A 69820-nucleotide genomic window follows, 5' to 3' on the forward strand; every position below is an offset into this window, starting at 1 on the left:
CGAGGAGATTATTTTAAGGACATCCACGCCCCCCTATCCAACATTTGCAACACAGCAGCACAATTGTTCCTAGCTGGCTAAGCTAACGCTAGTAAAATCCCGATGGCCACCATAACTTGATTTTAGCTAGCAAGCAATAATTATGCGCTTCAAGCCATAGCAGTAACATAGTGCTAGAGGGGTGGTATTACATGCATGTTGTTTGTATCATATATCAGGACCGTATTGCAAATGGAAATAAGGGCGAAGGTCGATCGCCCCATTTTTGTTTAGATCCATAGTTAACATTAGCTATACCTAACATTATGCGGGGACCATAGGCTAAGCTAACCTTAGCCATTTATCTAACTCAGTATCCAAATGGTGCAAAGGGAAGTGTGCAGATACCTGTGGCAATCCAGATTCCAAACGTAGTTATTTCACTCCGTCCTAGTTTGGCAAAAGCAGCGGCGTTCACAAATAATGGTGCACACACTTTGCACTATTTCAAACTGTTTGCAAGGGGATCTGCTTCTTCAGTTCACGTACAATAAGTACTTCCGGTAGATTCAGGTTTAAACATTTTACTGGAGCGGGGAAAACCAAATTCGGGAGGGAGGTGTCTTCTTCTTTTTCTTTTATGGTGCTCGGTAAACCAACGATGCATTACCGCCATCAACTGGGCTGGAGTGTGGCTTAGGTAGACTTGTAGTCAAGACCACCTAAACCGAGACCAAGACTACCAAGACTATAAGACCAGGTATCAAGACCGAGACCAAGACGAGACCAAGGCCAAGACAGACTGAATCAAGACCAAGACAATGCAGAGACTATGCAGATAAACTATGTATTGCATGACAGAGCTGTTAGGCTACTGCACTATTAGGATTGAGACTATTTGTTGCAAATCTCCCAACCACTACAGTATGTCGACCTGAGACAGCAAGACAGTGAGACCAAGACAAGACCGAGGGATCCGAGACCAAGACAAGACCAAGACCAAAGACGGTCGAGACTGACAAGACCAAGACCAGTATCGAGACACCCAACTCTCAAGGCTTTTAGGCGATATGTAAATGTAATTGTCATCCTGTGTAGGCTACTTTTTTATATAGGCCTTAAATGTAGATGTGTTTCTCCTTCCTCTGAACGAATTGCAAATCATTTTGGACATGTAGGCCTACTGTAGGCCTATCAGTTGCTTTCATACAGTTCTCTGCTGTTTTTATAATAATATCATTTGCTTATCATGTCGGTCAAAATGAGTCAAGAGCCAGTGATCAAAGTTTACAGTTGGCTGTATCTTTGCGAAGAGGAAAAATAGCACAACGGATGAGGATGTTTAGGAGATGCATGTGTATTTTAGGGCCCTATCTCGGACTGAAAGTGGAGAATCGTTGGTTGAAAAGACAGAGACGTGGTTTCCCATTAGGTAATGGAAAACTACGTCTCTGCCTTTATACTGTATATATATAGGCCTATGTGTGTGTGTGTGTGTGTGTGTAGCACCATGCATCAGGCTATATCGGCGGTGAAAGTTGAAGAGTCAAATTCAAATCTTGGACATAACTTAAGACATCCTGCACATTTGTAGCTTGCTATTGACAAATGTGATGGCTTAGGGCTTAGGCTATAGCCATGGAGATGATTAGGCCTACTTTCTCTTTGGCAAACGCAACATTCATACATTTGTTTTCAATGGGCAAATGGTAGTGTCGCATGCTTTTGTAATGAATGTAGCCTATAAACACAAAGCTGTCACAATTTGTAACTGTAAAACTAATTTGTGACTGTACAAACAATTGACTGTGTGTGTGTGTGTGTGTGTGTGTGTGTGTGTGTGTTGGGGGTTGAGGGGAGAGTTGTGTGGATGGTATGTGACTAGCACAAAAAGAAAGTGCAGACATCTTGACGGCAAAGTCGGGTTGGTTGTTTCACCCTTCAGGGCTTCTGTATAAGAGACCTCCAAGGTCCTTTGATCGAAATAATTCACAGGTGTGGAAATAGTAAAACCTTCAGGAGTGGAGATAAGAAATCCACAAGAGTGAACGGTTTAGTTTGGTTAGTTCATCCAAACATTGTGTTCGTTTCCGGTTTTCGTTCCTTGATCCGTTTCAAGTGACTTGAGTCCACACCTCTAGCACCGATCTTTTTCAGGTCGTGACCTCGAGAAATATAGATCTACTATGTTACTGTAATGATTGCCAGACTTCTCCTTTAAGGTGAGGTCCCCCTATTTATATCGACACACACTTTGATAGACCAGCAGAGGTCAGAAGTAGGCAGTGGTCTACATCAGTGACTTCAATAGTGATAAGAGAGATTTAAAGTGTAGCCTATGCAATGGACATGTTTAACAAAACCCAATGTCAAAATCAACCTTGTAGCACAACAAAAAGGATTGTCATCGAATAGCCAATGTTATGGGTAAAATAGTGAGATGTAAAGGGCCTGTGAGACTATAAGACTGGGCTGAGAAAACTAGGTTGTGAGTTTTTTTTTGCAATCCTTTTTTTGTAAACAGACAAAGACACCGCCAAAAGCATAACTTTAAGAATCTTCTAAAATCTTATAAAGGCTTTGTTTTTTTTGTTTTTTTTTAGTTAAAGTTGTAGTTAAAGTGTGTGTGTGTGTGTGTGTGTGTGTGTGTGTGTGCGTGCACGTGCGCGTGCGCGTACGTGTGCGTGTGTCTGTGTGTGTGTGTGTGTGTGTGTGTGTGTGCGTGCGTGCGTGCGTGCGTGCGTGCGTGCGTGCGTGCGTGCGTGCGTGCGTGCGTGCGTGCGTGTGTGTGTGTGGTGAAGTACTGTGGTCCATCCTCCAGCCCTTCCCCCTGCCTCCTCCTTCTTACATACAGACAAAAGGGGAGGACAGAGAGAGAGAGAAAAAAAGAGAAAGACAGAGAGAGAGAGAGAGAGAGAGAGAGAGAGAGAGAGAGAGAGGAGCACTGCAGTTGACTGCCCTGTACTATTGTCAGTTTGACACTTGAAGTAAACAGCCTGAAGATGATGTGACTCTGAACCACGAGCCCATACAATACAAGAAGATAGCAGACGTATGCTCTGGAAGCAGGTAAGCATCATTCTGACATACAACAAGACACAATAGGAACTTCCAGGGGTCGGTATATGATCCACTCCTTAATGGACTCCACCTTATTTATTCTATGTGAAACATAAGCTATGCCCTGTGATGTCTTTTGAATAGTGGCTGTGGCAGCGTACCCTTTATCCTAAACAACAGTCTCCATTGGGAGACCAAATAAAGTAACCCCTGACCCTGAACCTTGTACCTTAATGGTTCTCTCTACCGTGATATTGAAGATTAATTCATGTGACTGTAAATTACATGGGAAAGATTTATTTGTTTATAAGTTTGTTATGCCTCTTCAATCTTCAATCAAAGCTTAGCTTGTGTCTTTTTGGACTTTCTGCCAATTCCCAGGTCCCAAGGTCAATACAAACCATGTTTGTAAACACAGTGCGTGGGTGTCTGAGCATGGAGCCAAAGATGGCTCTCAAATACTTTCATCCTAAATCAAGATGCTACAACATGTTTAACCTATTTAGACCTACATTTGCATTTAGATTTGATAAGGAGAATATTTATGTCGTCACCGCTACAAAAGCCATACAGCCCTCAAAATTCTGCTTATTTATCAATAATTTGGCAAATGTGTTGAGGTGTGTGAGAATTGAAGCATCTTGAAACAGCCATCGTTCTCAAGGGAATATCAAAAACCATCCAGAATGACATAATTGAGAGCACAGCTGTTGTACACAGAGAAATAGACTGAGAGATTAGGGATTAGATCTAACTTTACTCCTTTACTCATGTGTCCTGTTCATGTCAGGTTTTTTACTATTCGGTGCTAGCGCAAAATGTGCTCTTCAACCCTGCAGCACTTTTTAAGAGTGTTTTGAGCGCTGTATAGGCTACTCCTGGACTCTGAGATATATTTTGTAAAGGTTAGTCTGATTCATTGGCTAAAATAAAGGCTGCGAGTTGCGGCGAGTTCATATTTTGCGCAAGAATGAAAACATTTGTTTCAAACTCGGGTCCAAAGGGAAGTGTTTTTGTAACTCTGCATGCAGCGATTAGTGTATAAATAAGTTGCTTATTTATCAATGCTTCAGTCTTAGTCCTGGTGAATTTATAGGGAGCTACTGTATCTGTAATATGAGTAATTTTATATCCCACTAAAACCAATCTGGAAACAAGGAACTAAATCTAGATCAGAAAAGCAGCAAATTCATATAGCCTATTTATAGTTTAGCAGTTCAATAACCTTGCAAAAACATCCACATTATGTATTTATTCCCATGAAGTTCCCATAAAAGAGTTCATGATATAGATTTTGTTCAATTCTAATACAGGAACCGATGAACAACTATGTTTTGCACATTTCTGGTCTCTGTTAATAATAATAATAATAATTATGTGTTAAAAATAAATGTTGATAATTAAGTGCCTTATCCCTATCCGTGATTTTCAGTATAAACCTCATCTATTAGCCTACATGGAAGTGCTGGCAGTTGCCTAAAAACGGATGTTTGCTTTATCATGTCAGTGTTCTAGAGGGCATGATCACGGCTAAAGCCCCTCAATTGTTAGATACAAACAGAGGCTGTTAAAGCTCATTCCACAGTTGCCATCATGTATTTCGTCACGCACGTGTAGCATACAAAGGAAACAATGCAGTTCAATATAAAAGAAGCCAACCTGTTCAATTTGTTGAACTATACTTCCTTTAGTCACAGACAGTGATAACATTGGGTGGTTTTGTTAGTTATAGTGTAATTGTTGCTAACATGAAACAGTAACTTTATGATTACTTATTTTAAAATGTCTCAAGGTGTAGCCTGCAGGACAGGACATGGATAGTTCAAAAGTACCCTTTTATCTTCTTTACAAGAAATAGAAGAAATTGAAAGGAGAAGAAAGGAAGTGAAACAGAACAGCAGGATGAGAAGGGTCATTTGTGGCAAGGTTCCCCTTTAACAAGCAAATCATGAGGATTAGAGTAGCACACCCCATAATAATACATCTCAAACAGTGCTAATTCTATCATTCCAGATCTATTTTTTGAGGACACTTTTTTTTAAGTGTAGCTTACTAAGAATCTATTTATATTGAATTAAAATTAAGTATGGGGAACCTGTACCAGCGATAAACAATCTGGGTCAGAGTTTTTCCAGACAGGGGGCAGACAGTGACTCAGACGTTGCCTGACCCCTGCCTTTTGTCATGAGCGGAAACTGAACGGAAGTCCACATGCTGCTTTCAGGGGCAGCGATGGGCATGGTTCGTTTCAGGTCTGCGTGATTCCATCACTTGCATCACTTGATTCCATCACTTGCATTAGAATCAAAGTCACCAAGACTACGGTGTACACTGGATATAATACCGCACCGTGAAATAGTAGGATAGAAGACACATAGCGTAATTTCCCAACTATTAGACGTGGTTTATACAAGATTTCTTCAACTAGGTTTATACATGGGGACAGTTAATATGGTATTAATATGGTTTTGTTTCTTTTAACTTGCATACACTGCCCTGCGGCTTATACACAATGCATCTTATACACGGAAAATTACTGTTATATGTTCTGTGTACAGTATTGATAAAGAACTATTTTGTGTAATGCATAAATAAAGTACTATGATTGACATTAATCCCTCTGCCACCCCTCTGTCCCCTATTTGTCTGTTCTGCAGAAATGGCCAACAACTCAGGCAATCCGATTGTCTCAACCTCCTCTAAAGGGGACAAGACAGCCGTGGACATCGATGCTATTACAGAGAATATCACCATCGTGCTCTACACTCTCACTGTCGTCCTTGGAACTTTTGGCAACGCTGTGGTCATTTGGGTGGCCGGGGTGCGACTGAGGGCCAAAGTCACCAACGTGTGGCTGGTGAACCTCGCCGTGGCTGACCTCATCTTCTGCCTGACTCGTGCCATCTCCCTGGCCAAGAAGCTCTTCTATGACCACTGGCCATTTGGCCTCTTCCTCTGCAAGTTCAACGGCTTCTTCAAGTACGCCAACATGTTCTGCAGCGTGTTCCTGTTGGCGGTCATCAGCCTGGACCGGGCTCTGTGCGTGTGGCGGCCCGTTTTCACCAAGCAGCGCCGGACCCTCTGTGCCGCCCGGCTCGTCAGTGTTGTGGTGTGGGTGATCGCGTCGGGCCTGAGCGCGCCGTACTTCATCTACCGGCAGGTCTACACGGGCAAGAACAATCTCAGCAAGTGTTCCTTAGAGGTGAAGATCCGTTGATACCTCGATTCAGTCTGATGTTGTGTAGTTTTAATAGTTCATTTGCAGAGCGCCCAATATAGGCTATATGGTGATCCAATCAACCAAACTAGTTAAAATAAAATAGAAATGTATTTATGCTGCACAGCTGAGAAATTGAGATGATAAGCACTCCAGCTGACATGCTTTCTCATTGTCAAAGCAGGCTTAATTAAAGTTTAGTCTAGTTTATTTGTTTTACTTGACAGTGCATAGAACAGCTTCTATACCAGGGTTATCTTAATAGTCTATCCAAAGGTAGGCCATAGGTCCTCAGTTTCGTTGATAGATGAGCAATTTGATGAGCAATTTGAAAGTGTCAAACCATGCGGCTAAAAGGCGAAAAGATGCAAACTATTGGGCTAAGAAAAACAAACCCGAAGAAAGAGAGGAAGTGGTAAAGATACGGATGCTATACGCTTGCATGCTTTTAACCACAGTGGCCAAAATTGAGATGATCAAGCTCATACTTAAAGCACATCAAATGAATTCTGAGAATTAACATTACAGTAATTTCCTGTCTATTAGCAGCACTGTATAAGCCGCAGGGGTAAGGCAGTGTTTTATGTAAGTTCAAAGACACAAAACCATATTGTTTTGCAATAAGCCACAGCTAGTTGAGAAATGACGGTGCACAAACTCCGGCTCTCTATTGACATCTGACTAAGCAACAATTCTGTATAGCATCACTGTGTCTTGTCTTAACAGACTTCTGGTTTACGTTTTTCAGTAATCTACAAGAGTTCTGTAAGAATGCTCAGGCAATCTGGCAAGTGTTCTTCGAAGCTTTTAGTGTTATTGGACTTGGTTTCACTGTTTATACAATACTGTTTGCATAAAACTCTAACATGTATTGCTACTCCATTTTATACAGTGTACATAATAGTCGGTCAGTCCAAAATCTGTTGCAACACTGCATAGCCATTGATGCTCATCTTGACCACCGCACTTGCTTGTCCTGTCTCACAGAATGGATAATAAGATTGTCCACTCTCTCGCCAGGTAAAGGAGAAAGAAGGCGAGGAGGTCACCAAGACAGTCCTCTACACCATTCGCTTCTTGTGTGGTTTTCTCCTCCCCTTCCTGGTCATCTGCATCTGCTACGTGCTGGCGGCCATAGGCATCCGACGCACGCGCCTCAACCGCAAGGGCCGTCCGTTACGGATCCTGGCCGGCCTGGTCTGCGCCTTCTTCGTGTGCTGGGCGCCCTACCACTGCCTCCTGCTGGTGAAGATGACGGATAGCAAGAGCCAGGCGGTCAAGGTGGGCTTGACCGTGGCCAAGGGCCTGGCCTACTTCAACAGCTGCATCAACCCAGTGCTGTACTTCTGCATGGGTCTCAACACACGCGGGCGCTTCCAGCAGACGCTGTCCGGCGTGTACCGACGCGCTCTGGGCGACGACGGTGACGGAGCGACGTCGCAGTCGCAGACGGTGGACGACAGCTCGGGCACCAACCCAAAGCACGCGCACACTCAAGGGCAAGCCATCGCCTCACGCCACCGCTAACGTCTACACAAAGGAACTATAAGATAGCCTCTTGTCGGTCAGGGCCGACTGACCTTTTCTCCTCCAACTGACCTAACCTTCCCAAGGTCATTTCGAAATTTGAAGTCAAACTGTTTGATTTAAGAACAATATGTGCCAATGACTCTAACTCAGGCCACCACAGAAGGTCTAAAAAAGGGAGAAGACACATGAAAGATAGAGGAAGTTGTGGAGACAGAGCGGGACCAGGCGTCAGTTGTGTTTTCATGTGGGCAGTTCCGCAATGTTAGTCACAGGTTTGTTGTACATTCTTACTCACATAGTGGTTAGGCCTCAGTTTGTCTAAATAGCTTTCCTCTGAAGTAACACCTCGCCTCCTTTTCAACTTTCAACTTTATGCAACCCCTCAACATGTTCTATGTTAAAGTTCATGGCAAGGAATAGCATTTATTTTACATCTTTATTTCATCTTTTTTGATGACACAGTTCAGTCTGAATAAGTTAGAAATTCCACACAATATTTTTAATGTACACTTTGTGATTTTAGTACATTGAGTCTCTGATCTCACAGAAATGTTTTTTTTGACATATGTAGCTGACAGAGTTTATTGCACGGCTATTTGTGTTTGCTGTCAACAACAAATACTGAATCCAACCTTAATGGACCTTGTCATTTTCACAACTGGTCAATAGCTTCAAATCCATGCCTTTGTACAAAAATGCAATCTACAATTTTCTTCAGCTCTTGGCCCTGGAATAATTTCAGATGTGAAACACACCATGATATTGTGAACAAGAACATTCAGAGGGTGCTATGTCCGTCATGTATCACAAAGATGATCAGAAAGAGGAAAATACGGGAGTACAGTTTAGGCTTAATGTTTTTTTAATGCAAAGGTGCACAGCAAAAGACTAACGTTTCGATGTTGATTACATCTTCGTCAGAGTCTGATCTTCCTCTTTCTGATCAACTCGTCCCCTGCCATGGATGGATGCAGTTGCTTGCAGAAGCGCATAGGATCTACTCCTTTTGAATGGATCACAAAGACTTTGGGGTGTCTCTTTGGACATTGCTGTGCCTTTTCCTTATGTATAGGCTATTCGCTCAAGTGTATGAAAATGATATGGTGGCGTGCTGGATAAATATTGCTTTTACACCAGTCAGTGTCCAGTATGTTGTTCTGGACTGTGTCTGATCTTGTGGAATTAACTGTTTAATGTCAATCTGTGAATGTCACACTTTGGAAGCCTGGTTTGCACCACACCTAATGTCAAACTAGGTTCATTCGCCTGCCATTTCCAAGTGGTGTCACCAACGGACACTGATCAAAATGCCTCTGGATGCAATTAGATAGACCTCAAACGAATCAGAGCAACAAAGGAGATGACACATGCAGAGCAAAATAAATACATAAATAAATGAATAAATAAACATCTTAACAACGGTACGTTTTTTCAAAAAGGTGTTAAGCCCACCTCGACAGTCGTGATTGGTGCCTGGGTTTTGGGAGCATTGGAAATGGGAGTGAATTCAAATTGGCCAAAGGCCTCTCTGGGTTCTCCCTGGCTAATATTATGGTGCTTGTGCTAGCTGATTTGCATGAGCTAAATTCATGATCTCAGAGTGTACTCTTTGTTTGTGTTATGCAGGCCAGGGATTCATGATAATTGAAGGAACTATGCAAAATACGCAACGGCATGTTTCATATAAATACATGCTTCCGCTGGCCAGCACACACACTCAAGGAAGTTCTCAGTACATGAATTTGTTCACAGTGAATTCTGAACAAAGATGACAACCTGCTTCCGTTTTTCAATAGTGAGGGATTTTTCACCGTGCACTCCAATTTCATTAAACCTTTTCCCAGGGATGTGGCAATTATCAACATACAGTACATGTACTGTAGTTGCGGTCTGGTACATGATCCAAAAATTGCTATCTTACACCGTCTAAAAATCATTTAGCCGGTGACCAAAAACCCATTGTCAGTCAATAGTGAAAGTAATTAAGAACAGTAGAACTGTTTGACTATGAGACCACAGTGAAGTTAGTTTTACTTTGCTTATGAGTTCAAATAATAGGTGAGTGCAGATTCTTGTAGGCTATACTCTGCTAGTCACAAACAGGTTTTAGTAATGCACGCTTTAGTGGAATCCCTGTTCCAGTCTCGCGAACAAGCAGATTCCTTCAAACGTCCAGCTGTCATCAAAATACGAATGAATTGTTTAAGGATGCACTGCTTGCTGTTAATGGGAGTGACAGAATCATTTCAGAAGTCATTCTCATTGGCTTTTAGGATGTTATGGCCAAAAGACACACATAACTAAGGAAGAGAACAACTCTTTTGTGCCTGGCGCCCAATGTTTCATCACAAAATCACGTCATTATATTAGTGAATGTGGACTGGCCACATCTTAAATGCCTAAACTTTGCATCTCTGGTCAGTGTGTGCTGCGGATGCAAATGCCTGTGGTGTTACTTTTATTATTATTATTATTATTATTATTATTATCACGCCAGACAGTTCTCACCAGTTCTCTCATGTGGTTTCTGCGGCATGGTATCTTTAGTGTGTTGTAGGTGCAAGTCAGTGCCCTACATTTATTTTTAAAGAGCATTTCCTGCTGAGGCTTGAAGCTGTGTATACTATCTATAGTTTTTTTTCTCTTCCAGAGACCAGTTTACTGCCTTCTGCTGTTGTGTGGATTGTCCACTGGATTGTTTGTATAGGTTTTGACTCAGACCTGTTGCCTGCATTGTGAATTTACGGACTATTGCTCAGCTATGGAGATGTGTTTTGTGCTTTGTATCAAACGTGTGTATCAAAACTGTAACTGTACTGTAACCTTCACACATGAATCCATTCAGCGCTGCCAAATTAAAATGTTCTGTTGTGAAGACCTGGGAAAAATTGAGTTGTTCCTCAGATCCTCCCTCCAGTATGTGTTCAAACACAAACTCTCTCTCTCTCTCTCTGTCACACGTGCTCTCTGTCTCTTTCTCTTTCTCTCTTTGTCTTTCTTGCCTGCTTGTCTATTTGATCACTTCATCCTAATGCCTCTCACACATCCTCTCTCTGTTTCACTCTGGCAGCCTTTTATCTCACCGGTCTTTCAAAACAAATCACTATTTAGTGTAAACAGTGTAAATATAAAATTAAACTGAACCAACAACGTTGTGTTAAGTCATAAAAATATTGATATGGATTAAGTATCAGTTCAGTTGTCTCAGAACTGGTTGTCATATGAATCAGGATGCTATATTTGAGTCAGTGTGCAATAACTGTGTGTGTGTGTGTGTGTGTGTGTGTGTGTGTGGCAGAAGTGAAAGACACAAAAATAGAGGAATTGGAAGCAGAAATCTCTCAGGTCAGCTCTTCTCAGTGGTGCTCCGAGTGCAGAATTTTGCAGGAAAAAGTCAAACACATTCACTCACTTTCTTTCTCTCTCTCGCTCAGGGATGTAAAAGTCTGGCTTCAGAAAATAAGTCCTGCCACATTTTTTGTTCCAACCACTCACTCAATCAGTTGCCTAATTAGCACAACTCTTAAGTCAGGTAAGTCAGCGCATAAGTAAAATTCATTGGCAAAATCACCTGTGTTAAGTGCACAAGTAGAACCTACATGGCAGGACTTTTGCTTTCTGAAGCTGGACTTTCATATCGCTACACACACACACACACACACACACACACACACACACACACACACACACACACACACACACACACACACACACACACACACACACACACACACACACACACACAAACACACACAGGCTGAACAGTTAAAACAAAGTACTGTTCCATATCAGTAGTGATAGGAAACATGTTTATTTGGAAAATATTTTGTCTCTTGTTAGCCTGGCCCTGTCCATCGTAGATCTCACTGTAGTTTCCCTTAGACAAAACAAAATGTCAGGCCAATAGGTTTCAAGAGGGGAAGACGAAATCAAAACTTATTGTGATACACACAGAAGAAGCAACACCTGCAAACGTCAGAAAATGCTGTTGAAAAAAATGCAGAAATGTATGTACAGCAAAGACCCACATGCATTGTTTCTTGATTGTTGGTGCTGTTTATTATAACGTTAATAACGTTAGGAATCTGATCAGTGTGATTGGTAAGGCTCGATCAAAGATTTTAGTGCTTGTTGCGATGCAAGTGTTTGTTGGAAAGGAATCCCAATCATGAGTCCCCAGAATCTGTTCACTTCGTTGTGAATTTTGATCCTTAAACCGGAATTGCTGAGTTGATTCCTAAGGTGGTAACACTTGACTTGAAGGTATAAAGAGTGATATGACACTGTCATGACACATGAACCCTAACCCTATCTTGTCATGACAAAAACCGAATGACACTTAATGACAGAAGCGTTTTGACAAAAACATTTATGACTTGTTTATAATGTTCTTGACACATTCAATGACAGAAGCGTTATGGCAAACATTTATGACTTGTTTATAATGTTCATGACACATTCATGACAGTGTCATGTCACTCTAAAGTGCAACCAGCTAGATTGATAGACTAGAAGTGGAATCAAATCAAAATGTAGCAGAAGTGAAAGACAGAAAGACAGGAATCGGAAACACATGTACTTGGGTCAGCTGTCTCCTCAGGGGATGTCCAGGAGTGTGGGAGCAAGAGGTGATGCAAAAGAATTACCAACACACGCACTCTCTCTCTCTGATGGAGACAGCTACCAGCTACCATAAATCACACACTTGCACACGCACACACACACGCGCACACAGGGCCAGATGAGTATGGTGAGAAACTTTATTGAAAAATAACATACTGTAGTTAAATGAAGAACTGTGTTAGGTAAAAAAAAACTGTCCATTCATCTGCTGTGAAAAATAAAGTATAAGTTTCATGTGTCTGTGTGTATCTCGGTCTGTTCCTTAAAACTGTTCCACTTTCGTATCCTTCTCTCATCAGCGAGGACTTGCCACTCTGCGACACTCGTGCATTCTGTATGCACACATGTAGAAGATTCCTGCATCACAGACACACACACACACAGACACACAGACACACACACACACACACACACACACACACACACACACACACACACACACACACACACACAGTGAGAGAGAGAATATATAAATAAATCACACCACAGTTTGAGCTAAATGTGTTTGTAGGTGTTTGGTGTGTGGTTAACGTGTTTTGGTTCGACGCAAATTTTAAAATAGTCTATACCGAAAGAAGCACCTATGCTACTATATTTTGACGTCTACTTGGTCATTATGTGGACATGGTCTTCATATTTACATTTAGTAATTTATCTGACAACCTTTATCCAAATGGACTTACAAAACAAAACAAAACAGGGGAAATAATCAAGGTATAGTCAGACATTAGCATATAAATACCTATTACTCTCAGAATCAAGGGACAGTTCTAGAAAGGGGATGGGTGAAGTGGTAAGTAAACTTGCTCTAATAATGCAGTATCATGACAATGAGTGTTTTTGTTGTGGTTTTGGTTGTACGGTGACATAGATCACATTACTGAGATAGCCACTATGATCTTGATTGCAATTCCATTAGTTGCTTCCTTTTTGTGATTAATTACATTGTGAACTTTTGAACTGTTCTCTTATCAAAAAATCCTATGGAATTCCAATTAGATTTTGGAACCAAAATCCTATAGGATTCCAATAGCAACAATCCTATAGGATTTGGAATCAGCAATCCAGAATCCCAACCCTATAGGATCCTAGGGTTAGATTGGAATCTGATTGGAATAAGGGTCAACATAACTGTTATCTTACCTGCAAAGAAAGTCATGAGCATGGCTACCCAGCCCATTATGTATGACCAGGAGAAGCGCCAGTCTCCGAAGCGCTTGCCCAGGAAATTCACTGTGATGCCCGTGTAGATAGCCATGGCCAGGAACACAAAAAAGGCTGCCAATCACAGAGAACCATCATTATGTCCTTCATTAAACAGCAGTGTACCAAAAAGGGAAAAAAATCACCAATGACCACTGCTGGCCTACTTGCCTGACCTATTTAGTCTGTGTGTGTGTGTGTGTGTGTGTGTGTGTGTGTGTGTGTGTGTGTGTGTGTGTGTGTATGTGTGACTCAGAGGAAGAGCGCGAGAGAGAGAGAGAGAGAGAGAGAGAGAGAGAAAGAGAGAGACGGAGGGAGAGGATGGACTTACTTGATACAAAGAACATGACCCCTGCAGCAAAGGAGCGGTTGAACCTCTCAAAAGTGGAGAAATGGGCGAAGGAAAAGATGCCAGCGAGAATTCCAGCAAAGCATGCCATCCCAGACAGGATCATGAAGGCCCGTGTGGCATTCCAGTAGGCTAGGCAGAGGAACATATTGGTTGCCAGCGGTTACCATCTGTGATTCCTCCTTATATATCTTATGTATCTTCAAAAAGCATCTAAAGATTTATATATTCACCTTGTTTTTTCATCTACTTTTATTTATTTATTTGTTGTTATATTTGTTTACCATCCAGGTAAAATGATCATATATAGTATGTCTCATCCAAGAACAACACACATGAACCAAGTAAAGAGTCGGACCAAGTGTGGGTGCAGAGAAATGTACCATTGAAAGGAAGTGAGGTATAATAGATTACATTAGGAGTTTTTTTTACTCTGAATGGCATATATTTTCAAGCCTATGCCTGTGTGTGTGTGTGTGTGTGTGTGTGTGTGTGTCTCACCTATGCTGACTGTCTGCAGATAGCATTTGTGGCCCATGCAGTACCTCCATAGGCCCTGGTGGGCCGAGCTTCCTGACAGGTGGTACTGCATCCAGTAGTCCGTTGCCGTGGAGACCACCAACATGATGTTCCCCACAATGCCACAAAAGAGGCCACCGCCCATAAAACTGTACATCTTTGGACACAGGGCACCATACAGATGTTATCAAGGCTAAGCGTCAAACTATTTCAATCTGTACCAACACTGAAACTTTGAAATGAGAATTAATCGGACTTAATGCCCTAAAATCACTTTAATCAATTTAAAACTTAAAAAAAAAAAAACATTTTAGTTGGACCCCAAGTTACCATTAGCTCAATGCTGAAAATGGCAATGGATTAGGAATATGCTTGGTTATGTAGTTAAAAGCGTTTATAGTTATCACTGCACAGACATGGCCTAATCAGTCTGGAGGACCAGGGGCCGCTAAAAGACACTCTGTTAGAAGACATGTACCGACACATATTAGAGGACATGTTCCAAAACTAGTGGCACCTTCTTTCTTTCCATTTCTCCCTCAGTAGTACACACGGGCACACTCAGTCCCATTCAGTATACTGAGTATAAGTGAACTGAAGCTCAACTATGCCAACAAATCTACAATGAAAATAATCATGGCAAGAAATACGGATGTGAGCATTAGGTATGTTTGAGTCTCTGAGAAACTGTGATGGACAGAAACAAACAAAAACAAACAAACAAACAAACAAACAAAACACATCTGTTTCATTCCAATCCACAAAAGAGAGCATCGCATATGAGCTATGACTAATGTTGCTCATTTCCTTGGGGCCTTCAGCCATCCAGACTGCACAGCAGTATGCTAAAATAATGATCATGCAAATCGTCATCCTCCGTCCACCGCTGTGCAGATCTTTTTGTGATTGGACTTTAAATTGGATTGGACTAGATTCCCCAAACATGTTAGTTTTCTCAACAAAAAAAGACATATTCATCAGAGTCCATGATGGGACTGGATAGACTCTGATGAATATGTAAACCATAGCTTTTTTTTTTTTGCTGCACCGACCAGAGATAATAAATAAATAAATAAGGAATATGCACATCCGGGAACTCCTCCCTTCCTTTACATGATCAGTCCTTTCCTGTGAAGCACCAGATTGATAATCAGGAAAGGATTGAAAATCAGGAGGGATTGATAATCAGGACAGAGGGCTGATTTCCTGTGATAATTTGTGCACCAGATTGATAATCAGAAGTGCTGTGGAATTACACTTCTTTTTTTCCCACTGTAGGCCCAAACATTAATCAGATATAAAAACAGATGATGGGAAGCAGGCTCATGGAAATGGAAGAGCCCCTGAACATATTCGACTGGATCCATCTACAGTAGGTCACCAATGACATTCATAATAGCAGAAATGCCACGGAGATCAGATGCCCATAGCATTCCTATAGGGCAGTGGACTCTCAAAAACGCATTAATTAACACACAAACACACTGCAAAAACATCCCTTACATGTCTTACCTTGCAAACTCTAGGAAAACCAACCCTCTTGACAGGTCACCTTTCGGGGGAAGAAAGGGAGCGAGGGAATAGAAAGAGAGAGAGAGAGGGAGAGAGAAACGATGCGAGCCAGAGGAGAGAAAGTCAAAGAGAAACTCTCGGGCCAGAATTCCAAAAAGTTATCCCCTCTGTTTTTTCTGTTGATGGAGGCAAAATCCTTTAAAAACTCATCTACTTTCACTCGCCGCCACCCCCTCTTTACCTAACAACTTTACCTAACTGACCAAAGCGGGTGTATTGGTGAAGGTGGTGATGGAGGGGTTCCTGTGCACGTGATCCCACAGGCTTTCAGTCCAGGGTGATGGAGGTGGGGTGGGGTCTCTCTGTGACTTTGTGTGTGTGTGTGTGTGTGTGTGTGTGTGTGTGTGTGTGTGTGTGTGTGTGTGTGTGTGTGTGTGTGAGTGAGTGGCTAGAGTGTTGCACAGCATGGATGTGCAGAGGCTTGCAGTATACTGCTGCGGTACAAAGCAACATGCTGAAACACACAGTTTCTTTTAGAGGGGCCTCTGTGGTGCCCCAGCACCGCAAATACACACACACATGCACACACGCACGCACGCACGCACGCACGCACGCACACACACATTCACACACACATACACTTATATGTACACACACACAAACTCTGTCTCTCTATACATTTATATTACACACACAGAGACACACACACACAAATTACATCACACTCTGTGTAAGGACATACGCAGAGTTACCAGCAAGCAAACTGCATCAAAAGAAAAAAACTATCCGCACACTGTCTTATATGCTCCCAGTTTAATGCCAACTTTTCGACCACTCAGGTCTTCGTCAGGTCAACAGCAAACTGATTCATGTGATAAAAAGCACTTGAAATACATAATGCCAATGTAATCAGCATACATTCTGACATAGGCAAGCCATTGGGGGGTGGGGGGACTGCTGTGACTGATATGCCATGGCTTATACTGTATGTCTAATATGCAACAGATCTTAACAGAGGGCTGAGGTCTTTTTATTTGATTTAACCTTTATGAAAGTCTAAGCTGACATATATTTTTAAACTATACCTATGTGTGTGTGTGTGTGTGTGTGTGTGTGTGTACGTGTGTGTGTGTGTGTGTTTCTCACCCATGATGTCTGCAGATAGCACTCATGGCCCATGCAGTACCTCCATAGGCCCTAGTGTGCTGAGCTTCCTGACAACTAAAATTAAACATCAAAATTAATAGTTTATACTCAAATCTAAAGGCCTAAAAATAATAACAATGTTACTACTAGATTAAATATAATTTAACAGAACAACCACAACAACAACTATGAACATACAAACCGCAATTTGTAAGAAAAAAATTGGAAACAAGGTGAATACGTGAAAACTCAGAGTTGTATCAATTACACTGCAGTTCACAAGTTTAGGGGGGGGGTCACACCAATTTCCATTCCACCTCAGACAAAACTGAGATCAGTTGCATTGGGTTTCTTTACTCTTTCTCTCTTTTTTTAATTAGGGCAGCAGTTTTCAGATTACATTATGTGCTTTGCATAATTGCAAAAGGGTTCACCAGTGTTTTCTCAGTTAGCCTTTAGATTAGTAAACAGAATTAAATGTGCCTTTGGAACAGGAAGAATAGTTGCTGAATCTGATAATGAGTATATAGATATTGCATTAAAGATCAGCCATTTCTTTAATCATTTAGCGTACAACATTAATGATGAAAATAGAGACTCCAAACTTGAACGGTAGTGTAGGTCTGCAATGTCTGCATGAAAAGAAACTGGGAGCATGGTATTCTGACCAAAGTGAATTGATCAACTGACAATTTATGGGATAAAATAAAATAACTCACAACTTTACACGAGTAGGCTAAACTGTTTTATTTTCAGGTTTGAAAGAACACTTACATTGTATTGCATTATCTAAACACACACACACACACACACACACCAAAATAAGCCTGTGATTGGTATTGATTAGAAATTGATTAGATTATGGGTATAAATTGTAGCCCTCAGATTACCCTTAATCTGAATATGTGATGACGCATAGGCTATGCAAAGAGTCAGGGGAGTTTGGGGAAGGGGAGTGTTGTAATCTACAGACAGTTAATTCCCCCCACAGTCATGGCTAATAATTGACCATGAGCTGGCAGCCATTTGTCTGTTGTGGTGATAACCAGTAGGCTAGCCTACATTTTGAGTGATTACACTGCTCCTATCTGTTATCTTTCTTGGCTACATCATGTGCTCTTGTAAGACACGCAGGGACCCAATGAAGCTTAGGAGTTTTATCCTGTTGGATACGTAGGCTAACCTATAGATATTAGCGTGACCAAAACCGCTCAACTGAATTGCTTTAACATGACAAAGTTCACGTTTCATACTGGCCCACTAAGCACGCAGTAAAGAGTGTGAAGATACATTGTAATTTCCTCTGTGCTACAACTCTCCTCTTCGTATGAAATCCATATCCGTGTCATGTGGTTTGACGGAAAACCCGGATTGGATCACTTCGGTCACCTGAGTCCTATCTCTCGTGTGCAGCGTGAGATTTGTTAATGAGGGTGACTGTATCACATGTCGAGGAAAGATTGAGGAATCGACACATTGAATATGTTGCTAATTTTACGCGTTTCTTACCCGTAATGAGGTCGAGAACAGCAATGTCACTGCAGGCTATAGGAACTACTTATTCTAGCCTACAGCCTAGCAGAAGACACTCCATTATTCCACCATTAGGTAGGCTAATGTCGATAAAGTAAACTGTGCACATTACATGTAGGGTACTATCAGCATGTTCTGACGGCAAAACAAGATGAAAACTTGTAAAATGGCAACGCTATCATGGGCGTTTGTACATTTTTCCTCCGTAGATCACACATAGGCCTACCCTAAATAAAATAACATTGTGCGGTCTATGGAGCGCTTCATCAATGCTCTGGCAATAAAGGTGTAACGTGGTAGATTTAGGCTAATATGATTACGTGTGTCCCATTATCCAAGGGCATCCATCGACAATGGGCAACAAAAAGTTTTGTAATCGGCGGATATCTAGTTAATTGCCTACCTATTCCACTCCATATTTTATTACCCGCAACCGAATAGGGCTGCAGTCTTGCGGATGGATACGTCAACAGCTTTGCAGTGAAAGAGCCGAAGGATACCGATCCTCTAGAGAAGAAAGGAATGAAGTAGCAAGAGGAAATAGAAATTCTAACATAGTGAAAATATATACGTTTAATCGAAACCAGAATAGCAATCCATCTGATATTTTCAGCAATTCAGCTCGCAGGATCTAACGTTACGTTCGCTGGCTTCGGAAACTGGGTCACAAGAGAACGAAAACGACGATATCTGCAGGAGCGCGCAAACAACCTCCGTCTCTGCGGTCTCCATTTTAGGTTCTTGCCCAGCCTGTACCTCACGTGTCCTGGACTGTCTTTCTCACATGACCCGTGTGTTTGTCCCCGTGATCAGGACTTCCATCTCCGTATTTCAGTGTCGCTGAATATCACTTTTTATATCGTTACCTTCATGGATATGCTCGAACAGAGCCTGGACACCCCTACGAGGTGAGAGCACGTCCCTTGCCCGTCGCTCGCATTAATGGCTTCCGAGGCCCAGTCACCTCCATCTTTGGGCACTGTTTGCAGCTTAAACATGTATAGTTTGATATTATGTTTAACCCAGTACAGTAAGGCAAATAAGGACCTTCCTGTGTATGCGCGGGTCGTTTGAATAGCCTGTCCTCGACACTTAAGTCGTTGCTGTTTAGCAAGCTTAATGGCCAACTTTGTCATTTAATGTTAGCTCAAAGACTGCATGCTATATCCAATAAAGGTCGTTTCGTCTCTGCAGTCGAGGTTGCTGAATTATTAGAACCACACTACCGGGCAGTTGTATATTGTTAAGTTAAAAGTTAAGATAATGAATTTTAAAACATGCACGCAATCCCCCAGATTATGTACTAAATTATCAGTTGAACGTTAGTGAGTGGGATAGCTAGCGTTAGCCCACCAGTGCCCCGGTTTGTTGTGTTGAATTTATGCTCATATACCCGCACCAGACATGACTAAGTAAATTATATTCAAATTGCCTTTAATACGGATTGTTCTCAAAATTAATTAGGAAATGATAACCTAGTAACCTCCTATAAGGTTATAATTGTCTGCTTGGCTGCATTGTGTAGCTGTTCATGCCCGAGTTTTCACAGTAGTTCAGTTGGACTGTGTTCATGGCGGGATGCCAAGTTGGGCATATTTCACCATTTAGTTGTAAAGTCACCACATCTGTTTCTCTGCCTCTGCAGTCACGACAAACAGGAAACCGAGGAGGTGGTTCAGCTGCAGGAGGGTAAGTTCATATGTTTGGAGAAGGATATTGCTTATGTGTGAATGTATAGTCTAGGCTTTATGGTTAGTGAGAATATCACGCCTACCATAGTGTGAAATTAGTCAAGAGATCTGTGTAGGCGTTCAGTTGTTTATCATTCGTTTAAATTATGATTTTCACTGACATTCCTGTTAATTTTGACACCTGGGTCTGTTTCCTCAGGTGAAGCTGTTGGGGCAGAGGAGCAGGCTGCTGTTACCATAGCAAGTGTCCAACAGGCAGCATTTGCCGACCACAATGTCCAGTACCAGTTCCGCACAGAAAGCAACGGTGGCCAGGTGGGGTTTATCGCTGACCCTGAGGACCAGTTTCCCGTATGTGTGGATTAAGACGAGTCCAAGATTAAAACTTTCTCAATGGAGATCTCCATTGGATTTCTCTTTTAGTCCACGACTAGGGATTAATACATGTACGGAAATCCAGCGCTAATCTTTATCAGTAAAATCTGTCCTCTGACCTGGGGCACAAGAATTAAAGAATATGTTTTATCTTGTTAAACTACAGTCTTTTACTCTCTGTATTCACTCTTCCATCTCTCTCTCTCTCTCTCTCTCTGATAGGTGACGTACCGGGTGGTCCAGGTGACTGAAGACCAGCTGGAAGCCGTTGGGGATGCGGGAACGGCAGTTAGTGTGGTGTCTACGGCTGCCTTTGCTGGTGCTCAACAGGCAGTAGCTCAGGTGTGTGTGGGTGTGTGTGTGTGTGTGTGATGGGGGTTGGTGTGTGTGTCAGAGTCGTGAATTGTCATGTCATGAATTTCATGTTAATTGTCAGATAATGAATTCAACCATATGCGTCTTTGTGGCTCTCTCTTTCTCTGTCTGTCTTGGTGTCCCTTTGTCCCGTGTCCAGGCTGTTATCCAGAACCCCTTTAGTAATGGCGGCAGTCCTGGTGGGGAGGCCGTGGGTGGAGAGACGCGCTTCGCCTACTTCCCAGCAGCCACTGTGAGTGATGGAACCGCCACAGCCGTGTCTGTGCAGGCCACCGCAGACCCTTCGCAGGCAGGAGGTGAGCGCTCTCTTCTTTTCGCTCTCTCTCATTCTTTCTCAATTGAAATTCAAATTCAAATGTTGCCTTATTGGCATGACAAATGAGAAATTGTTTTGCCAAAGCAATTGGTACATGTAAAGGTAAGACCCCCCCCCCCCCCCCCTCTCTCTCTCTCTCTCTCTCTACATCTACTTTTTTAATGTGGTGGAACCGTCCCATTCTTTGTGCTCATTAAGTTGTCAGCCGCATCTTGTCCTAGGGACTTGGGTCATATGACTACGCCATCTCATTCAAAATTGAACTGATCCCATGCAGTGGTCTTGTATTTAGATTATCAACTAAATTAAGTATTTTCGAGATATGCTAAGATAGTCTGAACTTGCATTATAAGTCCACCGGAAGACTTGCAAAAATATTAGTTAAGGAACGTCACACACACCAATTCCAGCTGCGCCACACATTTACGAATTTGTCGGTTGCTGTATGTAACTCAAACAGGAAAATGTCTGCTCAAGTTATTTCACACTTCCTCATTTTTCACACTTTCTCTGATTTTTTATTTAGATAGAAATATTGATATTTCATATTTATGTAATTGAAAAATCTATGAATGAATAATAATCAAACTATACAACTGTATTAATTATGAAAGATCTTGGTCATTTTATGAAACTCATAGATATACAATGCATACAATGTTCTGAATTTATGTCGGTAAACCTCAGTTTGACGTAGTCTGACAGTGTCCATAAAGTGGATATAAAAATGATTTCATTCTTGATTTCTCTTCCTGAGAAGGCCATTTTGGCCGAAACATGTTGGCATGTTTTCTTAATTGTCAGCCAAGTTTAATAAAGGCTTTTTAAAGAATATATCCTTTTGAGTGCCTCAGACTAAATACAACATTGAAATCTCGCTTTGGATCTCTAAGCTGATGAGCACTACAGTAATTTCCCGCATATACGGCGCATTGTGTATGAGCCGCAGGACAGTGTTTTATGCAAGTTAAAAGAAACAAAACCATATTAACACCATATTAACTGCCCCCCTGTATTAACCTTATAGCTGGAGAAATGTAGCAAAATCAATGTATAAGCTGCAGCTAATAGTCTGGAAATTGCAGGTAGATGAGTCTTCTTACATCCAAGCAGCACTGTGTGGTCTCTTCCTGTTTTTAATTTATTGCTATTGCTATCCCTGCGTACAGGTCAGTTCTACGTGATGATGAGTCCCCAAGATGTGTTGCAAACTGGCACGCCGCGGACCATCGCACCACGTACACACACCTACACGACGTGAGTACAGTCACGTAATAATGTACAAATCCCTTCCCTGCTTACACACACACACACACACACACACACACACACACACACACACACACACGCATACACGGACGCACAAGAACACACATGACAGTTGGTGCGCCCACTCAGCGTGTAACCATCGCTCATACAGCAAACCATCAAAAACTACTTTTATCTGTTTAGAGTCACAGACAGGATAATGAAAATGAAATAAACAGACACACACATACATTTACAGTACATAGACTTACTAATGGATTTGTGAAGTTCTTACATATCAGGTTTTTGTTTCACCATCTGGCCTTTTCTATTCTAATATTTCCTGTAAATCACTTTATGGCTGACGCTGTATGCGTGAAGCGCTAACTAGCTTGCTAGCTTGCTAACTAAGATTAGCTTAGACAGGACCATATCATTTATCAGTGGACAATATGAAGTACATCCAGTCAGTACAAACACCCCTGCTTGGTTCCCTGCATGGTTTGGCCCATTCAGCCACCGCCACTCCTGTTCAGAAGGAAGCGACCCTGTTGTTGACGTTTGGCTGTCTGGGGTGTTGGTCTGCCCGTCCCGTTGAAAAAGAAAAGAAAAAAACAATGTTCTGTGTGATTTGAGTGCCTAAAACAAAGTCCTGCCAAACCACTGTGCCCCTTCCCATGCCCTCAACAGAGACTACGGGGAAAACAAGATGCTGCAACACGGTGGCAATGCCAGCTGGTGAGGACCCTCTTCTGCACACCCCCACGCCCCACCACCCCCACCCCCCCTCCACCCATCTGTGCTCAATTACCCCCTCCACTCACCCACCCACACACACACACACCCACCCAAATCCAGACCAGCTCTCCCGCCTCCCCCTAACTGCAATAGGCAGTGTGAACTTGGGGTTGTGGAAGTGTGGCTGTGTTTGTTGTGGAGGTGTGGCGTGGCCACCGTGCTGGTGGATTGGTGTGCAAAAAGGTTTTTGCAGAGACACTGAGGTCTGTGTGTTTGTGCCTGTTGGAGGTCAGAGATGTGTAGATTTGTGTCTGTGCCACTGCAAAGGTGAATTCACTAGGTCTGTGTCTCTGTGTCTGCGAGGTTTGCCCCAGTTAAGAACCCTGCAAGACATTTATCCTGGGTTGAGTAGAAAGGCTCGTGTTTGTGTGTGTTTGGGGGGGGGGGGGGGGGGGGGGGTATATATACAACGTTAGAACTTTGCTTGTCACTTCTACGGCCTAAGTTTTAAAATGGCCATTAGATTGAACTTCAGACAGTGTGAAGTGGCTCCGACCAATGGATATGTCTCGACTGTTTTCGACTGTGTATGTGTGTGTGTTAAGGTTATATTTGAGAGGGGAAAAACCCTTCTTTTGTGTTGCCTTCTTGCTTTTTAGGAAGATGGAGGGAGCACGAGCACCTCGAGATGAAAGGAGGAGAGCGCAACACAATGAGGGTGAGCAGGACTACATTTCCCATGATTCTTTGCAGAATGTTTTGATTCAATAAATTGTTCAGGAGTTTCAGTGCACAGCAACAAACCCTCTATTGTTCTTAAGTCAGCGAGGGTAAACAAAAAAAGAGGCTGTGTACAGACTTCGCCAACTCCTTACTTCCAAACAAAAACAACCAAGGGTCTATTTACGGTAGTTAACAACTAAGCAAAATTAAATTTAAAATTGGTGGCGCTTTTGAGCAAGACATTATCACTGAATGGGCTTACAGCGCAAGGGCAACAGAACAAGGTGCCACGTCGCTATTTTATACCACTAACAATGCTCAAAAATATAATCACACTTTTGTGGTAGTGTGGTGAGGGTTTCTACAGACTAACGGTGTGTACAGAGACGTTATAACTAGAACCTGTATCTTTAGGGGAAAAAATCCCATGGATTCCTGTTCTGGTATCATCAACTCAGCGCACGCACACGTTCCATCGAATCAGTGCTGCACAGATCTGGCTTAAACGTAAGCCGTATTTGTATTGAAAGTTTCAACCAGATCTGCACGGTGCTGCAAGATCAAACGTGCCCGCTGACGATACCGGACCAGGAAGTCTTGGATTTTTCTTCCTACAGATATAGGTCTTGTTGTTATCTACCTACAATACAGCCTAGGTTGTTTTTACTCAGGAGTATCAATATCAGACAAAGCAAGTACACTGTGCAATAGCCATATCTTCCATTAAACAGGTCTACTGGCACAAACTGGTTTTAATATCTCTTGCAATTTGTTGGGTGCAAAAAATGGTAGAATGTAAAATTTACATTAATCTTATTTTTATTCCTGTGTCTTCTGTCTTCCTGTTCCAGTTGAAAGACGAAGAAGAGATAAGATCAACAACTGGATTGTGACTCTCTCTAAAATCATCCCAGACTGCAACATAGACAGCAGCAAAACTGGAGCGGTGAGCATCAGCAATGGGGTGGGTTCCAAACCGAACGCATCTGTATAAGTATCCTTTTTTGATCCCGTGAGGGAAATTGGTTCTCTGCATTTAACCAAATGTAACCGAATTGTTGAACACACACAGCACACAGTGCTGACCGTCTGCTCTGTTGTCTCACAGTCGTGAGAGGTGTTTCATAAGATATGACTTTGGAGTTAAAGAACATCATTTAAGAACGATGGTTGTGATTGATCTTTTAACGATAACGTTGACACTACGATAGGAACGTAAGCACACAGAAAGAACGTTAAACTAACGTAAGCTAGCATGCTAATGTTAGACAATGTAGCGGACAGACAGCACATGAATCACACCAGACACTATCAATGGCTACAACAAAAGTATAATGAGAGAAATGTCGTATTTATTTGTTTGCTAGATTTTGATAACACATGAACACGTGACATACACATACAATCAGCAGTTTGATCTACCATTGTGTTGTGCTGTAGCTGTAGCTCAGTAGTTTAAAGATTAAATGTTAGAATGCTTAAATGTTAATAGGTTGAATTTGTATTATATTGTTCAAGGTATGGCTCTGTAGTTTAAATCTTAAAATGCTTAAAATTGTTATAGCCTATATGTTATTCCATTGTTGTAAGTCACTTTAGATAAACATGTCGGCCTAGGGAATAAATGTTAAGTGTGTGTGTGTGTGTCTCAGAGTCGTGAATTGTCATGTCATGAATTTCATGTTAATTGTCAGATAATGAATTCAACCATATGTGTCTTTGTGGCTCTCTCTTTCTCTGTCTGTCTTGTTGTCCCTTTGTCCCGTGATCGCATCTGCGGGTGTGTGTGTAACCTTGTTCCTTTTTGTCTGACAGAGTAAAGGGGGAATCCTGTCTAAGGCGTGTGACTACATCCGTGAGCTCAGGCAGAATAACCAGCGGCTGCAGGAGAGCTTTAAAGAGGTGGAGAGAGTGCAGCTGGACAACGACCTACTCAGACAGCAGGCATGTCTCACAGACACACACTCACTCATTATGGACGCACTCGTCTCGGCCACAGACTCAGTGTCATCACCTCATGCACAAACTTTCTCACTGTCGCTCACCGTCTCACACATAGTTGACTTCACAAAAGGTGAAAGAAGCTATACATTTGAACTCTTAGCAAACTCTTCTTTTACATGTATTAAAGACGGGGGTGTCAAAGTTAACAGGGTTGTAATGCATTAACCTTGAATTTAATATAGTTAAAGTTGAAGTTGCACAACTATAGTATGATGTTCAAATTGTATGTGGATTTTTTGTTGGTAGGCTGTGACTTGGTTTGATGCATATCTGAACCCTTACTACCCTCTACTTTTAAATAAGTTTAACGAGGTCTATATTGTTTAACCTCTGGTATGAGCATGATTCAAATACCCAGGCATTTCCATTAAAATTATAATAATTCTCGACTTTTTTTTACACCACAATTGTAACATATTGCAGTAGTGTGCACCACTTTTCTTCCCAAAGTAAAATAGTGTTGATAAAATGTGTTGAAGTGGTGTAGTCTTAAAATGAAATATCAGTGTTAGGATGAAATGACTTAAAGGTGGTATTTTTCAGTTGTCATGATGCAGTCTAGTCCTGAAGTCTAGTCATTAATAGCAACATATAGTTATCCAACATAATTGCATATTTTGAGGTACACAGACATGCATACGGAAAATGTCAAGAACTGGCGTTTCCCTGATGGTGAAACCACTCATAACATGCAACCCTGTGGCTTGATTCTGGTTGTAGATTGAAGACCTGAAGAATGACAACGCGTTGCTCCGGGCCCAGTTACAACAGCACGGCATTGAAATCAGCGGGGAGACAGCAACACAGTGACCAACACACCACACACCCACAGACACACAAACACACAGACACACACACACACACACACCGACACACACACACAGCACTGCATAGTTAGATGAAGAGACTGTTTCTGCAGTGATGTGTCCCCACTCTCTCACACACCCAAGCATACATACGCTCGCATTTTTATTTCACCCGCACTTATTAACAAAAAATTGTCTTTTTTAGTTTTTACACACAGAAGCATACCCAAATACACTGGGGGCTGGCAGTTTGAGGACTTAACAGACAGTAGTTGAAGACAAAAAGAATATAAGTTAACACTACTAAGAAATTCCTTTCTTCCACCACCACGCACACACACACACACACACACACACACACACACACACACACACACACACACACACACACACACTCAGACCTAGAAACCTGCATCCCTCTGGGAGGAAGACTCCCGATCTTCATCATATATGCCCTTCTCGGTCCTCGACGCCCTAAGTTGTTGGCTAACTTTGGTTTCCCTTTATTATTTTATCTGCTCTCTAATGCTCCTCGTTATTTTAAGTTGTACTGCTGTCTGTGTGATGTTTTGTTTGCTATGTTGTCATTTAATTTATTAGTTGATAACAAAAAAAATCATGAATACTCAAGACTCCTGGCATGCGAGAATGGCCAGAGATGAGGTCTTTTGTCTGCTTGTGTCACACCGACCTAACATGCATCTTAGCACCCGTGAAAATGTTCTCTAGCCATGAGCAGCTGAAGGATGGAAGAATAACAATGTACATAACTGTTTGAAATGTTTTTGGAGCGTTTGCGTTGCGCTGTGCTGTGCCGCGCTGAGCTCCTCTCTTGGTGGGGGGGCGGGCAGGTGATGAAGGACTCCAGACTTCTCTCAGGTATCCCATACGCTTCTGCATGCAGAAGAAGGCTGCACTGCTCACTGTGACCTGTAGGGGGTGTGCATGAGTCCACGTCCCCTTCAGCTGCACGGTCTGTCTGACAAACACTCCCTCTCCCCCCCTCTCTCTCTTTCTTTTTCTCACTCTCTTTCTCTCTCTCCCCCCTCCCTCCCTCTCTTCTTCCCCACATGGGGAGCTGGTTTTAGTGCCACTTCTAACTCCCTCTCTGGAGTATGGATCTGTGAAGCAGGTGCTTTTTCAACAATACAGAGCTTTGTCATCATGTTTGAACAATGGGAGAAAAATGTATGGATGACCAACATCATGGACGAGCACTTGGTTTCACACTGTCAGAAGATCAAAATCTGAACCACACACAGCATCTGAGTCCCCAAAGGATGCTGTTGTCTCTGTGGCCCCTAAATCTGAATCCTGAGGCTATTCAAAGCACTGGATCAAGAGCATCAACTAGACCAGAAAATTTGACGCTCCAGATGTTCAACCTCAATTTCTTCATGCCATCATTTTTTTTTTTTTTCTTTTCCCAAAGATCTCAACTTCATGGTAACACCAAGGAGCTGGAGCAATGTAATAAATAAGTTTGATCTCCTAATGTCTTCCCTGCAAGCTCCAAGAATGGTGGTTCCTTTAGGTCAAAGAAAAGCGTCTGCAGGGCTAGTCCTGGAAATCTGCTAGAAGAAGTAGCCTAATTTTTGAAAGAGACTTTTTGTCCCCCCCTAATGCAAACACAAATGAGAATACAGTCAGACACAGTGTAGCAAGCTTGGTGTCTGCTTTGTTACCGTTGCCTGCATTATTATTTCCCCCTGTTTGTTGAAATCCAGAAACCACAATTATGAGTTTGCAGACATTCTTAGGTAGTAACTTTCCGATCATCCTAACCACTGGCATGATTTCTATCAAATTGTACAATAAAATTGCAATGTTTATATCAAACGATTCTATGTGGTGCATATATTTTTTTTCTCCAACAAATGCAAAGCTGAAAATCTTCAACACAACTGCAGCCGGTTGCACCAGCTGAACGTAAGTTCCATCTTAGCTAAGTTCGAACGTAAACTGGCGCTACGTTGAGGTTTACGACCTACTAAAATAGAACGGGTTGCACCAAGCAGATAGTTTCAACGTAGGCACTAAGTTATGACTTAAATGACACACTAACTTACACCACCCTTCCCCTAGGTGTAAGTCCCGTCGTAACTATTTTGTTAACATGTTTTTTTCATTTAAACGGTGGAAATGTTACATTTAACAAAGTATAAGCCGAGAAGAGTTACATACGCGACCCTTACACACATTTAATTTTCTTCGGCAGTGTTTGAATCATGTTATTCTGGAAATCGTAGGCCTAATGGACCTAGCGGTACAACTACCAAAGCTATCCACTCAAAGCACACATTTCCTTGCTGTTTATTGAGCTGTTATCAGAGATTTCATTCTAGCAGCTAGTCATATTAGAAAGATTTACCGTTACCTTAGCTATCCACTGCGGTAGGCTAACTTAGGTTACGTTAGGTGAACAGTGGTTGCTGAAATATTCCCAAAGCACATACAACAAAATAAAGTCTTATTTAAAAATGCAGTGTTATTTTATTCCATAGGCCTATAACAAAATAATTGTGGAGGAAGTCAAACTTCAACGTGGCTTTATCATACAAGCGAACGTTACGTTACCAACGCAAGGATCTGTGACGCCTCCGTTCTAATTAATATTGATTGGTTGTCAACGGTAAAAACGTCATTCTATGCGACAATATTTTGATTTAGTAGCTACTAACTACGTTGTAGCTTTAGTAGCGATGGTGCAACAGAAAAAGAATGCAGCGCTAGTTTGAAACTAGTTAGTTTCAACGTAAGGTTAAGACGCAACTTACACCTTAACTTACGATCGACCTTACGTTCGACTGGTGCAACCGGCTGCTGGCACCCTTGGTGCTTCAAGGGCGAATTAGGGGATTAGACTGCATGGTCGTTAAATCTGCAATGCCTGATGGGGCTAAAGGAAGAGACGGGGCTCTGGAGAAAAGCTCCCCCTCCATTGAGTCTGTCTCTGGGCTAAACAGCCCTGCATGGGACTACCTGCGCTCTATCAGTCTCTCTCTCTCTCTCTCGCACACTGTCCACTATCACTATCTATTTATCTATCTACGTAGTTCACCTAAAATGGCGAAATATGATTTTCATTCACATTTGAACATTCACAACTCAATTCAAGCCAGTGCATCATTTTGTAAAAAGGTCATGGATGGAAATTTAGTAAATGGCATATGGGTGCCTTAGTATACAATCATTTTGGAGAATAGTGAAGGACTTCATACTTCTAGTTATTCATTTGCAGGCACATTTTTTTTACATTCATTTACATGTATTTGTTAATTAATTTATTTATAACAGTTTGGAAAGAAAGGCTTTACTACAATTTCTATTTGCATGTTTTAGCTATTTAAGCCCTATAGCCTCGAGTGTAATTTGACAGTGCCTGATTATTCTTTGATTTTATGTAATCAATGCTCTGTCTATGACTTCACAAGTGTACTTTTACGTGCCTGAAGAGGATGGTGTGTTTACTTAATGTTGTCATCGGGAGCATGAGGGTGATATGATGACACCTCTTCCTCACACCTGCCCAGTAACCCTATCAGCTCCTTTCAATGCATGTTAAATATTAAATATTGTATTCAAAGTCCAATCACTTGAATTGTGGAATGTACGTTTGAAAGGTTTCCTTACTGGGAGAACATGGGAAGGCATTTATCAGAAGTAATAAAAAAGCATTTATCAACAAGCATAACAAGAGCCAATAAGTGCACTTTTCAAACAACAAAACTGCTTATCACTGTTACAAAGAGCAGAACACATCAGTCAATAATCCGTCAAGCGTTTGCATGTTCAAAATGATCTAATACTGAACTCAAATACCGTGATATAAAATAATGTGACTTGGTCCAAAATGACATCATATGTCTCATAAAATAAAATTGTATGAAAATGACTTAGAATAACGGTTATTTGATTCTGGATCTTCAATCAATGTTTTTTTCCTCAAAACTGCACCTGGACCTTGTTGATTCTCGGTTGACACTACCAAAGGAGCTTGTCGCAGTTAATAATAACATGCATAACAAGAACCAAGGCCTTTATCAGGTAATTAATTTACGACAAGGTGTTCAATTTACAGATTTCACTCATGCATGCCAAATTGAGGACAACTATTGAGTTTCCTTGTTAAGGATCATAGGGGAGTTCAAACAAGAGCCAGAGGCTGCTGTGGTGTCAACAAAAGGAAGCCACAGTCCATTCACAGCTAATGAGTTTGAGGTGAACTTGCTGTATCCAAATGATAAGAGTTTATTAAACTATCCTCTCACCCAGTAGCCACATGTGTTTGTTGTTCCTCTTTACTGTAACCGAGTGACAAGAGATTATACAAGCTGTTCTTGCACTTCCTTCCAGCGGAGATTGTTCTGGAAACCGCAGCCCTTGGATGATTGGACACTACTTTTTGGAGAGCCTTTTTGTGATCATTTCTATCTTTCGGTTTTCAGTTGATGGTACAAGTTGGACTTCGTGGTCAAAGGAATGAATATGCAGTCAGATAATACATTGTGTATCTATAACCGTGGTATGGGGCAATATGTGTCTATGTGTATCAGGCAGACTCAGTTTAGATCTCTGTTTTCTAAGTATCTCAGGTGAAAAGGTAGTCTTGCTGTCACACACTAAGCTCAATCTTTCAAGATTGAACATTAGTCTGAGGAGTCAGTGCTGAATTTCTGCTACACAAGAGGTGTGATCAATGGTTCAAATAACTCTGTGTGCATTTGGATAGTCCTTCAACCAATCAGACCAACGATCCGGGTGTGCCTGGTGGATAAGCTAGTTTGTGATTGGTTCCAGCAAACGTGGACAGGAAGCAAGAGAGATAAATGTGCAGGTTTCCCAAATCCAATCGCTGGCAGATCGGGCTGGGTTTACCCAGTCCAATGAAAAGGTGACTCCTATTTAGGCAGTTGCTGAAGTTAGAGATGTAGTCAAAATCCTCATTCAGTTGTTTGTCCGATGCATCAGAGCCGAGCGAGGCTTGATTTGATTTGATCTCATGCATGTGTGAAAGTTCTCAGATGCATAGTTATTTGTCAGAGTTTAGTAACTTGTCAACTGAAACTTCTCATATTTTCTGAATGGGTAAAATGCCATAAGCATCAATAATCATGACCTACAACAAAAACTGTGTGTGTGTGTGTGTGTGTGTGTGTGTGTGTGTGTGTGTGTGTGTGTGTGTGTGTGTGTGTGTGTCATGGGAGGTCAAAGTGTAAATGCTGTCCATATTCAGGTATCTGGGTTAGGAGGGTTTGTCTCTATGTATATGTCAGGTCTAGCAGGAGCCATGGGCGGGCAGCACTGAGCTCGTGAACAGCGTATGATGTGCAGTTTCTTCATCAGGCCTTGAAGGCAGCAGCTGATGGTCTCACGTACGGTAGAGGAGGAGAAGTAGAAGATCATGGGGTCCAAGCAAGCGTTGAGCGTGGCGGAGATGAGTGCCAGGTCTCTCCAGCCCTCACTCTTACCGTGCACATAGCCCACCACGTGGGAGATGTTGTAGGGCGCAAAGCAGACGGTGAACACCAGGAGGGTGACCACTGCCAGTCCTACGGCCCTCAGACGACGCGAGCGGCTAATGCTGGGCAGCCGGGACAGGATGCGGATGAAGTTGATGTAGCAGAAGCAGCAGATGAGGAACGGGGTGAGGAAGAGCACCAGGAAGAGTTCAAAGCGCACAGGCACTATAATCGACAGCTGGTTGTTTTCAAAATTGTCGTAGCATTTCCTGAAGTTCTGGACGCCCGGCGCCACCGTGCTGGTGACATTGTCCGGCTGCATGATGGGGACAATGTACGTGATGCTCAGGTTGACGGCGGACACCAGCCAGAAGAGGACGCTCGCTATCACGGCGTAGCGCGGCCGGCGCCACACCTTGTACTGGATGGGGAACGCCACGGCCAGGTAGCGCTCCACGGCCACCGCCGTCAAGAAGAGCGTGCTGGTGTAGATGCAGGAGAAGAAAACAAAGCTGGAGACGACGCAGAGGCTGAAAGGAAGGTTCCACCACATGTCGTCCGCGGCCTCCTTCATCTTCAGGGGCAGGAAGGCGAGGAAGAGGAGGTCGGAGATGGTGAGGTTGAGCAGGAGGATGTCCATGGGGCTGGGCTTGCGACGGACCTTGACGCACAAGGTGCAGAAGGCCAGGATGTTGGCAGGGAAACCCAGTATGAAGGTGAGGATGTAGACAGTCAGCAGTAAGTACACTGTAAAAAATGGCTGTGAAATTCACAGTTATTTACAGGAAATTTCACAGTAGCACTACTGTATATGATTTTTACAGTAGAATGTTGTAAAATATACAGTAACACCCCTACAATTACAGTAGTCTAAGTGTTACCGTAGGTATTACAGTAGTCAAAGCACTACTGTAAAACAAACACAGTATAGCCACTATAGTACTGTAAATAGTAAAGTAAACTACTGTATTTTTTCTTTTCAACAATTGGCCAGTAAGTTACTGCAAATACTACTGAAATCACAGTATTTAATTGGTTTTCATTTTACAGTGAATGCATAAAATACTGTAAATGGAAATGCGGTACCTTTACTGTAAAAAGTATTCACAGTAACTTATTGGCAACAATTTGGCAGTAAGTTACTGTAAAACTACTGAAATCACAGTATTTAATTGGTTTTCATTTCACAGTGAATACATAAAATACTGTACATGGAAATGCGGTACCTCTACTGTAAACTACAATTACAGTAGATAAGTGTTACCGTAGAAATTACAGTAGTCAAAGCACTACTGTAAACAAATCACAATATAGCCATAGGCTACTGTAAATAGTTAAGTAAACTACTGTGTTTTCCCTTTTTTAATCTTATCTTTCTTTTAACTCATAATGACATACCAGAGACGGTTGAGAAAGTCAATTTGATGTCAAGAATTAAGGCTTTGATCACACTATTGAGCGAGCATAACACATTTCAGCCTAATCATTTTCCACAATTGTTTGGTTTTTAACGGCTGCTTATCGCCTCTTGATAAGCGCATGCGCACACGCAGTAATTCCCATCCCCCACCCCTGACTTTTCAACTCAAGCCAGAGTGACTTCACTTCACAACCATCAACCGTCACTTTTCAGTCATGAATCTGACTGCAATCTTCAACTCTGTACAAACATCATATTCAAGGTAAGAATTACAGTACTTTTGTATGCCAATTGAAAACGGGAATTTATTAGAAATGTATTGTTTTCACAATGAAATGTTAACCAAAGCCATTATTGTCCTGTTAGAATCATAGCATAGCACATATCGATAGCTAGAACTAGCAACCTAGCTGCTAACGTCGTTAGCGTTAGCGATGTTAGCTGTTAATGTTAACTTTTCCAGTAACTAACTTAACCATCATGTGGGATTTTTCGAATGATAGTCAATATCATATCTAGCAATAATTCAGTCTGATATGTCGTTATGAATGTAGAGTTTTAGTTTGAATGAAATATCAGATGCAAGTAGCTTAGCTTAAAGTGGCTGTTACCATGCAGGCTGAAGTTAGCTACAGACAGACACAGGTGAAAGTTGTTAACGTTAGCAGTTAGTTAGTAACATTACTTTGCGAACTTCATGGGGCATGGGTAGTTAACATTAAACTTCATACATGTAGTGCTGATGCATAATATGTAGTGTTGCTATAACTGGAAAGAGGACCAGTAAAACAAATTAATGAAGTAGGCTGATGTGTAAGTTATCTCACCCCTAATTTAGGAACTGTAGTTTTGCATAGTCATGCTCATAGATCCGTCATATAGTGGATGTGAAAGGGGAGCATTTGGGGAATTTCAATTACCAGAAATATCATGCCGATAAGTAAAGGGATCTTTAGTTTGTGAAGGGTAGTGTTTGGCTAAATGGTATTCATGTTATAGCCTTTATTTGCCCAATGTTTGGTGACTTACATTGAGGCATGTGTTTATTTAAGATGCATGTGAGTGTAGTAGTGCTTCAGTGATGGTCTTTTCATGTTCTGTGTGTTTTGCAATGTATTAATTAATGTAAGCCTCTTTCTGTTCCCTCGGTTTGTAGGTGGTGTGAGGACTGCTGCCCTGAGAACGCTGTGTCAGAGACACTTAGGCTGTGTGCATTTTGGAATGTTCCAGATGTGTGTCACTTCCATAAGGAAGAAGTTCCAAGCCCGCAAGTGAGTTCACTCAGCAGATAGAGACACACGCATATAGCATTGTGTGTGCATGTATTTGTGTCTGTAACTGTTTAGTTTATCCCCTCCTTTCATGTGTCTGTTATGACTTCGTAGTGGGCTCAACTGTCAACAACTGTCCAGGGCGAAGTCGGTCTACTCTGATGGCACTACCCTGATGATGTTAGCCATGGCTGCTGCCCTCAACATGGTGTGAGTGTTTGTGTTTTGAATGCTTTTTTTTTGGGGGGGGGGGGGGGGGGGGGCTATGGGGTATGTTATTGAGCATGCTCTAATTTGTTTGTCATGTGTGCTGTGTAATACATTAATCCAGAAAGTAAACATGATTATTGTAGTTACTAAAACAGTCTTAAAGGAATAGTTCGGTATTTTACACTTTGAGCGCGTTTTCTGTATTGCCTAGCATGAAAACGAGTGTTAGACACCGACATTTCGACTGTTTGTGGAATTTGTCAGCTTTAGAATGGAGCTCTGTATGGCTCGCTTTGTGCATGGTATATTCTGTCCTTAAAACACCCCTAAACGTCCGTTTTTAAAAATGTGCAGCTCACCGAGTGGTTACTGGTCTTCAACGATCTTCTATAGCAAGTTTCGCAGTGAAACTCAAATTCTGTTGTGTTATATTAGGCACACACGGTTGAAAAAGTACCTCTGGGATTTCGAAAATCCCTGATAACAGATGACAGAAGCTGTATTTTGCTGCTAAACTTGCTATAGAAGATCGTTGAAGACCAGTAACCACTCAGTGAGCTGGACATTTTTTAAAACGAACGTTTAGGGGTGTTTTAAGGACAGAATAGACCATGCACAAAGCGAGCAATGATAAAGCCATACAGAGCTCCATTCTATAGCTGACAAATTAAAGTGTAAAATATCGAAATATTCCTTTAAATTTTGCAATTTAGCGATGTTTACCATTGCTGTAACAAATTCAATTTGTTGTACAGCATGCATCATTTTGTTCAATCTTATTTTTATTGACAGAGCCCTCATAAATAAACTGATATCAAGAAGTAACATAGATGGTGACAAGGGTGGCAAGGGTGCCTCATGGCAAGGTAATTATCATTTCTATTTCTACATCTGATTGCCTTGCTTATTTTTTAAAGCTATGATTTGTTTTGTATGGCAATTGCTGTTGATTAACAAATTATATGGCAATTGCTGTTTATTCTTTTTAGGAGCCATCCAGAAGTCCCAGCCTGGAGCCAGAGGCTGCTATTACAAGTCAGATGGGAGATGGCCTACAGTATGTTAGGCATCAGAAAAGTGGTGTACGCATGAAGGCAGAGTTGCCGCAGGCAACGATGAGATTAGGTATGATATCACAGACATACTTCTGTTCAGAAGTGTAGGGTCACTTCGAAATGTCCCTTTTAAAAAATAAAAAAAAAACACTGGACATATCAAAGTGAACTCCCAAACTTTGCTATGGTGGTGTATTGTACACATCTGCATTACTTCTATCTATTGCACCTGACTAGTGTGGGTTTGCTTTTATTTGTCACACAACCAGAGTAGTTTGCATTAATTACTGTATATTCATGAACGGGGTCAATTGTAATGTATGCTTTCTTTCTCTTTTTCAGACACTTGACATTTACTGCGAAAGGTACCATTAGAGCACCTCTCCCTACCCTGCAGGATACCTATACCAGAAGAGTACAACAACGGCCCAAAAGTATTTCAAAAGACATTTCACGCTCTGACCACGGACTGTTTAAACCACTGAGGTCAAGCAGACATCTCTGTTCCCACGTGGCAGACTGAGGGAACACCCACAAAACAGACTGGGGATGAGTTTCTTTACTCTGCATCCTGTACACACACAACTCCTTATACTACATTACATAGACTTGCCATACTGCACTTACACACACTGCGCTTTTAACCCCCTTATCTGTGTCAAATCATGTGTTCAAACCATGTCTACTGTTGTCTCTCAACATCCACTTCAGTCATACATTTGAAATGTCTTAAATAAATAACAAAAGTTAAAATTGTTTTATTGTCTGCAGTTAACTGAAATATTTTGGAATATGAGTTATTCTATTAATGATGGCTAATGTAAGTTCAATTGAATTCACAGTATTTAACTGACCCAGCTTCTACAGGGAAACAACCAATACTGTAAATACAACTAAAAAAAAAAATCTTAATTTAAAATCAGTTGTTTTTCATTTTACAGCGAATATATAAAATACTGTAAATGGAAATGCGGGACCTTTACTGTAAAAAGTATTCACAGTAACTTACTGGCAACAATTGGCCAGTAAGTTACTGTAAATGGAAATACAGTGCCTTTACTGTAAAATGTATTCACAGTAACTTACTGGCAACAATTGGCCAGTAAGTTACTGTAAATGGAAATACAGCACCTTTACTGTAAAAGGTATTCACAGTAACTTACTGGCAACAATTGGCCAGTAAGTTACTGTAAATGGAAATACAGTGCCTTTACTGTAAAAAGTTTTCACAGTAACTTACTGGCAACAATTGGCCAGTAAGTTACTGTAAATACAACTGAAATCACAGTATGTAATTGTTTTTCATTTTACAGTGAATATATAAATACTGTAAATGGAAATACAGTACCTTTACTGTAAAAGGTATTCACAGTAACTTACTGGCCAATTGTTGCCAGTAAGTTACTGTAAATTTCACAGTAAATGTTTTACAGTGTAGCTCACTGTCATGGTGGTGATGTTTGGGTTCACAACAGCCTCTGGATGTAAAACTGAGAATCTGAAAGACAAGAATTGACCAATCAGTTTAGTCAATAAATGTTTTGTTGAACAATTTAAGATTTCTTAAAAAAGAAGAAAAAAAAGTTTACAGTTTAACTATACTTCAATTATACATTATTGTTAATGTTTATCAGACTATTCTGAAAAACAAATAACAACATGACTAAACCAAGTGTTCTACTACGAAAGTGCATATACTCCACATTTATTAATGTAACCTGTGTGTGACCATACAGTGCTGCTTCAAAGTGTGTGTTTTACCATAATTTTCTTATTCTATCATCACCAGTAAATATGAACAGGTCAGGTGTGTATACTGTATTTATCAAATGCATGAACCCCCAGCAGTAAAACCCCCAGCTGCATTGGTAGATCAAGCAGGTAAATGATATGATGAAACATATCTGGGTGCTGAAATAATCAAGCATACGTACTGAAACAGACTTCCTTTGGAAAGGGTTTGAACAGCCATGATTAAGAGGGAGGAAATTAGCCACACATGTATCAAAATAAAATACTGTATTTAACTAGCCACATTAAAGAGGGAGGAAATCCAACAAACCCAACAAACCCAAGGTGTACCCAGAGGGATCAACGTTGGGTGCCTCTCAACTTCTCTCCTCGATCCTCGATCCTCGATCCTCCAGGCTCGTTCCCACTGATCTATATTATTGCCGCCCCATCATTCTTTATGTAGATCAGTGAGGACGAGGACCAAGGAAGGAAGGGAGGATGTATAAAAGACTAAATGAGAGGCACCCAATGCCAAGAGGAAAGGAGATATCCAAGGACATAAGGAAGAGAGTTGTGACAGCCCATCAGTCTGGGGAAAGTTACAAGACCCTCTCTACAAGATTCCAGCTCTATGTATCAACTGTAAGACAAATTGTTTGCAAATGGAGGACATTCGACAGCACAGCAACATTTTGTGGATGCCTATCAAAAGTATGACCCAGATGCACCAGAAAGATAATACATTTGGTAAAAGCCAACCCACATACAGTATCATCTCTTGAGAGTTTCAGACCTTAATGGCAGCGTCTGGAATAAATCTGCATGTGTCTACAATCACGTTTGTGGGAGAGTTGCCTCTGCTCTCCAGAACAAACCCCGATCAATTTCAGAGGCTTTCTGGAAGTCCATTCTCTGGACAGATGAGTCCAAAAAAGAATAATCTGATCACAGTCCAAATCCTAATGTTTGGAGGAAAGCCACTGTGTAAGAAAAGACCCCCTCTCAACAGTGAAACATGATGATGGACATGTGTTGCTGCTTTTCTGTCGCTGGACCTGGATGAGTCCTATCATCCAGGAAACCATGAATTCTCAGGCCTATCAACACATTCTTGATCTGAACCTTATGTCAGTCAGAGAGATGAAGCTAGGGAGAAAATAGATTTTACAACAGGACATTGACCCTATAAGTATTCAAGCAAAATTACTAAGGCATGGTAGCCTGGGTTCTCCCATCCTGCCTTGCGCAGTGATTTCATTCACGCTGCTAAGGCAGTCTGGAAACTAACACCCAAATGTTCGCCTGATGTTGGTGACCAATCACATAACATCCGAGAATTTTCCGTTGCCTTCTTGCATCTACATTCGACGCCAAAGGATTTACACTGATGTCAATGGCAGCCCTTCGCGTTGCGAACGCGCGGGGGCACCTTCGGCTTCCGATATTGATGCCAGGGGGCTTGACTTGCGTCCTCGTTCGACGAGTTGGGTGTGAGACCGTGTTGGATGAGCTATGCGCATTTGATAGACATCCGTGGCGCCCAATGAACGGATCTGGGCATTCTTTCAAATACGAGAAATTGAACGTCTTTTTGCCAACCACGTCTCATTTGAGAAGTGGTAGACGCTAGCCAGGCTAAAGGCATGGCTTAAGATAAAGAGAATTCATACTCTAGATTGGTCAAAGTCCAGAACTCAATTCGTTAAAAAGAAAACGTTTTGGCTAGATCTGTAGCAGGCAGTACATGACCGTTGTCCTTTCAACCTCTCTCAACTGGCTGAGCTCTGCAAGGAGGAGTAGGCACAAATCCACAGAACCAGATGTGAGACACTGGTTAATGGGTACAGAAGACGTTCGGTTAAATTAGTGGTTGCAAAAGGAGGTGCCATACCATAACAAATGTACTACATGGGCTCACATCAGGGCCCTAGCCCACTACATGGGTGGGCTGGTAGACATTTTGGATGGGCAAGATGGCAAAAGGTTCAAATTGGATCAAAGCTAGAGTTGCCAACAGCCAGGGATGGGCAGTATTTCTGATACATGTATTTAAAATAATACTATTTTGTCATTTGCAATTTATTTTGTTGAAGAAAATGGCTTCGTATTTTTGTATCAAAAATCAAAATACTTTAAAGGTGCGTATTTCTGTAGTTCTGTAAATACTGTCAAATACAGTAGGCTATATTTGGTAAAAACCAATAGCCTATATTTGGTGATGTGATGACATAATAAAAGTGCAATGAATGTATCCTCTGACTGGTGCTGACTTAGTCACTTGCCCGGACTTGTTGTCATCATAATATTGAGATTCAGGAGGATGATCCAGTGCAAGATGAGTAACTTGTAGGTTTCTCACACACACTCTCATACCAACTTCAAGTTTCTTAGAAGGAAACTTTAATGATCAGTTTTTTGAGAACTTTAGTCATCCATGACAACTAACCGGATGTAGCCCTGCAACATTGCTAAATCTGGGCATGTAACATTGCTCAAACTGGGAATGTCGGAGAGTCTCCACTTTGTACTGCTTGCCAAGTTCAGTTGTGACCTTTTGAGTGCATCTCTGATACAGTATTTAGGCTATGAGATGTAACAGGCGGGTCAGCATAGCCGATCTGTTGACTGTTTGCAGTTTATGGCATGTTTCGTAAGCGTAAAAAAACTGTCGTAAAAAAACGCTTGGAATAATGCTATTTGATATTGTGTTTGTTTCTTGATTTTGTTTGGGCAGGCCAGACACAATGCTTGTGTGGGCTTAGCCCACCCCCTTAGCCCACGCCCCTGTCTAGAGCCGACCCTGATTCACATACTGTTTTTTTCAGATGTCATATTTGATTGTTTTTGTTATGTTTTGTTATTTTTTTGTGCGCTAACCCACTTTTGTTGAATATATAATGAAAACATAAAAAAAAATGTTTGTTTCTGTCTTTTATTTGGAAGGTCAGCGTTACAAATTGTAGTTTGGATGTGCATTAAATAAGATTATTTTGGGGTTGTGTAAAAAACTGACCATGCCTGAGACAGAGTTGAGCCTATAAAGTATCCCACACTTGAGTAGAAGTACAACTATTTGATCAGAAAATGACTTAAGTAAAAGTAAAACTAATCTATAAGCATACCACTAAGGTAAAAGTCTTTAAGTATCACATACGACAAGTAGTTCATTTTTAAATATAATTAAGTAGGCCTACTGAAAATAGAAGTACAAAGTACTAGTAAACGTTTTCAAGTCCAGATAGAGTGACAACCCACTCCCTTCACTATGTTTTTAATAAAACAAAGAAAGCAGTCAAAACGTTGTGCCGACACTTCATTCACAATGCCTTTGAAGTCTGAACAAAGGTATGGCTGCCATTAATTTTTCAATGCTGCTTCCTTTTATAGTCCTGTAATGAAGTTTATCCAACATGTTTAGAAAGGCAGCTACATCACAAACACACTTTGAAAGCTTAAACAAAAGGGGTAGGTATTTCTACTTAAGAGTCTCTGGTCTGAGGGTTCACAGACTTCCCAGCAGCACTGTATATCAAGGCCGTAATCATAATATGCTTACCAAGTATTCAAAAATGTCCCCCGAAGAAATAAATTGTTAGGCTACAGTAGTATCACTGACTGTTGTGCAAAATAATCACTTGTTACAAACTGGAAAATGGTATGCTAAATGGTTAAATATCTGACACAAAGAGGAAGTGCAGAGATGAGATGATTTCAGTGAAGTGAGGTCTGTGAGATCTGACACCTGCCAGGGAAACACTGACTTTGCACAATAATCCTGTATTGAGCCATTGCTTATGTTAAAAGTTGTAGAATAGCCTACAATGTGATTATGAGAAATCAACTGAAAAAAGCGGATGTAGGCCTACATATCAGTCATTATTTCTGAGAAATCAAGCAATGCCCTCTCTCCCCGCCATTCCTCTCCTGTAGCATTTGATCAGTGCAAGTTGAAATAATAGGGGTATAGCTACTAAACGATTGTTAACTAAACTACATTATATAGGATGTATATTTAATTTTGTATCTTGTGATCATGTAGCCTAAACAAACCAATACAACTCAAACCAAAACAATTTCACCCTAGACTAAGATGTGACATTTAATAAAGTCAGCTTCTGCTCCTTACTCACTCATGCCTCCCTCTATCCCTTCCTTCTTGGTATTATCATCACCAAGGCTGTAGTGCAGGCTAAACACAAGTAAACTACACCCTGATCATCACCTACCTTCAGATGCCTCCATCCCTTCGATTTTGTCCCACTAAGGTTCCCTTCTTTCTGAAGGTTCAGCACACCAGGCCTTCACTTAACAAGTAGTTAATTGTATCCCACAGCAAACAGAGCCTCTCAATGCCTGACTCTCCTGTCTGGAGAGGAAATTTGATATCTTTCTGTCTAAACAGCGTTTCACAGCAACGCGAGGAAACTCGGAATGAGCCACGAACAGAACAGTGTCGCAATTACAGGAGCTAGAGAACATTGAGTCATGGTCGGTGCTGGAGGTCAAGTCCTGTCATGTGAACCAGGAAAGTTCTAGCTGTTATTATTATCAGTTTTACGACAGGAGAAGTTGGAGAAATGACTGTTTCCAAGAAGAGGAAGGAAAACCTGGGAGCCTGGAAATGAAATAGGTTAGAAATGTCATTAGGCTATACTGTTAAAGACCTGGCACTAAATACTAACATCAGTTAATTTCAGTGTAGCAACTCATATCAGAGATTAAGATTGATCATATTCATCATTGCAGTTTCCTCTATATTTATGATGACTTACATATTTGGGCTGCATGGTTTGAGGGATATATCTAATCATTGTATGATCTGATTAGCTAATAGTCTGATTTTGATTATAAATTAATTAATTGTGTTACCATATTCTATACAATATCACTGGGTCGTTTGAGTTTACTCTTTTTTTAGTCATTTCCCTTGTGAGTGGGTTATGTGGTGTGGGTGGGTTGTCATGTGGCAGGCAAGACGATGCGGAAACTATCTATAGCAGACTGATATTAGGGCCTGTTGTCAGTAACACTTTGGCACTGTTGAGAGGGTGTGACAACCCACAGACCTGAGTCAACCTTTATGACTCCCAGCCCTTATGAACCCGATGTGTTTCCGCCTGTTTGACGGACGACTTCTGATAATGTGCCAAGACTTCCGACTGCTTGTGGTTTTATTGTTTTTATTGTTTATTTTATTGTGGTCCTCCTTCCCTTGGTGCTGTGTGGGAGCCATTTTACATTCTAGAAGCATGGGGCCTCTCTCATTCGTCTTTTTAATCTATTCTCCCTTCCTTCCTCGGTCCTCGTTCCCACTGCTCTAGATAAAGAATGATGGGGCGGCAACAATGGGATAGTCTATCCAGTGTTCTTTATAGATCAGTGGGAACGGGCTTGGAGGACCGAGCATCAAGGATTGAGGAGAGAGGTTGAGAAGGGGCCATAGTGTCGTGATGACAGACAAGAACAATCATCCCTCATGGCACCAAACTCAAGTCTCCAGGCCAGCCATGGCTATCACCAGACTAAGCTCAATGTTTTGAGACGTGATGGGCATATAGTTCAAATGACTCTGTATGCTTGAATAGCCCTTCAACTAAATCAGACCAATGATCCGGGTGCGCCTGGTGGATAGGCTAAGCACGTTTGTGATTGGCTCCAGCAAATGTGGAAAGGAAGCAGGAGAGATAAATGTGCAGGTTTCCAGTCTGAGCTGCAGGACGAAATCCAATCGCCTGCAGATCGGGCTGGGTTCACCCAGTCTATATTACACCCAGAACACAACACCAAACAGTCAGGTTTGTCGCTGAGGCAGTCGGGTGCCTCGCCATCCCACATACACATACATGTACAGTATATACATCATACATATATACACACATAATATAATACTGGCACCACCGTCTCCATAACTGTGCTTCCTCCATCTCTCAAACAGGGGTTTAGCCGATGCCCTCATCGGAAGACATCCAGTTTCTGACTGTATATGGTATGTACTGTAATTGTAAATATCTCATATTATCTGTAGATATAGGTGTCAGCTTTAGTTGACAGCTCCCCTAAAGGACCATGCTTGGACCAGAAAGTTTCTGCTGAGCCTAAGAAACTACTTGGTGTGCACTAGAAAATAGTCCCTAAAGGACCATGCTTGGACCAGAAAGTTTCTGCTGAGCCTAAGAAACTACTTGGTGTGCACTAGAAAATAACAAATGTTTTTTTATGTACTACTAATATGTACTAATGTACATTGTCTATAATTGTAAATATTGCTCATATTCTATCTGAGGATATTCAGTAGACTTACAGCTGTATTGAAATTCAGTGGGGTTTTTTTTATCATGAAATCACACCACATACCACAGAGGTTGATCATCACAGTGGCTACATTGAGATTTCAAACACGGCCACTAGGGGGGTCTAACAGATTAGATTAGATTTGATTCAACTTTATTGTCATTGTGCAGATACAAGTACAGCACAAGCACAAAGACAAAGAAATGCAGTTTGTGTCAGAATAGACAGATGGTGCATGCACAGGACAAAATATTGTGTTGTGTAGCAGAGCAGAGGCGGACATTCCTGGTTCCAAAGAGTAAAAGTCCTGCCTGTATATTCTTTCTACCTGTGCACTTAAACACAGGTGATATCACTAATTATCTGATCTACCTGGTAGCTTATTAGGATGAGCTGGTTTCCAAAATGGTTGGATCAAATACTTGGCAGGAGTTTTACTCTCTGAACCTGGGATGTTTGCCTCTGGACAGTAGTATGCGATTGGTTTACAGAGGGTGGTTTACCGTAGTATAATTAAAATATATACATTATATAGTTTATTAGCAGTTACCTTATAAGTAAGGGATAATGTATTGTCAGTCGGTATTTAATGGCGGACGATACACTGCCCCGCGTATTATAGGCTAGTATTTCTCAAAGTGAGAAAATAACCTCACCACAATGGGTCTACCGTTTTGTGACTTCCACTGACAAAATAAATAGTTTGCCACACAGAGAGACCTTGACAATTTATGTCTATCTATGTAGGCTAGTATGAATAATGTACTGTATGAACAACATGTACAGATACAGTATGTGCAACGTAGCAGTAACATTATAGTAGTAAGAATAACATAGAATAATACACCTATCTAATGTAAGCAAATTAAAATGATACACAATCACATGATCACATTTCGGCCATTTGTGTTGCCTTTATTTACAGTAACATCACAGGGACACACACAGCGACACACACGTTCACAAGCACACAGGTACACTCTCACACAAATGCGCGCACACACACACACACACACACACACACAAATATGCATTCCAGACGCACACACAGGCACACAGACAGTGCTTTACCTGCACTAAGGTACATATTCACGTATGTTTCATCAAAGAAATGTGCACCTAGCCTGGCTATCACCAGACCAAGCTCATATGTTAAGACTGAATATTAATCTGAGGAGTCTGAGGAGAATCAGAGCCAATGAGAGAGAGAGTTGCAACAGGGTGGGATGTACTTCTAGATGCTGGAAGGTGTAATCAATTAACTCATTAACTACTGACCAAAGGATTGGCTGTAAACAGTTCCAAAAGTCCCATAACGAGGAAATAGCCTGGAAAAAGCGCTGCCATTTTTTCCTATGGGAGTGTCGCCGCTCTACCGCTCTGGCTTGAATAGTCCTTCAACCAGTCAGACCAACGACCCAGGTGCTGAAGTGGATAAGCCAGTTTGTGATTGGTCCCTGCAGATTTGTAACAGAAGTAGGATAGAAACATTTGGACATTTTCAGCCTGAGCCGCAGGGCGAAATGAAATTGCCGGAAGATTGGGCTGGGTATACCCAGCCTGCTGCATACCTGTAAACTTGATCAAAGAAAGTAATATTGTTGGTAAGACAGTGCTCCAATATGTTTGCTTGTCTAAAAAAATACAATTACTTGGTCAGAAGCACTGCTTTTTCCTGACATGTGAATTAACACTTAAAGCCTAAACACACCAACCCGACCGGCCGACCGTCGGCAGAAAACCAGTCGGACTATCAATTGGGCTCTGGTCGGTCAAAAAAGTGACGCCGACGTTCGATTGTACGTTCTGCACGTGCGCGAACTGTGATACATTACCCATAACTGCAGGCTTCAGAGTTAGCCGAGCCGAGTAGATATCATGCAGGATTCGCGGAACCAATTGCCACTAGTTTTCGGACTTCTCTGATTAAGCAATAAGAAAATCTAAATATAGTTATATAGTGTGTATTATTTTATTGCCATTGCTTGTGTGTGAGGCCAACGAAACACTCTCTTGGGCACGGAATAAATAACATTTCGCCCGTTAACCTAGCTAGTTTGCTAGCTAATATTAGCACAGTAAACGGAAAGTGAATGGGAAATAACCTGAAATAACACACGTTTAGAAACTTAGTTTTAGCAAAAATATGTGAGGAAGGTCTATCAAAATGTGTTCGAAACAGACTTGAGTCCCCGACCGCCCCCGACTGCACGACGGCCGATTATCTGGTTGTGTTAAGGCCTTTACGCTTGCAGGTTTCTCTGCAAAGCTTCCCCTACAGCTTTAGCATGTATATTTTACAACATTCCTCAATCGGTCAGTCTGTCTTTTTCATGAACATGATCACGAGGCTGGAGACTTTCTGTTTGTCATGCCACCGGCCCGGTCCTCTGCGTTCATGTGCATACATAAACAGAGCACTGTAAGTGAGAGGTCCATTTGTTTGGTTGCTGAGTTCAAATATCAACAATCTTTCTCCAGGATCACTAACAATAACTTAAAGTGCTCTATAGGTATGTCGGTATGTCACGGACTTTGGTGCACGTTCTCGCGAAATTAGGGGCTTAGGGCTGTCCCAATGTCGAATTACAACAGGCGTGAGGGTTTGAGTACACTCTTACCGAGCCCTTTCCGTGAGTCTGCATCGGTACAGACTTACAGTAGGCCCTTTCCGAAATGTGCCCCTAAACCCTAGCCCTACACACTTCCACTTCGTTTGCGCGTTCACGCAAGGGTCCGCCACATTGAGTAGGCCTATCATCCGAAACGAAATTTGAGTCAAGTGAAGTGCCTAGGTAGAGGGGCTACCACGCCTCCAGGAGCAAGTCAGCATGGATGCTGTCTTGAAACGCAGGTGCAACCGTTTTCAAGTGTTCGTGCAGCTCGTGTATCTCCCTGCCAGTTGTTTTTTGGTCCATGTGACAGCATTTACAGACAAAAGCGTGATTTAAGCTACATTGTAACAACTCATGTTTAGTTTGATACTCAGTAAAATGTGCAAGATCGTACAGAAGTAGGCTGTAATATTCAAACACATGTGCAGGTTGCATTTACAGCACTTTTATAATTTGATGTTAAATAGGCATAAAGCATAAAATGCAACTCCTCACTCATAGTAATGAAAGGAGAGAAGAGGGATGTATATCCTAATACACAGGGGTGTCCAGAACATCTTAATTGGCGATTTAATATATATTGCTTTCATAATTTCTATGAAAACTAATATGACGTCAATTTCCTTCTTCCTTCAAGCTTCCTTCATGTTTTAACCCCTACCCCTTCAATGCGAGTGTTCTCAGCACGCACAAGTGGACTTGAAAAGGAAGTTCACTCGCTAACCGAGTCGAAGTGAGTAGGGACTCGGAAAGGGCCTTAACCTAAGGGAATTACCCACAGTTCAAAGTGTTGTGATGTTTACCGCGGAGATCATAGAAAAATCCGGAAATGAAAGTAAACAACAGCACGCACGACACACACGTGCATGGTGCAAATGTTAGCAACGTCTTTGTTAGTAAACATCGCCAAGGTACATGTGATCTTGTGAAGTGCTGTCCCGATCCCAAAATACCTATCTGAGCCCATGTGGCCTCACACACTCACTCACTTAGCACCTGAGATCAATTAAGTCTGTGAGTCCTTAGTGCTAGTCTTTAGGGCTGACATTGGGATTGGGCCATAGTATGTGTTCTTGCCGGAGTTACTGGGGGGGCAGCCTTGAGCTGGGGGGCAGCGTTGGACGGGCAGCTTCTCCACCAGATCACGCCAGCAGCAGCTGACAGCCCGACGCATCGTAGAAGAGAAGTAGAACATCATGAGGTCTAGGCATGCGGTGAGCGTGGCGGAGATGAGTACCACGTCTCTCCAACCTTCACTCCTACTATCGTACACATAGCCCACCAGGTGCGAAATGTTGTAAGGCGCAAAGCAGATGGCAAACACCAGAAAGGTGACCACCGCAAGGCCCACAGCCCTCAGCCGGCGCTCACGGGTGATGTTGGGCAGCTGGGATGTGACGCGCAGGAAGTTGATGTAGCAGAAGCAACAGATGAGGAGAGGGACGAGGAAGAGCGCCAGGAAGAGTTCAAGGCGCACAGCTTTTACTATGGCCCGCGGCTCGTATCGGTAATCATGGCACTTCACAGGTTTTTGGTCCTCTGCAGCCACCGTGCCGGTCACATTGTCTGAGCGCATGACGGGCACAATGTAAATGATGCTCGTGTTGGCAACGGACACCAGCCAGAAGAAGACGCTTGCTATCCCAACGTAGCGACACCTGCACCACGCTTTGTATTTAAAAGGGAAAGTCATGGCAACGTAGCGCTCCACCGCCACCGCTGTCAGCAGCAGTGTGATGGTGTAGACGCAGGAGAAGAAGATGATGTTGGAGACCTGGCACAGGACATGCGGCATGTTCCACTCCATGCCGTCTGCGGCCTCCTTCATCTTCAGGGGCAGGAAGGTGAGGAAGATGAGGTTGGAGATTGACAGGTTAAGCAGGAGGACTTCTATGGGGGTCGGCTCTTGACGTAGCTTGATGCAGGAGGCGCAGAATGCCAGGATGTTGACAGGGAACCCCAGTATGAAGGTGAGGATGTAAACACACAGCAGGAGATGGCTCATCATCATGGCGCAGGTGTTTGGGTTAACAGCCTCTGGATGTATAGCTGGAAATATAAAAGACAATTATTTGGTTATAAAGTGATGATAATAATGGGATAATAAATCTCTTTCCGGGTCCAGTGGCTTTCCCACTCACTTGTTTTTCTCCATAGCCAGCAAAATAAAAGGTTTTTTTTCGCTATTTTGAGTAGTCTTTAAGAAAACAGTCATCTTACTACTGACTTGTTGCCTCAACCTAATCAGATCCTACTTTTCGCGGAAGCCTGGACGTTCTGGCTGTATAGCTATAGGCTAGCTCTGTTAAAGATTAGCGATTTTGTTTTGTGCTCACTAAAACGGAGGTGATGACGACAAAGTTTACAAGTTGCAAAAAAACATCTGGCTCCGCTAGTAAACGTCTTTTCACAAAAAAAGCTGTTGGGCCCGTGATATCGGACTTACCAACCGGATACTATTGAAAGCCTCAAAACTCAAAGCCTCAAAAACGCCAAGCCTGACTGTCTGTGCGCAATGCGACAGATGTCAGTTCTGCACATTTATTATGTGGGCTTACAGTAAAACCAGTGTGTCACACAGTGTTGAAGCCTATGAGCAGTAATAATGGACAGCTCTTAACGAAGCACGGTGTGCTTCCTTGGCTTTGTGAATTCCAAAGGCCCAGCACTGACAGGGGGCCCCAGAGAACATTATGATCTTGATATGAGGTGGGCTAAATGATGTAGTCAAAATTATAACTTTGTGTTTGTGTAAGTTATAAAAAAAAAAAGTGTTGTAAACTAAACAAATCCATGCTTAATTGTTGGGAAAGTTATCATGATAGCCTTATGAATTCACCCCTCACTTTGGTCCAGTCTTTATATAGGCTACTTTGCTTTAAATTAGTTGAATGACCCTTTAAATGATGACTTGTGGTATGACTCTATTTGCCTCCAAAATTCATATTTTAAAATAAATTACAAACTAGAGCCTCTTTGTTAATCTCTATAATATTACACAGAATGCAATGGCTTTTAGACTAATTACTTACACATGGTGCTTAGACTCAGGTGTGGACCTATAGACCAATAAGATTTTGGATTTGAATTTTGATTTTATTATGCTGGTGGCCAATTTTACACAATTTTAACATAGTTTGAAAGGGACAGGTTTCAGGAATAGGAAAACAGGCCTCTCTTCTGCCTGACTATTTCAAAGAGCACTAAGTTTTACTTTCGCTATCATTGCGAGAAAATAGGCCACAATCTGGAAAATTTAAACCCTGAGATGAGATGGACTAATTCATCAAACATACAAGCATCGGTGTCCTCTCACTCACCTTTATGCAGCAGATCTAACCTGAATATTAAAACATTAATACACAGTCAGTTCCAGGGTTGGGCCTGCATGCCATTATTTGCATTTGGTTATATGATAATCATAAAGGCAACAATAAGGAAATGGTGGACTTGTGCTGTTCTCGTCATTTACAAGTTCAGGTTAATTATCAGCTTGCCCTGGCCTCACTAACCTACAGTTTTTTTTTGTTTGTTTGTTTTTGTAGAATCGAATGAGTGAGCCCTCAATTAGGCTACTTTCTCTCTGAACTGCTAGCGACGCCCCTGTGTAGAACTGCTGCAACACAGCTATGCAGGTGATGGCATGAGGGCCACACAGAGCGGTCAGTGTGAGTGGACAGGCTCCCGTAGTCCACATTGAGCTCACTTGGCATTAGAGACTGAGGGGCCATCCACACGGAGACGTTTTTTTTGGTTTAAATGCAGATGTTTTGCATTGTTTTTGCCGATCGTCCAAACGAATACTGTAAACGCATTGCCTGAAGCTTTACATGCTGAGTGCCAGTCATGTGTGTGAAGCTGAAAGCACAGCGCAGAAAGATTGCGCCAACGCAGGCTATAAATATGGGCGAAGGTATGGTACAATGTCCAGCTTGCACATGGACAAATATGTTCAATACGACAGGATGCAGCAGCACCCTTGCTGCTTATCCAACTTCTAAGGACTGACTCTGGGGCCAGAGACGGGGGCTGAGGCTAGGAGGCCACAGTCTGCTTAGAGGCTGACCTATGCCTGGGTAGTGTACTCGAGGACAGCTATGGCCCCTTCTCAACCTCTCTCCTCAACCCTCGATGCTTGGTCCACCAGGCTCGTTCCCACTGATCTATAACTAGCACTGGATAGACTATCCCATTGTTGCCGCCCCATCATTCTTTAGAAGAATTTAGATCAGTGGGAACGAGGACCGAGGAAGGAAGGGAGGATAGATAAAAAGACGAATGAGAGAGGCCCTGTGTAGAGGACTGCCCAACTGGGTCCACCCTTTCATGGAATGAGTGACTAAGGCTGTTGCATCCATCATAGCATAGCACTCAGAGGTTGAGGGAGGCAGGATTGATAGCTTGACATGACTGCCCACATGCATGAGCAAAAGCCAGTGGTTAGCATTTAAAATGTTTAACTTGAATTGTTTTTTTTGTGGGGGGGGGGGGGGGGGGGGTTTAACCACAAGCTTCCCGACCCACCCAAAACAGTTCCGCGACCCACTTTTGGGTCCGGACCTAAACATTAAAAAAACACCGGCTTAAAGCAAGAAAAAGATCTGTGCCTGAACTTAGCAAACATTTTTGAAGCAGTCATATGTCTTCAAATTGTAAATGATACGGCTCGTGCCTGAAAACATTAAACCCTGCATAAGCCTTCTCGGGGAGCAATAAGAAGTACTGTAGTCTCGCTACCACCATACTAAGCTCAATTGTTTAAGATTGAACATTAGTCTGGGGATTCTCCACTGTATTTCTACTGCACAAGAGGCGTGATCAATGCGCATAGTTCAAATGACGCTACGCATTTGGATAGTCCTTCAACCAAACAGACCAACAATCCAGGTGCGCCTTTTGGATGAGCTAGTTTGTGATTGGACCCAGCATACGTGGACAGGAAGCAGGGGAGATAGATGTGCAGGTTTCCAGCCTGAGCCGCAGGGCGAAATCCGAATCGCCGGCAGATCGAGCTGGGTTTACCCAGCCTACACTGCTGACCCTGTGTGAGGTAAGCAACAACCACCTCCTCTACATAAGGAAACCAAGCTCATCAAGCTCACCACAGGAGGTTTTCCGAGAACGCTACATCTTGTGAATGTGAGTAAACTCAAGAAAAGCCTGGTCTGGATGGTCATACTTCGTGGAGCGATAATCTAAGCAGCTATCCATCCTGGTGACCTCCACAGGCACTGGTGCTTTACTACACGTCTGATTTCAGTCTGTAGATTTCAATCCCAAACCATATTTTTAAAGGCTGTTTCCCTAACATTAGTTTACCCTCACATTCTGAAACACTTCAATAGCACGTACTGTACCTATATCAAACTATCCAGATTTATTCCTATAATATTTTCTGAAGGCTTTGCCCTTATCAAAAAATCCAGTAGGATTCCAATCAGATTTTCAGAAATCCTAGGATTCCTTAAGTATGGAAGCCCGTTTCCGCCACTTGGTGGAAAAAAACTTGCAGATACTAAGTCATAATTATGAGATGCAAAGTCGTAATTATGAGATAGAAAGTCATAATTATGAGATAAAAAGTCGAAATTATGAGATAAAAAGTCATAATTATGAGATAAGAAGTCATAATTATGAGATAGAAAGTCGAAATTATGAGATAGAAAGTCATAATTATGAGATAAAAAGTCATAATTATGAGATAAAAAGTCAAAATTATGAGATACTTTCTCATAATTATGAGATGGTAAGTGATAATTATGAGATTATAATAAAGTCGTAATTAAGATTATTTATAAAGTCAAAATTTTGACTTTATTGGTTGGTAGCCTGCCTTGACCTCGCATCACTTCCTTCCCGTTCAAAACTGTTGCCGGCAGTGTTGTGCACGTTCACACTCTTCAGTAACCGGACTACCTAAATCTAACAAGTTAGGATTATTACAACAATATTTGAGATGGGAAAGTGGTGCTAAATTTCCATAAACTTTATTCAGTGAACGGGTAAAGCCGTCCTTTTGTAAGCAAAATCAAGAAATACGATCTTTTAGTTCTGTTTACCGTTACCTAGCAACCCCAACAACAAGTGAGTGAATAATTAGTATTCTCCTTCTCTAATTGAACATAGCGTATCCTTTTTATCTCATAATTATGACTTTTTATCTCATAATTTCGACTTTCCTATCTCATAGGCCTAATTATGACTTAGTATCTGCCAGTTTTTTTCCACCAAGTGGCGGAAACGGGCTTCCATACTTAAGTCCTAGAATACAAACATTTGTAGCCTATATTATGCTGAAAATCGAGACTACTGCAGCATCTTTTTTATTTAATGATGAAATATCCGAATTGTCTTAGTAAAACATTTGTATCTACCGGTAAATGTAAAATGAAACATTCATTTGAAGTTGTCTTCATCCAATGTTCAGATTTCAGTTTTTGGAAATATATGCAAATTGGTAGCCTGGAAAACCAGCGCCAACTAATCCATTTAGGCTGGTTTATCAGGCTAGCAAATTGGTGCAGACATAGATATGACTCTTCAAAACTTGCAATAGAAAAATGCCTTGAGTTAATGTAAGTAGGCCTAACAAACGAGAACGGTAGGCTATAGCCGTTACATTTTTTATACCCTCACTAGTGTCTCGCCTATGACCAGCACACATTTTTTTCAATAACAATTGTGGAAAAACGGCCACCTTTATTTCAGTGTTATACAGTGGGTACATATTCATAAGACATTGTACTTTCAAAAATATCATGTAGGCTATGACTTTCCTCAAAAATACCAAGGGTTAGCCTAGGCTATATGATTTTGAATTCATGACTAACTTCATGATACACTGCACGTCGTGCCTATTACATAACAAAAACAACTTACCATGAAATTAGGATTTAAAGTCGAATGGCAAGTTAGTCCTTCCCCAAACGGCTCGTTTATTAGGACTTTTTTTTCAATCGTATTTTTTTAAGAAGTGCGAAATCAAGTCGAGTGTAGCCGTTTACTGACTGCACAGATAGCCGGCGATGCACGGGCTTTTAGCCGGCTAGTCCCGATTGTACTCACTGATAGCCGGCTAATCGCCGAGGTGATTTACGCTGCCAATTGTCCTCCCCTGAGGGTACACATATCGCCGGGGCGACTGCAGTGAGCACGCGAGCCGGCTATGCGGCGGCTAGCTGAGACATGGGCGGAGCTGTCAACAACGAGAGTTGTGCACACACTGCTGAAAGACTTAAAAAATCAGCAAACAGCTGACTGACTGTATGCTGAGCACAGCTGTCAGATCATCATCATACTGTTCACATATTAACACTGGTCCTTGTGGTCCATCTAGCACACTGTTCTTTCAAATGTCAATTAAATCGCCAAACATCTCAGCATTTATTTATTAGGCTAATTGCTAACATATTGGGAAAACATAGCCATCCTGCTTTATCTACAGCCAGGATAAATTAGCTAGACCTTGGCTAGCTTGCTCAAATAACCATTGACAACGTATTTCCTTAAAGCATGTAGGCTAGGCCCATCATACCCACCCTAAGGTTTAAGAAACATAACAACGTTGTCCAATTTTAGTTTAATGCATTTTTCTGAATTGGAGAGGTCTCCTTATGAGGGTAGGCTCTGCATTTTAAATGGCTAATCGCTAGTCGCGATTAGCATCGTTGGTTTAAACTTTGCAGAGCTGTTTTGTTGTTATCACAAAAATACTGATTGTAACTGCTGTTAGGAAGACAGTTTGGAACCTGGCAGACGTGAGGCAGTGAAAGGTATAATGCATAGTCCAAGCGGAATGAGTGGAGAGTTGATATTGTGACGAGGCAAGAATTACTCTGTTAGGAAATGTTTATTACCAGATGAATATGAGGAATGACATTACATGGAAGTGGCCTGTTTAAGATCCCCGTGGCTATATCCCACAACATGGGTGGCATCCCGTAACATAAACCCCTTATCCCACAACACATCAGCTGGTCTAGTACACCTATATAATGCGTAACCGTCAACTATCTTATGACAACAGGCTGCTTAACCATCTTAGCCGTAGGCTACATGTACATTTCCCCCTTGCATGAACGTAACACAAGCATATCCGAGCCGCGCGAGCTAGCAAGTCTAGCTAGCCACAAACAACAGTGCATACCAGACTGTATAGAACAGGTGCATACTGCATAGGCTACTAATGACACTTTTTTACGGTCAGTGAATAGCACCGAGTGAAAATCAATGTTTGCTTTATATCTAGTGACAGTGGTGATGTCGTCAGTTTGGATAAGTAGAGTAAACTTAGTCAGAAGATCTAGAAATATCAAACGGAGGAGCAGAGAACTTGACAGAGAGCTGCACCGCTGTTTTGAGAATGACAGTAGTGTCATGAGACTTCGCCGCCTATGTTGTTGTACGTCACTGTTCAACTTCACACCCAGTTCTTACATGTTTACGCCTACACCGAGGCGGCTTTGGAATATCGCGCCTCTTGTCCTCACTGACCTAGCCGGGGAATGGCCGGTTAAACCTAGCCGCGGATGAGGCGGCGTTCAGTCAGTTAACGGCTTGTTATTTGCCTTGAACGACCACGGAGGCGGCTCTGCTCGGAACTGTTCGATTTCTTACTACATTGAAGAATATCCTAATTTGGTAAGAGGCCAGACCTGTCATACTAGTTTACAATAAACAGGCGGAGATGAAGACTGAAGAACAAGGCTATGATAAGCCTAAGCTAGCCTACCGTATTTCTGGCCGAAAACTCGACGGTGAAAACGGTATTGCATTCATTCTGATAATATACGCGGAAGCAAAGGCGCTGATATCCAAGATCTAAATCAAAGCAGCGCCTTTTTACTACGTTCACTCTCCCTCGCTACAGATGGTAATGTTGCTACTTCTAAATGGCACGTGTTGATTCCCTTACTTTTGTCTTACATTTGCCTTTTTTGCAGTCCATTACATTTCCATTGTGGATGGAACAGATCTACAGTATGTGGGTGTATGTGTCAGTGGTTCCTAAAGTGAATTAGCCTACTTATAACAGGCTGCAGACCACTTTAAGTAAGACTATCAGTCAACAGATGATGACATTAGTCCACAAGATGAGGTATTCCATGAAGCTGCTTGTGCATGTGAAATTGTGTATAGGCTACTAACCACATACTGTAGAGACAAACGTGCTAAGACCATGGAAGTCTTATTTGGGTGATCATAAAAAGATAAGATTTACAATTTTTACTGATAATTATTTTGGTCATGAAAAAAAAGGGTCAAGCAATTCGCCAAATTTAAAGCCAATAAAAGTCAGATGCCTGCTATCTTTTCTTTGTTATCCTATACCGGCCATCGTCTTTAGTTTCTGAGGGATGTGAGGGTCATGCTCTAGAAGGCACTGACACAGAACAGGTTAATTAAATCCCACTGCACAGGAAATGTATTAACTTCTGTTTGTAGCCTAATTTGTCTTTTTGTTGTCTTGTCATTTAAGGTAATCAGGAGTTGTTGTCATTTCTTCTGTGTGTGTGTGTGTGTGTGCGTGTGCGTGTGCGTGTGCGTGTGCGTGTGTGCGGAAGTCAGGCTATCTTTAGAGAAGGCGTGGACTTTAGGACAGAGCCCTAAACAATACGACTCATCACATTTCCTGCTGTTTGTCATTTATTCCAGTCAGTAGATAGTCATTTTGGAATTAATTTCATCTGGAAAGAAAAAGGAAAAATATGTAACATTGCAGGATGTAGGCTACCTGTAGTCTGCCTCGCTTGCAGAGGAGCTGAACTCCTATGCCCACTTTAAGGACTCACAGCAAGAGCTCCAGAGCTTTTCCAATCTTTTAAAGGTGAACTATGCAAGATTTGCAGCTTAATTTGCCTTAACTGTTCATCTTCAGATCAAGTTCAGAGTCATTGAAATGGTTTTTCGACTAATTCCAGGTTGAATGATGATTGTCTCGCTTCCCTAGTGCCTGTGAGGGGAAAAACCATGCTTGCAAGTTTGTGCCACCAGGCCGGTGCACTGACAAACAGAAAGTCTCCAGCCTCGCGATCATGCTCGTGAAAAGGCAGACTGACCAATTGAGGAGTGTTGGAAAATATACACGGTAAAGCTGTAGGGGAAGCTCTGCAGAGAAACCTGCAAGCATAAAAGAGAAAACAGCGAAGAAATCGCCAAACCTGCATAGTTCTGAACTTTAGTTTGGGTAGTCCTTCAACCAATCAGACCAACGATCTTGGTGCGCCTGGTGGATAAGCTAGTTTGTGATTGGTTCCAGCAAACGTGGACAGGAAGCAGGAGAGATAAATGTGCAGGTTTCCAGCCTGAGCTGCAGGGTGAAATCCAACTGCCAGCTAATCGGGTTATATTCAGTCTAATGTGGTCTATTAGAATAGTCCATTAGTCACCTGTGAAATACCTTTATGACAACCACAGAGTACCCACAGAGTACTAGTCACCTCTGTTGCCATTAGACAAAGATCATGACACCCTCCCACCAAATTAGACCCCCCGAATAGGTCCACAGGTGATATATTATCATTTGCTCTGTGAACTGCTCTCTCCCACTTTGATCAGGTGAATCAATTACAGACGGATGCTCATGATGAAGCTTTAAGACCTGCACATCAGTTCCTAACCTGTAGGCTAGAGTATACTTTCACCTTGGCCAAGTTGAGAATTTTACTGATCATGTCCACTAGGGGGCTCTAATACACCAATTTACTGAAACCATTGACATTTAAAAACAATTACATATTTTGGTTTATTACCTTTATTAGCTTTCAGAGGATTTCCATTAAAAAAAACACATTCATAAGCACTCAGTACAGAGGAAACACAGCATTTAGTCAATACAGATGAATATGTTTTAATAGTGTTCAGATTCATATAGTATCACATTCACACATTTACACAATTAACAAATTATTCATCTTGAAATATTGTACATTCACATGCTGTTCTGCTGTTCCAAGATACATACACGCATGAAGGCCCTTCTTTTCACTTGTTACAGCCACATGCAGTCATTTGTGGTTCAGCAAACTAGTTTAGTTGAATTAGGATTATTATTTCCAAAATGCAAATTATTCATACATCTCAAAGACCTCTGCTCTGGGCTTCTGAGTTGTCTGTGGTTAAATGCCTTTTCTTGAAAATCTAAAATGTCATTTTAATTTAATTCAATTTAATTTAATTGGTAGGCAAAATTATTTTGCTAATTTTATGCCATGTTCGTGATCCCACAGTATAGGCAACACTCACTGTATCCATGCATATGTTTTCTGTAAATTAATCTCTTCAAAGCTTTACAAAAACATGCACGACCAAATGTCATTTAGACCCCGTTTACATGACGACGCAGGGCGTTTTTGTCTTCACCGCTTTCACACCTTTAACGATACCGGTCAAAAAAACATTTGCGTTTACACACAGAGGTGAAAACGCCAAGTTGCCCAGAAGAAGCATGCCAGTGGGTGTTCCCAACAGTAGCTATGCAAATACCTTTCCTCGTCATTCAATGAGCGCGCTCAAAAAAAGCGACTCTAATCGGAGCTGTCAAGTGTCACAAAACTTTCGCCGGATGGACTCTCTCACGCTTGCCATGTTATGAAACTTGGCAGCCCTTTATGTCAAGCACATCGTGGATGTTTGCACAACGATTGAGAGCTAATACACAGGATTGCTTTTCAATTTCTGTCTTGTAATGTTATTGTATATGCCCCCCTAGAATAATATCGAATGTCTATCAGAACTGCCCGCCGCCTAACACCTGAAGCAACCCTGTATTTCGCATGCACGGTTAATATAGGCGACGGACATTCGCCTACATTATTTACTGAAATGTAAAGGAGGCCAGCATTATTCGCGGACTAAGTGGAGCTAAATTAAGTTATTATTTTGCTGTCACTTCGTCTGTTTTATGGCCTAGAAGGTTGTATTTGGTATCTGTAGATAGCTCTAGCTCTCCTCTTTTATCTGACATGCAAGCCATATTTTTTGACCACGGTTTCACGAGTAGGCTAAATCAAACGAAAGTAGCGGTAGCCGAAGGTATATGACATTCTTATTTGTTTGTCACTTCGTCTGTTTTATAACGATAAAGGATCGATGTGTTTGGTATCAATGGAAAGCTCTGTTTCTCATCTTTCATTTGATATGCGTGTCATGTCTGTGCGATGCCTGGTCCCGGAGTAATTCAAGTGAGAGTGGCTGCGTGGGTGAACGCAGAGCAATAGACTGTAAATATGATATACCTTGATTTAAATTCATGATTTTAGATTCATGATTTTATTTTATTTTCATACGTGTCTAGTCTCGTTGGAAAGCCCCGGTTCTGCTCTTTCATGCAATATAGGTCTCATCTCGCTGTGACTAATAATAGCGGAGCAATGTACCAGAGAAGAATGGGTGTGTTTTTTGACGCACTTTGCGTCCGTCGGGTCCGTTAAATTGACTTGGAAAAAAAATAGAATTTGTAAACTGTCGGAATGGGGGTACTAAAATGTGTCGGACTGGCAGCATGTCTAAATAGCAGCATGTCGAAATAGAGGCATGTCTAAATGGAAGCATGTCATAGTGGTGGCATGTCTCAGTGGCAGCATGTAACCCTCCTGCGCAAACGAAATGTGTGCTCCTAGGCTCTGCATTAAGTTGATTACGGCTACGTGTTCATCAACTCTTCTAGCAGTCTAGCAGGGAAGGTGGTGGATTTAAAAGTAGCCTAGAGACTATTTTGGCGCAGGTTATTGTTAATGCGTTGTTGCTGGCCGTCGAAATCATGCAGAATAGCAGCAGCACACGGCTCCAATTGTTGTTGTTCTGCCAAGTGTCTAGTCAGGTGAGGTCAAGCGCGGGGGCTGGACTAGAGGTTCGAGGTGGGGCTATGTCGTCATGAAAACCCCAGATGTGCCTTTACACGGCAAAACGAAAACGGGGTTCTCAAAAACCTCCACCCTAGAAGCAGTTTTCAAAAACCATCGTTTTCAGCCGCCAAAACGGCGTCGTCGTGTAAACGAAAGGCCTAACTGATGAAAAAAAACTCAGTTTTTGAAAAAAACGTTGTCGTGTAAACAGGGCCTTAAAGTCTGTTTCCGTCATGTTCCTCCAGGTGTTAAAAAGCGCACCTAATAACTCAACCCATTAATGCTTGATTGCACCCTGCACTGAGGCAATGAATTAGCAAATAATGGCGTCCGCTTATGCTGTCAGCAGAGTTGCTACAGGGTTAATGGCATTCTGTGCAGTTTTTTTTTTACCTAAATATACCAGTTTTGATTATAAAGTCACCTCAACCTGGCAAGACCTCCCAACCGTACCCTGAGGTGGGTACTCTTATCACTATAATCTTATTTTGTTCAATGTGTATAACAATACCAGTGGTATTAAATGGTTATTAGAATGTTGATGAGTGTGCATATGTGAATGTGGATAACACTGTGTAATTGTCAGCGGTGAATAAACTGTGTTTACTTGTGTTTAGCCTCCACCACAGCCCTGCCTACCCCCTCTCTCATCAGTCGACATGACTCTTCAGAGATTATCTTTGCCGGTTTGTAAACAAATCCACGTGTAGGGTCCAGTAGGCCTACGAAAGTTGCCAGTCATGAGTAGCATGACAGTTTTTGTAAGATACAAATACTCAGCAGCTGTAGGGGGAGCCCAGTTGCAAAAACGGAACGACACTGGAGACCTTTAATTGATGTTGATGATGCCCACTGCAATGTGAAACTAGTGCTCCTATATAGTGGTACGATGCATCAGGACTGAAAGAGGCCTGATTTTGTTACATTAGATTAGATTCAACGTTATTGTCATTGTGCAAAGTACAAATACAGAGTACACAAAATGCAGTTAGCATCTAGCCAGAAGTGCAATGTGAATAGGCAGTATACATCTCATGCCTTTAACCTCTCAGCAGGGGAGTTGTACATTCTAAATCTGTTTGGTTGTAGAACAATTTAAGGTTCTAAAATTCCAAGTCAGCTTGCAAAATGTCAATGTTCAGGTTTTGGGGCAGGGGGGTGGGTACGTCACATCTAGCAGGAGCTGTGGTGAGGGCCTTGCCCTGCACTGAAGTTGTGGTCAGCAGATGATGTGCCGTTTTCTTCATCAGGCCTTGCAGGCAGCAGCTGATGGCCTCACGTACCGTAGAGGAGGAGAAGTAGAAGATCATGGGGTCCAAGCAAGCGTTGAGCGTGGTGAACATGAGTGCCAGGTCTCTCCACCCTTCGGTCTTACCGTGCACGTAGCCCACCACATGGGAGATGTTGTAGGGCGCAAAGCAGACGGTGAACACCAGGAGGGTGACCACTGCCATACCCACAGCCCTCAGACGATGCTTACGGGTAATCTTAGGCAGCCGGGACAGAACGCGGATTAAGTTGATGTAGCAGAAGCAGCAGATGAGGAACGGGGTGAGGAAGAGCACCAGGAAGAGTTCGAAGCGCCAAAAAATGATAATCTTCTGCTGGTCGTGCGGGTATTCTTTACACCTGTGCTGAGGTACCAGAGGGGCGGCAAAACTGGCGTTGTCGGCGGTTACGTTGTCCGGGTGTGGAAACAGTATGGAGGCCATGCTCATGTTGATAGCGGTCAGGAGCCAGATGAGGACGCTCACTATCACCGTGTAGCAAGGCCGGCGCCACGCCAAGTACTGGAAGGGGAAAATCACGGCCAGGTAGCGCTCCACCGCCACCGCAGTCAGGAAGAGCGCGCTGATGTAGATGCAGAAGAAGAAAGAGAAGTTGGAGACCTTGCACAGGAAATACGACATGTTCCACTCCATGTCGTCCGCGGCCTCCTTCATCTTCAGCGGCAGGAAGGTGAGGAAGATGAGGTCGGAGATGGACAGGTTGAGCAGGAGGATGTCCATAGGGGTCGGCTCGTGACGTAGCTTGATGCAGAAGGTGCGGAATGCCAGGATGTTGGCAGGGAACCCCAGTATGAAGGTGAGGATGTAAACACACAGCAGGAGATGGCAAATCATCATGGCGCAGGTGTTTGGGCGCACCACAGCTTTTGGATGTGAATCTGAAAGCCAGTAGTGTTGTTTAAAATCTTGAATTGCTAAAATGCCTGACTGGATGCAATGCGAAGAGTCTGATCAAGGCAAGTAGAATGATTCAAATGTATTATCCTGTGTCTGTGTGTGCGTGTGTGTGTGTGTGTATGTGTGTTATAAATGGTTCAGGTGACATTTGTGAGGCCAGAACCCATATCTAATGAGGTCAGAGCCAAACACCTGCCTGCAGACTGAACAAATATAGGGACTACTTTTATGACTATCTCTGGAAAGACAAAAAATGTATTTTTTAACAACCACAAATTATTATTGGGAATTTAATTTAATGCAATGTGCTTTTAATCAAGTTCAATTTCCCTAGTTTAATTAATTATACTACCAGTACATATTATATTATACAGTGTACAGTATACATATTTATGATATACTGCACAGCCTATGATCCATTTTAAGACGAAAGAAGAAGAGGACGAAAACAGAACCTCACAAATCTCACAAAAAGGGTAGCCTACAGAGGAGCAGAAAGACCTACCTTCAGATGCAGTTGCACAGTTGCAGCCACTTGTTATTCCACCAAGGTCCCCTTCGTTCTGAGGGTCCACCACATCTGGCACTGATATGAGTGCTGTAATCCCATCCCACAGCAAACAGAGTTTGTCACTGCCTTACTTTGTGGGGAGGAAATTTAATAACGTCCTGGCCTATCTGCGGCCCTCCAAACAACGTTTCTTGGCAACGCTATGACATGGACATACACACTCCCATCACTCACGCCCCTTTAGGTAAATCATCACAACTTTTAGATCGCTAAGTAGACAGCAAACAACTAATCCGGATTTCTAGCAATTTCCAGGCTTGTGCCAAGAATTGCTACTGACTGTTGTTTGTTTGTACCACATGTTGTTTTATCACACGTCCATATGGGAGCCATTTTATATTCCATAAAGAGGCATGATGATGACACCACAGGCAGCAGAAGTCACCCCAGGTCAAACCCAGGTCTCCTCCACATGGGCAACTCACATCCAAACTATATGCACTCTAGAAATAAAAGTGTTATTGAAGCCAGGCCTGTTGCTATTGGAGCTGGAAGCAACTCATGTCATTCTGCCCTCCCCATTGGGAAGTAGCCTACACCCATGCGTACCATAACATTCACATGTTACTACCTACACCACCACTATCCATCCGAGAGTACCTCACACAGTCGTCTTAGTGGGCCTGGATATTTGACCCCAATACTGTGTGTGCATGTAATTGCAAATATTTAATCATCCATCTCAAAACATCGGATCTTGAACAGATGAAGACATTCAAATAAATCAAATCGAATTGGGACCGGAGAGCTGTGCTGCGCCTGGTAGCAGCATCTGACCATATTCAGGTCAGAGTGCCCATGAGGTAATTTTCCGATCCCACCCTCATCATTCTCTCACATTCACTTCCTGTAAAATAAAGGCAAAAAGCCCTAGCCTGGAAGAACAAATTTGAATTGCTCTTCAGGTCTGTCTGGTAAAGAGGCCATTCACTCCCATTTCCAGTGTTCCTAAAAGTCAAACACCAATCACAAGCGTTGAGGCGGACACAACATGACAACATGGAAGCAGTTTTTGAAAAACACTAATTTGTTGAGACATTTTTGAGACATTCTGTTGCTCAACATATGTCATCCCATCCATTGCTCTGATTGGTGCGTTCAGAAGCATTTTGATCGGTGTTTGTTGGTGACGCCCCTTGGAATTGGTTAGGTGAATGAACCTTGTCCAGAGTCAGACCCAATCTCAGTTACAGTATTTCAGTTCAGAAGGTCTGGTGCTAGCATAAAGCCCCCAAATAAACTCTAAAACACCATCAAATTATCACATAAGATGATCACATCAGCAGTGGCCACTACAGGCTCCGATATAGGCCTGGCCTACCAATTTACTGTAAAGAAGTAACAAAAAAATAACAATAATTCATGATGCCCATTTGGCTTTTATTGACAGTCATGCCGTTTCTAGAATGGTTTAGGAAGGCTTTTGGTGGATTTATTTTACAACACAGGCCTAAGATTTGAGGACAAAGCTAACAGCTGAATATTGTAATGGTGGTCATATTCAAATACAGTATAGATTTACAAATATGGACTCAATATATTTTACATACAAACATAAAATACCTATTTTAACTCTTACAGTATTAGGTTGGAGATATTGCCTCATGCAATAATTTGTGGGGAACATTTACCATCAAAATATTTAAGTGAAAATGCAAAGTATTCATCCATCTCAGAATGACTCTGTCTCAAATGAAAAACTGTATGAGTGAGATTTACTGTATCTTTTTTTTGGCACTTAGATGGTTAACAGCTCTGAAAGCAAAATATGACACATATATCAGCAATAAAACCGTCCTTTGGTGTAATTTAGGACCTTCCCACGTCACTGAAACTTCCGCTAAAGCCACGTGCTGGTGAGCAGCCTAAGCATACAGTGAGCGAAATTAGTCATCAGAGAAGCACACAGACGGTGACGACAGAGGACTCCACGGCGTTATGTTGGAGAACTTTAATCTACAGCATGAAATAATTGTGAAAAGGACAGAAAGGCGCACACCTATATAAACTTGCACAAAGAAAGGAATTATTGTTCGTAAGAAAGTTACAATTGTACACTTGTTTATACAAAGAACACATTCACTATTACCTGCACACTTGTTTTTAGAAAGAATACATATTTGTCACTTGCAAAAGGTGCATTATTTATTTACTGCCTTTTTTTTTACATGTTCTCCTGACACAGCCTTTCTTTCAAGAGAGCCTCACATGCCTCAACAGTATATCAGGACCATCGAATTAGATGTTACTGTATCATAGTCAGTGAGAGCTCAGTCAAGGCAAGACCAATGGCTGAGACCAAGACAAGTCCGAGTCCAAATACCAGCAAGTCCGAGACCATAAAAATGTCTTAGGTCCAAATACCAGCAAGTCCGAGACCATAAGAATGCCTTGAGTCCAGACTGCCTTCGAGAATTATTTCTGTACATTATTGTTTATCCATCCCGTTCCTCAGCTTTCCTTCTCTCAATTTCTCTTCCGTTTGTCCACTTGCCAGCTGCTTGTCCGTGAGCCTCCCTGGTGGCTTCTCTAGGCTGGTAAGATCAGGCGGTGGTGACGCTGGGTGTGTGGGCGTCTGTCCCAACGCCTGAGACCCACTCACCTGCCTCACGGCCGCGGGCAGCCCTGCGGGGTGGGCGTTCGCTTGGCTGGATCTCTGCCGCGTCCCCCCGCCACGACTACCGCCGTGACTACCACCACCACCCCCACCTCTGCCGTCTCTCAGACAGGCGCAGAGACTCCGGGGCCCGGCGGGCGAGAGCATCAGCATGACGACGGGCTCCAGGAAGACGTTGCACGAGCTGGTCAGCATGGCCTCGCGGCGCCAGCTGACGTTCTCGTTGAGCACGAAGCCCACCACGTGCGAGGCGTTGTAGGGCGCGTAGCACACCACGAAGACGGCCAGCGTGGAGCAGGCGATGGCCAGCACGCGGCGCTTGCCGCCGGCCGGCAGGTTGGAGCGCCCCACCAGGGCCACGCAGCGGAGCGTGCAGAAGGCCGTGATCAGCAGCGGCAGCAGGAACAGCAACAGCGCCATCTCCAGGCGCAGCGGGCACAGCAGCTCCAGCTGCGTCTCGGTGAAGTTCTCGAAGCACGCCAGGCTACTGCCGCCGCCGCCGCCGCTGTGGTTGCCGCCGCCGACGCTGCCGTTGTGGCCGTCGCTCACCGGCGACACGAAGTAGCCGCCCTGCTCCACCACCAGCCCCAGGCTCAGGTGCAGTAGCACCACCGCCCACAGGATGGCGCTGATCACGCAGGAGAGGCGCGCGCGGCGGTGCAGCTTGTAGGTGATGGGGAAGGCGATGCTCAGGTACCGGCCCACCGTCACCGCCGTGAGGAAGAGGCAGCTGCCGTAGATGGACGAGAAGAGGAAGAAGCTGTAGATGGGGCAGATGGCCGCCGGCAGCGCCCAGCCCTGGAGCACCGTCTCCAGGGCCTTGACGGGCATCCAGACCACCAGCGCCAGGTTGGCCAGGCACAGGTTGAGCGCGTAGACCACGCTGGGCGTGGCGCCGTGCTTGCGGGCCTTCTGCACGTACACAAACAGCACCAGCAGGTTGGAGGGGAGACCCAGGACGAAGGTGAAGGAGTAGACGCCCAGCGAGACGCAGTCCTCCGCGGCCACCATACTGGCCCTCGGGTCGACGGACGGACGGACACACTATCCCCCGGTCTTATCTACCCACCGGTGGCAGCTGTCGGTCGCTCTTCAGTACTGGACGCACGGGCAGGTCTCCTCGCATGTGAATCCCAGCGCGAGTCATCGTGATCTTGGCGGCACACAACAGGTTCTTCTCCAGGTCCAAACTCCCCCCCGACTTCAGGACTTGCAGCAGCTGACACTGCTGAGAGTCTACTGAAGAGGCCACTGAGGGGGACAGAGAGAAAGAGAGATAGAGAGAGAGAGAGAGTTCTGCTGCATGTGTTTACTTCGATGTCAGGATCAAAGTGGTCGGGCAGTGACAGTGAAGTGGGTATGGGCGTGATCAGAGGTGTGTTGGTGTGTGTGTGTGTGTGTCTGTGTGTGCGTCTGTGTGTCTGTTGGGAGGAAGGGAGAGAGAGAGAGAGAGAGAGAGAGAGGAAGAGTTGCCATGTGACTCAGTAAATGTGTGGAATGGTTTACACTGAGGGGCACGGCCTTGACGCAATCGCCCGGGATGATGATGGGCGCTCGGGCGCACGTAATCGACTGAGATGGCATTTACCTGGCGCGGAGGCTGGAGGAAGAAGGCTGGGCAGAGTGGAGGCTGGGGGCATGAGGGCGTTTAGTGAAATGATTCAGAATAATTGGGGGTTTAAGGAAGAGATGAGGAACTGGCCCCTGGTGCGCTCAGGCCATAAAAGCCATAAAGAGCTCTGGCGGATAATCGCAACCTAGGTGGTGTGTGGTAAGGCAACGGCCACTGGCACGAGAGGAGATACATTACATGTGTAAACAATTAAAAAGTCTTAAAAGTGTGTGTGTGTGTGTGTGTGTTTGTGTGTGTGTGTGTGTGTGTGTCTATTCCGGTTTAGGGAGGTCAGGTGTATTTGAGGAAAAGTAGTTAACCACAGTGTCATAATGTTAATAGGTCGGTGAGCTTCCGAATGAAGTCAAATTACAAAAACCCAAACAAAACCAAAACCATGAAAGAGAGTTAGACAGTGCAAAGAGACCAACTGTGGAAACAAAGACAGAAAAATGTAAATGCAACAGGAAACAAATGGTTGTAATACTAAGGGTGAATTAGAATCTTTACTGTAAACATTGTCATAAAAAAACGATTAACACTCTTTGCAGGCTCAGGGATCAAATAAACCCGGACAGCTAATCGATTCACATCTTTGTGTGCAGAGATAACCTCTCAGAAAAACAACGCCATTTAGCTCCAGCACGAGGCCTTCAGGGCAGGTCACTCATTGCGAAAATAAGTCCATGGCCAGCCCTGATAAGGCCCTAAGTGGTACCATTTTGATTTCATGACCCTTAAAATATTACAGTATCATAATCTTCGCTACACCACACTGTACAGGGGGACTGTCAAAAACACTTACAAAGCACAAAAGCGCAGTCCCATCCTTCTGCCTCTTACTTTATTTTCCAGATAATGCCTGACACAAACAAACACATTAGAGACATTAAGGCCAGAGGGAAGGCAGTAAAAAGTTTATTATCGATGCGAGCGTAAGAGTGAGTGTATGTTTTTGCCAATGCTTTGCCTATGTGTGAGTTAATGTGTGTGTGTGTGTGTGTGTGTGCAGTATGTGTATGCGTGCGTGCGTGCGAATATGTGTGTGTGTGTGTGTGTGTGTGTGTGTGTGTGCTCTGAATAAGGTTAGACACAATTTGCACCACTGTGGTACCATCAGGCGCCTTTCTTCCACTGCCCAACTCAAACAGTTAACAACACACATCAACAACAGCCCCATTAAACTCACAAAAGCATGAGCGCACTGAGACGAGGGGCACTGAAGGGTACTTGACCAGCGGGTCTTTCCAAGAAAGCCACACAAACCGTAACTGCACAGCACACACACACTGCGGTCGAACGACACCATCAACGTGGAAAAACAGGACACGGGGAGGCTTGTGAACTTGTGACATGATTGTATTGACATCTAGGATTACTCTTATATTGCTTTGAGTGCTACACACACCAGCTTTAGTCGTACGATTTCGTTAAGGGCCAGGGAGGAGATTACGAGGTGAATTAGGGGAAAGTGGACATTAGGCCTTGGTGACGGCATGCCTCCCGCTGGAGTTGGTGAGGGGAACGACGGTCCCGGAGGCTCGGCGGTTGGGCTTGGCCGCGGCGATGCGCTTGCGGACCTCCTGGCACCTCTGCATCAGGGCCAGGGCCTCATCCTTGCGGGACAGGTCCTCCTGCATGCACGCCTCGTGCTGCTGCAAGGCCTGCAGCGAGTGTCTGCACGGAGAATCAACACACACACACACACACACAGAGACAACCAGACACATACAAACAACCAAGCATACAACCACACGTGTAAACACACACACACACACACACACACACACACACACACACACACACACACACACACACACACACACACACACACACACACACAACCATAGATGTGTACACACAAAGACAAGCATAAGATATCTGTTAGTCTCCAAACAGTTTGTTGGCTCAACACAGTGTCTGCACAGGATCACATCCATCACATGTATGCTTGTTTTGTTTATGGTATTGTATTTGCCAGATGCTTTGTCCACAATTTTGTCTTACAGTATATAAGAGTGCTATACACTATGCACTGGGGTGATGGGGCAGGCAGTGACTCACCGAGCCTGGCCCAGCTTCTGCTGCAGGGTCTGGACGGTCATCTCCAGCTGCTTCAGCTCCTCCACCAGCCCAAACTGAACCTGAGGCACACACAAGTATTTTTATTTCTATTTTGTATATAGACCCTTTAATCTCTTCTTCCAGGGTTTCCAGTTGAAACATTAAAAATCAACGCAGATGTTAAAAAGGTTGAGTTGGAGCGCTGCCTGTAACCATATGTCTTTTTTTTTGATGAGATGGTGCTCTTAGGTTGAGGCCCTTGAAGGCTTGATCAAAAGTAAACTTAGGGAAAACCTAGGCACTCATCCGATGAGAAAGTTAAAATGCCTTTATGTATCTCTAAGTTTTACATTTGATCAACGCAGATGTTTTGAAATTGAAATTAATCAGAAATGTATTTGAATGTGTACTGCATATGCTAGGATTGAGAGCAGTTGGATCAGTTGTGTGTGTTGTTGGGGGGGGGGGGGGGGTTAAAACAAACAAACAAACAAACAAATAAATATATAAACCTAGAAATAGCAACACTGGACCTGTTTCTCTTGTAATACCACTTAGAATCTTGAGTGGCACTGTATGAAATATAATGCAAGTCAATGGAAGTGCACCACAGTGAATTTAATAGTGACAACTCAAATCACACAGAATTCAACACATGGACCCTTTCACAAGGACACGTCTTAACGTCTGTCAGCATCTACTGAATATGTTTCAATTGAGAGCTAGTTCAACTTTGTTGTTAGAGTGCTACAGTTCAACTTACTGTGTGAGGTTTCTCAATGTCCATTGTACTGCACTGCAGACCTTGTGTCTGTGTCAGAAGCACTTAGGTTCCTGGCAATCTCATAGGCTGGCACATTAATGACCCTTAACCCATCATTGCACATGTACAAAGTTACTGTTTAGCAAGCTAACAAAAT

General features: G+C 42.6%; 9 protein-coding genes and 1 long non-coding RNA gene across 22 annotated transcripts in view; 3 read left to right on the plus strand and 7 right to left on the minus strand.

The window, feature by feature from the left end:
• si:ch211-288g17.3 (serine/arginine repetitive matrix protein 1) overlaps window positions 1-559 on the minus strand; it is a 6834-nt gene extending 6275 nt beyond the window's left edge. For all 3 annotated transcript variants that reach the window (XR_009937194.1, XM_062529504.1, XM_062529503.1), the window contains exon 1: window positions 388-559. The gene's annotated coding sequence lies outside the window, so the exon portion shown is untranslated. The remainder of the gene's footprint in view (window positions 1-387) is intronic.
• A 2348-nt stretch (window positions 560-2907) lies between these two features.
• Window positions 2908-8922, plus strand: LOC134072700 (fMet-Leu-Phe receptor-like). Its single transcript, XM_062529505.1, has 3 exons — window positions 2908-3048; window positions 5697-6241; window positions 7277-8922. The coding sequence occupies exons 2-3, from the start codon at window positions 5699-5701 to the stop codon at window positions 7781-7783; spliced, it is 1050 nt and encodes a 349-aa protein (XP_062385489.1). The 5' UTR covers window positions 2908-3048; window positions 5697-5698; the 3' UTR covers window positions 7784-8922.
• Window positions 8923-12560: 3638 nt separating this feature from the next.
• On the minus strand, window positions 12561-16292 carry lim2.4 (lens intrinsic membrane protein 2.4). The gene is made up of 5 exons (XM_062529506.1): window positions 15993-16292; window positions 14463-14637; window positions 13944-14093; window positions 13553-13687; window positions 12561-12766 (listed from the first exon to the last, which is right to left on the minus strand). The coding sequence occupies exons 2-5, from the start codon at window positions 14635-14637 to the stop codon at window positions 12705-12707; spliced, it is 522 nt and encodes a 173-aa protein (XP_062385490.1). The 5' UTR covers window positions 15993-16292; the 3' UTR covers window positions 12561-12704.
• Window positions 16293-18554: 2262 nt separating this feature from the next.
• usf2 (upstream transcription factor 2, c-fos interacting) lies at window positions 18555-28786 on the plus strand. 7 transcript variants are annotated; one of them, XM_062529508.1, is made up of 11 exons: window positions 18555-19579; window positions 20317-20360; window positions 20562-20713; window positions 20960-21079; window positions 21252-21408; window positions 22598-22685; window positions 23367-23414; window positions 24074-24132; window positions 24989-25083; window positions 25953-26081; window positions 26862-28786. In XM_062529508.1, exons 1-11 carry the CDS (start codon window positions 19542-19544, stop codon window positions 26949-26951), a joined length of 1020 nt encoding a protein of 339 aa, XP_062385492.1. In that variant the 5' UTR covers window positions 18555-19541; the 3' UTR covers window positions 26952-28786. The 7 variants fall into 7 exon arrangements, with proteins under 7 accessions (XP_062385492.1, XP_062385497.1, XP_062385495.1 ...); XM_062529511.1 differs by having other exon boundaries at window positions 18558-19579; window positions 20562-20677; XM_062529507.1 differs by having other exon boundaries at window positions 18564-19579; window positions 24989-25101.
• Window positions 28787-32099: 3313 nt separating this feature from the next.
• On the minus strand, window positions 32100-33151 carry LOC134073139 (free fatty acid receptor 2-like; the record flags this gene model as incomplete). The annotated part of the gene is made up of 1 exon (XM_062530123.1): window positions 32100-33151. A coding segment is annotated over one exon (972 nt), but the record flags the coding sequence as incomplete, so codon positions are not given.
• Window positions 33152-33613: 462 nt separating this feature from the next.
• Window positions 33614-37053, plus strand: LOC134072705 (uncharacterized). Its single transcript, XR_009937195.1, has 5 exons — window positions 33614-35100; window positions 35215-35310; window positions 36103-36176; window positions 36300-36435; window positions 36708-37053. It is a non-coding gene; the product is annotated as an uncharacterized LOC134072705 (long non-coding RNA).
• A 10322-nt stretch (window positions 37054-47375) lies between these two features.
• On the minus strand, window positions 47376-53972 carry LOC134072706 (free fatty acid receptor 3-like). Of its 2 annotated transcripts, XM_062529516.1 has the most exons (3): window positions 53885-53930; window positions 50326-50345; window positions 47376-49054 (listed from the first exon to the last, which is right to left on the minus strand). In XM_062529516.1, the coding sequence occupies exon 3, from the start codon at window positions 49014-49016 to the stop codon at window positions 48012-48014; it is 1005 nt and encodes a 334-aa protein (XP_062385500.1). In that variant the 5' UTR covers window positions 49017-49054; window positions 50326-50345; window positions 53885-53930; the 3' UTR covers window positions 47376-48011. The 2 variants fall into 2 exon arrangements, with proteins under 2 accessions (XP_062385500.1, XP_062385499.1); XM_062529515.1 differs by lacking the exon at window positions 50326-50345 and having other exon boundaries at window positions 53885-53972.
• Window positions 53973-60953: 6981 nt separating this feature from the next.
• LOC134073140 (free fatty acid receptor 3-like) lies at window positions 60954-61976 on the minus strand. The gene has a single exon (XM_062530124.1). The coding sequence runs from the start codon at window positions 61974-61976 to the stop codon at window positions 60954-60956; it is 1023 nt and encodes a 340-aa protein (XP_062386108.1).
• A 3059-nt stretch (window positions 61977-65035) lies between these two features.
• On the minus strand, window positions 65036-66320 carry si:dkey-211g8.9 (free fatty acid receptor 3). Its single transcript, XM_062530125.1, has one exon. The coding sequence runs from the start codon at window positions 66233-66235 to the stop codon at window positions 65036-65038; it is 1200 nt and encodes a 399-aa protein (XP_062386109.1). The 5' UTR covers window positions 66236-66320.
• Window positions 66321-68174: 1854 nt separating this feature from the next.
• tekt2 (tektin 2 (testicular)) overlaps window positions 68175-69820 on the minus strand; it is a 5936-nt gene continuing 4290 nt past the window's right edge. For all 4 annotated transcript variants that reach the window (XM_062529474.1, XM_062529473.1, XM_062529475.1 and 1 more), the window contains exons 9-10: window positions 68901-68980; window positions 68175-68513 (exon numbers count right to left, since the gene is read on the minus strand). In XM_062529474.1, the coding sequence (XP_062385458.1) occupies window positions 68315-68513; window positions 68901-68980 (279 nt within the window). In that variant the 3' untranslated portion in view covers window positions 68175-68314. The remainder of the gene's footprint in view (window positions 68514-68900; window positions 68981-69820) is intronic.

The sequence above is a fragment of the Sardina pilchardus genome, chromosome 24 (assembly GCF_963854185.1).
Source record: "Sardina pilchardus chromosome 24, fSarPil1.1, whole genome shotgun sequence".
In the NCBI taxonomy this organism is placed as follows: Eukaryota; Metazoa; Chordata; class Actinopteri; order Clupeiformes; family Clupeidae; genus Sardina; species Sardina pilchardus.

What these genes read in the sequence shown, in the direction of transcription:
- usf2 (XM_062529507.1), top strand. Translation starts at nt 19,542, where the DNA reads ATGGATATGCTCGAACAGAGCCTGGACACCCCTACGAG. An exon ending in AGCCTGGACACCCCTACGAG is followed by an intron (nt 19,580 to 20,316) that starts GTGAGAGCACGT and finishes CTGCCTCTGCAG; the next exon opens with TCACGACAAACAGGAAACCG. An exon ending in ACGACCTACTCAGACAGCAG is followed by an intron (nt 26,082 to 26,861) that starts GCATGTCTCACA and finishes TTCTGGTTGTAG; the next exon opens with ATTGAAGACCTGAAGAATGA.
- LOC134072700 (XM_062529505.1), top strand. Translation starts at nt 5,699, where the DNA reads ATGGCCAACAACTCAGGCAATCCGATTGTCTCAACCTCCTCTAAAGGG. An exon ending in TCAGCAAGTGTTCCTTAGAG is followed by an intron (nt 6,242 to 7,276) that starts GTGAAGATCCGT and finishes CTCTCTCGCCAG; the next exon opens with GTAAAGGAGAAAGAAGGCGA.
- LOC134073140 (XM_062530124.1), bottom strand. Translation starts at nt 61,976, where the DNA reads ATGATGATTTGCCATCTCCTGCTGTGTGTTTACATCCTCACCTTCATA.
- lim2.4 (XM_062529506.1), bottom strand. Translation starts at nt 14,637, where the DNA reads ATGTACAGTTTTATGGGCGGTGGCCTCTTTTGTGGCATTGTGGGGAAC. An exon ending in GGTCATGTTCTTTGTATCAA is followed by an intron (nt 13,688 to 13,943) that starts GTAAGTCCATCC and finishes TGTGATTGGCAG; the next exon opens with CCTTTTTTGTGTTCCTGGCC. An exon ending in GCTCATGACTTTCTTTGCAG is followed by an intron (nt 12,767 to 13,552) that starts GTAAGATAACAG and finishes TCTGTGATGCAG; the next exon opens with GAATCTTCTACATGTGTGCA.
- si:dkey-211g8.9 (XM_062530125.1), bottom strand. Translation starts at nt 66,235, where the DNA reads ATGGTGGCCGCGGAGGACTGCGTCTCGCTGGGCGTCTACTCCTTCACC.
- LOC134072706 (XM_062529515.1), bottom strand. Translation starts at nt 49,016, where the DNA reads ATGATGATGAGCCATCTCCTGCTGTGTGTTTACATCCTCACCTTCATA.